Source organism: Arachis hypogaea, chromosome 11 (assembly GCF_003086295.3).
Source record: "Arachis hypogaea cultivar Tifrunner chromosome 11, arahy.Tifrunner.gnm2.J5K5, whole genome shotgun sequence".
Classification (NCBI taxonomy): domain Eukaryota; kingdom Viridiplantae; phylum Streptophyta; class Magnoliopsida; order Fabales; family Fabaceae; genus Arachis; species Arachis hypogaea.
In genome coordinates, this window is record NC_092046.1 from 35,068,378 (window position 1) to 35,140,466 (window position 72,089).

The 72,089-nt window shown below is 33.8% G+C and overlaps 4 protein-coding genes across 4 annotated transcripts; 3 read left to right on the top strand and 1 right to left on the bottom strand.

The window, feature by feature from the left end:
• Positions 1-27,655: 27,655 nt before the first annotated feature.
• On the top strand, positions 27,656-29,424 carry LOC112721242 (uncharacterized). Its single transcript, XM_025772312.1, has 3 exons — positions 27,656-28,149; positions 28,336-28,478; positions 28,607-29,424. Exons 1-3 carry the CDS (start codon positions 27,656-27,658, stop codon positions 29,422-29,424), a joined length of 1,455 nt encoding a protein of 484 aa, XP_025628097.1.
• A 1,763-nt stretch (positions 29,425-31,187) lies between these two features.
• Positions 31,188-31,862, top strand: LOC140176092 (uncharacterized). Its single transcript, XM_072205960.1, has one exon. It carries the CDS (start codon positions 31,188-31,190, stop codon positions 31,860-31,862), a length of 675 nt encoding a protein of 224 aa, XP_072062061.1.
• Positions 31,863-34,467: 2,605 nt separating this feature from the next.
• Positions 34,468-36,051, top strand: LOC112720673 (uncharacterized). The gene is made up of 2 exons (XM_025771707.2): positions 34,468-34,886; positions 35,251-36,051. Exons 1-2 carry the CDS (start codon positions 34,697-34,699, stop codon positions 35,781-35,783), a joined length of 723 nt encoding a protein of 240 aa, XP_025627492.1. The 5' UTR covers positions 34,468-34,696; the 3' UTR covers positions 35,784-36,051.
• Positions 36,052-55,073: 19,022 nt separating this feature from the next.
• Positions 55,074-58,079, bottom strand: LOC112720674 (NAC domain-containing protein 71-like). The gene is made up of 4 exons (XM_025771708.3): positions 57,296-58,079; positions 56,381-56,670; positions 56,027-56,287; positions 55,074-55,861 (listed from the first exon to the last, which is right to left on the bottom strand). Exons 1-4 carry the CDS (start codon positions 57,450-57,452, stop codon positions 55,736-55,738), a joined length of 834 nt encoding a protein of 277 aa, XP_025627493.1. The 5' UTR covers positions 57,453-58,079; the 3' UTR covers positions 55,074-55,735.
• Positions 58,080-72,089: the final 14,010 nt, after the last annotated feature.

A 72,089-nucleotide genomic window follows, 5' to 3' on the forward strand; every position in this document is an offset into this window, starting at 1 on the left:
GAAAAGGTTGGGATTATTTAAGTTCAGCTCAATTAGCAAGATAACGATTATCAATTATGTTGAGTTTAATAACTGTTGAGTTACTAAATTCTTAACCAGAACCAAAAGGGGAAAAGTAAAATTGATGGAATGATAAAGAGGTCCTTAGATGGGAAGCAATGGTAACTTAAATCAAAGAGAACAATCATAAACTGAAAATACCTCAATTATCATTAATTCAAATAACAGTCTGTAACATGAGAGAATTCATAAATCAAATTATAATAATCAATTCAAATGTTGGAATAAATAAATAGAAGTAATACTAAAAGAACATTAAACCTGGGATCCAGAGTTACTCTTAAAACAAGAAGAAATCTTAAATCCTAAAAGAGAGAGAGAAGATCTCCCTCTCAACTAAATCTAAATCATTGAAAGGTAAAAATATGCGAGCTCCCTTTGAATGGAAGCATTCCCACACTTTATAACCTCTGGTCTATGCTGTCTGTACTTGGATCTGGGCCAAAAAGGGCTTCAGAATTCGCTGGGGGTGTATTCTGTAATTTCTGGTGCGTGACCTCTGTCACGCGTCTGCGTGGGTCACGCGGTCGCGTCATTCGGAGCTTTTCCTTGCCACGCGGTCGCGTCAGTCATGCGAGCGCGTCATATGCGTTCTGCTTAAGGCGTGCGGTCGCGTCAGTCATGCAGCCGCGTCACTGCTGATTCGTGCTTGGCACGCGATCGCGTCATCCATGCGATCACGTGGATACCAGTTTCTTTAAAGCTCCGTTTTGCTTTCTCCTTCCATTTTAGTATGTTTCCTTTTTCATCCTTTAAGTCATTCTGCCTTAGAAAATCTGAAACTACTCAACACACTAATCACGGCATCGAATGGAAATAAAGGTAATTAAAATAATTAATTTTTAAAGCTTAGGAAACATGTTTTTCACAACATGACATAATAAGGAAGGGAAAATAAAACCATGCAATTAATGTGAATAAGTAGGTGAAGATTTGAATAAATCACTCTAATTAATCACAAAAGAACTCATGAAATATGGGTTTATCAGCCACTCTTCTTGCTCACTGTCTATGGTCCACCGTCCACACAGCATCGATGTTGGAGGACGATTGATGATAATAAAATTAGAAAGGGAGAAAGAGAGAAGAAAAAGGACAAAGAGACTAGAGAGAAAAGAAAGACTGAAATAATGGTGTTGGGTTTGTCAGTAATTAGAACTTAAAAAGGATACAGTGGCAATGGCAAATCTTGTGAAGTTTATGATGGAACGAGCATGTCAGGTAGGGGTGGCAGCATGCACCCTTACCCAACTCGATTCTTCCGGTCGAGTAAAGTTGCCAACCTGACTGCTGCGGATAGGGTTGAGTATGGAGAGGGTTTGAGCACGGGTCAAGTAGGGTACGGGTTGAGCCTCAACCCTATCCGACCAACCCTCACCCTATATAAAAATATGTTATAGGTGGGTGTTGAACCAAGGACCTCTCACTTAATGCAAAAAGTTTTTACCAATGAACCAAGATCATCAATTAATAATTTAACACTCAGATCACAGATTCACAGCCCTCCAAACTCCCCAAGAACCCTAATCTATGATTCTCTTCTCTCAAATCTCAATCTCTCTGCAACTCCGTGTTTGCCCCCACTCCCCTCATCGTCGATGCTCGCTCACGTCTCCGGCATTTGCCAACTTGGTTGTTGTGGTCGTGTTCGGATGGGCGCGTGCTCCATTTAGACTTCAACGCAGTGCTCCATTCGTTCGTTCTCTCTGTTTAGTTGTCTCCCTGTTTCATGCTCCATTCAATAATTAGTGGTGAAATTTTGCCTTCTTTTATTATTATTGCTTATGCTGATTGGGTGATTTTTATCTGCATAAAGTGTGTTTGAACATGTTACATTAATATTTGATGCAACTAATAGTTTTTTAGTGTTTGATTTAATTTGTATTGATATATCTTGATTATTAAACTGCAAATGATGATGATAATGATGCTGTATCTGAAATCATAGATTAGTGATGTTGTTGCAGCAAATAGAATGCTCACGGATTTACAATAATTTTATTTGTGTTTGTTTTATTAATTTAAGCAAAAACTTTTATATAAAATTGAACATTTAATAGTAATATTTTTGGGACGATTGTATTTGTTTGTGGAATGATTGTATTATTTGTATTGACTTTTTAATTTGTATGTTCATTAGGTTATATAATAATATTGTATATTTGTGAAAATTCGTGAGCCAGATCGAGTACCCACAAGTTAACTGCAGATAAGTTTAGAGTTGAGTTGTTCTCAATCTGTGAGTAGAGTAGAGTTGAATTTTAATAAAAGAACTTAATTCATAAATAAAATTAGGGTTCATTCTAAATTCTACTTTATCATATCCATTGTCAACTTGTGTGAGCAACTTTGAGAGCTTCTTATCCACTATGGCCGCCGTTCAAAGTTAGAAAAGGAGGGAATGATTGAATGAGGCTTCATTTAGGTTATGTTATTTGGGTTTGTGGATTCGTTATTTTAGGGCCATTATATTTGTTTCTCACACCTCTAAATCAAGTCCAATTACGCAAGTTTACTCTTCTGATTTTATTTCTCTCTTTGCCTCTCTTATAGTTTAAATAGTAAAATAAACTCAAAATAAGAAATTCAAGTATGAATACCTTAACAACCTAATACTTGTCAATAAGAAGATTTAGAGACTTTAAATCTCGATGCACAATAAAGGAATACTTGTGAAATAGTATATAAGTATGTATACGTTCTATTTTTATATTTTTTTTAATTTATGTGACCATCTATCTAGTATATATTTTTATATGGTTATGCCGAGGCAATGAGATTAATTTATGTAATGATTAGGTGATGATAGTGAGGGTTAGACAGTAGTAGGTTGTTATTAGTTTTACTTAACATGCTGTAAGTGTTGTTTTGCTTATACTTCTTCTTGCAAAGGGTCAAGCTTCAAAGTTCAAACCAACAATATATTAAAAAAAAATTAAAATAAAACACTTCTTCTTGTAAAGGGTCGAGCTTCAAACCAACAATATATTAAAAAAAATTAAAATAAAACTATTAGGGAATTTGAATGTAAATATTATGTGATGATTTGGTATATCTATAACGTGTGGTTTGTGCATAATCTTCTATTTGATATTTATTTAAGACGTTGTTGGAGTTATGACCGGTGTAGAGGGTGAGAGAAAATATGTGAAAGATGGCAAACTTATTGACATATTAGTCATTCATATTGAGAATGACGAGTATGTTTTTTTCTAACTGTAACACCCTACCATACAAAGTCTTATGCTTAAGTCATAATTCAGAGATGGCAAGGTATTACGACCTCTAAAACAAAAATTTAGTACGTATAGTAGTATGAATAATTGATTATAACTAGGAGCCTTTGTAGAAAAAGGGGGTAAACAAAAACCGTAACTCGAACGGGCAACACTCCGATCGATAAACGTGACGAACCGGGATAAGCTATCGCGAGATCATATATACAAAAGAGTGTCAAAAACAGGAATATCAAGACTCAAAATCCGGCTGCGAAGATAATCGGTCCGAGCATAGCAATATATACATATAATAAAATAAGGAAAACCCTAAGAAAAACCCAAAGGGACACAAATACAGAAACCTATTCTCCAAAAATCCCCTCTAGAAGGAGTCATCACAGTCTGTATTATTTAATGGAGATAAAGGTATCTAAACAAGATATATAACCCAAAACAGAGTCTCGAGAACAAAGGATCTTCGCTAATCCAGAAGTCTCCAGCATGCCTCAACGAGAAGCCTCGCGTCCTGCATCTGAAAACCACAAAATCTGCATGGGTGAGAACCAGAGGTCCCCAGCACAGTAACAGCTTCCACATATATAATACATAATAATAGAGGAAAGCCGAAGGCAATCCTAGAGCTTCCTCCAGATAATATCAAAGCTTATAAACAAGCTAAACCGTAAGTGGCAACTGACTAAAGATTCTTCAGTCTAACTAATACTTCCCTTTCCAATTCCTTCAGACCTCCCAACCACCAGCAGGAGTATAATATAGCAAACACAGTTATATCAGACAAGAGATCTACAAATAGGAACAGATAAGGCATTTAGACAATTAGCAAGTAATATGCAGTCAAATAGGCAATCTCAAACAATTTATGTAGTATGCTTATGATGCATGCCTGTCCCTAGTGGCTGATGATATCATCTGTCGGTTATAGAGCCAACCCGACAAGTCCTGGTAGCTAATCATTGGACTATCCCTCTGTCGTGCATCCCCAACTCGAGTTATACTCATCATAAACTTGATCATAAACATGATCCATATCCATCACCCTCACTGGTGAATATTTACGGGGGCGAGCTCATCCGGGCCTTTCACAGTGCCCGGCCACACTTACGACATAGGGTCAAAAGAGCTTCGAGTCTCAACCTGGAGCACATGGTGGCTAGCCACTGCTACTACCCAGGGAAACCCTCATCTCCAATGGTGGAAGTGCCAACATTCACAATTCATTCAACAGCATATATGCATTTATACTTAGCCATAAACATGGCTCCGCCGCCACACGGCATAATCCAGCCATCCGGCTCACGGTTAAATCCATAACCAGCCAATTCATTAACAATTACGGCCATTCGGCCCATGGCATAACAAGCACTTCCACCGCCATTCTCCGCATCTCACATAATCATCATTGATCCTCAATGATCATTCATTTTTTCCTTGCTTCACTCGCAAGTTACCACATTCACTAGCCCTTTTTCTCATGCTAGGCATATCATAATGATTTAAGACATAAGTGGTGAGATCGGAGGCTTAGAAGTATGAAATTTGGCTTTTAAAATTCAAAAATCAACTTTGGGATGAAAACAGGGCCACGCGTACGCACACTCCACGCGCACGCGTGGATGATGCTTTCTCGAAGAACGGCGCATACGCGCCAAGTGCGCCTACGCGCGAGGGGTCATTCTGCTAAAAATTTTCTAAGTTAAAAGCTGCAGAATTCACAGATTCAACCTCCAATCTTCCGACGGTCATAACTCTCTCATTTTAAATCATTTTTCACCCGTTCTTCAAACGGCATGGACATCCCGGATCCAATTTCATTTCTAAACAGATTTGGCACAAATCAAAGATCCGTAGTCCAAGTTATGTCCCGTCAAAGTATGCCTAAAAACCATATTTTCATTCAAAACCACAAAGTGCCATTTTCAAAACAAGCCACTTTCAACTCTTTTCAAAATCAATTAAAACATGCCAATTTCATCCCTTTTCTTTGAAATAAATCAAAGTGTACCAAATTCAACAACAAGCCATCCTCAACTCACGCATTGACATTTTACCAAAATTCTCAAAACTACCTCCAACCATTTTAACACTTCTCAATCAAAAGGCCAAAGGATAAACACAATATTATGTCATACATCCTTCTCATCCCAATTTCTAACAATATCAATTTCCAATCAACCATCATTATACATAATCATCATACTCACCAACAATATGGCACCACCCATCAATTCAACCTCAATCATTCATCAAGCATATATCACAACATGCATTTTCTCACATATCACACAATCAAGGCATCAATATTCATAATCACACATATGATCACATCATATATCTCAACCATTCCACAACATCATCAATTCAATGCCTATCTTAGGGCCTCTAGCCTAAGTATTTCCTACCACATTACATATTAGATACGGGAAACTGAAACCATACCTTAGCCAATTTCCCAAGCTCAACCGGAGCACTTCCAAACCACTTGTCCACAAGCTCTCAAGGTATCAACACCTCCAAAAACAGATTTTATCACACAAAACCCTCTTCCAAGCTTTTCAAAATCACCAATCAAGCTCCAATATTCACATATACACAACCTAAGCCACAATCATCATACCCATACACAACATCTCAATGCCCAAACCTCATAGAACAACAAATTACACTAGGGTTGAGAATCTTACCACACCCAAGGTCCAAAGAGACAAGATTAACCTTCTCCTTCAAGAGAGTTGGGTCCTATAACATCAAAGAACCCAAAATCTCAACATTTTTACTCATGAAACTCGAAATCAAGGGCTGGAATTTCGAACAGTAAAACGTGGCTTACCTCAAGATTAATTGTATGGGTTTTGTAGAGCTCTCCGCGGTGAACGCGTGGCCGCAAACGGAGCGGCAATCGGAGCTCTAGATCAAAAGTTATGGTGGTTTGAAGATCAACCAAGGGAGAGAACTTGAGAGAGTGTTCTTTCCCCCTCCATATTAGTTTTCAGCGTGTTTGAGTGTGTTGTGAGGAGAGAGAGTGCTGAAAACTAGGGTTTTGGTTTAGTTATGTTGGGCCAAGGGCCCACTTTGGGTCTGGTTGGACCGGTTTGGCCCGTTCGGTCCAATCTTGGTCCGATTTCCATAAAATTGGTACCGAAATTCTCGTCTCAATTTCCTCTATCATATTAAGCCATAAAAATATTATTTTTGGCTTTCTAGAATAAATTCTCATATATGGGTTAATTAGCCATTAATTAACTGGGTCTTACATTCTACCCACCTAATTGGGAATTTTGCCCACAAAATTCAAATTCAAATTCAATTACCTGAGAATAAGTGCGGATAATCCGTTCGCATCTCCGACTCAAGTTCCCATGTGTGTTCCTCAACACCGCCTCGACTCCAAGCCACTTTGTCTAATGAAACCTCTTTTCCATGCAACCGTTTGATACTAGTATCATCAATTCTGACTGGAGCCACTGGAAGCGTTAAATCTTCTCTTAACTGAACCGATTCGGGTTCTAACACATGGCTAGCATCAGGAGTGTACTTTCGAAGCTGCGACACGTGAAATACGTCGTGCAGGTTTGAAAGATGGGGTGGTAGAGCCACCCGATACGCCACCGGCCCAATCCTCTCAAGGATCTGAAATGGACCAATGTACCGAGGATTCAACTTCTTTGCTTTAATCGCCCTACCTACTCCTGTGGTCGGAGTAACCTTCAGGAAAACATGATCTCCTGCCTCAAATTCCAAGGGCTTCCGCCTCTGATCGGCGTAACTCTTTTGGCGACTCTGCGCCGTAAGCATCCTATCTCAGATTTTCTTCACTTGTTCAGTGGTCTCAGCTATCATTTTCGGCCCCAACAAGCCTTTCTCTCCAGCTTCATACCAACATAGCGGAGATTGACATTTCCTCCCATACAATGCCTCATACGGAGCCATTCCGATGCTCGCATGGTAACTATTATTGTATGCAAACTCCATTAACGGCATATACCGATCCCAACTCGCCGGTTGGTCCAAAACACAATCTCTCAACATATCCTCTAGTGTTTGGATCGTCCTCTCGGATTGACCATCTGTTTGAGGATGGTAAGCTGTACTCAAGCTTAATCGAGTTCCAAAAGCTTTCTGAAATGCACCCCAGAACCTCGAAGTGAAACGAGGATCTCTATCAGAGATTATAGTAGTAGGTACACCATGGAGTCTCACAATCTCCTTTATGTATAACCGAGCTAGCTCCTCAAGGGTGTAAGTCATCCGAACGGGTAAAAAGTGAGCTGACTTCGTCAGTCGGTCCACGATCACCCAGATAGCATCAAAACCAGTCCTAGTCCTTGGCAATCCCGACACAAAGTCCATTGCAATACTTTCCCACTTCCATTGCGGAACCTCTAAGGGTTGCAACATCCCGGAAGGTCTTTGATGTTCAATCTTTACCTTTTGACAAGTTAAGCACTTTGAAACATATTCCGCCACATCATTCTTCATACCCGGCCACCAAAACATCGCCTTTAAATCATGGTACATCTTAGTACTTCCCGGGTGAATGGAGAATCCGCTTTGGTGTGCCTCCTTTAAGATATCTTGCCTCAAAGTACCAACATCCGGCACAATGATCCTACCCTTGAATCTCCATAACCCATCTTTTTCTTCCAACACTCTCCACTGTTTTCCTTGCTCGATAGCCGGTAACACCTTCCATAATGCTTCATCATTTTCATGAGCCTTTAGGAGTTCGGACTTAAAGTCACTCGAGATTTCTAATCGGCTCAAACACAAGGTTCCAGATACTTCTCGAGCACCAATTTTTAGACTCTCGAATCCCTTGAGCAACTTCTCCTCTTGAAGCATCATCCAAGCCGCATATAATGACTTTCGACTTAACGCATCCACCACTACATTCGCTTTTTCCGGATGGTAATTCAACTCAAAGTCATAGTCCTTCAATAATTCCATCCACCTCCTCTGCCTCATATTAAGCTCTTTCTGATCAAAGAGATATTTCAAGCTCTTGTGATCGGAGAAGACTTGGAACTTAACCCCATAGAGATAATGCCTCCACACCTTCAAGGAAAACATAACCGCAGCGAGTTCCAAATTGTGCGTAGGATAACTAACTTCGTGAGGTCTCAACTGTCGTGAGGCATACGCCACCACATTATGATGTTGCATTAGCACGCATCCTAGACCCTTTAATGAGGCATCACAGTACACCTCAAAAGGCTCGTTCGGCTCAGGTAACACTAACACAGGTGCAGTGGTCAACTTTTTCTTCAATGCCTGAAAGCTCTCCTCGCACTCAGGAGTCCAAACAAACGGAGTGTCTTTGCGAGTTAACTTTGTCAACGACAAGGCTAATTGCGAAAAGCCTTTGATGAACCTTCGGTAATAGCCAGCTAAACCCAGAAAACTCCTTATCTCAGTTACTGTGGTTGGTTGCCTCCAATCCATCACAGCTTCTACTTTGGTTGGATCTACGGCTATTCCCTTCTTACTCACCACGTGACCCAAAAACTTCACCTCACTCTTCCAGAACTCACACTTAGACAGTTTCGCATAGAGTTTCTTCTCCTTTAAAATCTACAACACAGTCCTCAAGTGTTCTGCATGATCTTCTTCAGTCTTGGAGTAAGTCAGTATGTCGTCAATGAAGACAACAACGAATTTATCCAGAAACGGACAGAATACTCTATTCATGTAATCCATGAATACCGCAGGAGCGTTCGTCAACCCAAAAGACATTACGGTATACTCGTAATGACCATAACGAGTCCTGAAAGCGGTCTTAGGGATATCCTCACCCTTTACCCTTATCTGGTGATAACCGGATCGCAAATCGATCTTAGAGAAAACCCCAGCTCCTTGTAACTGGTCCATGAGATCATCAATTCTCGGCAATGGGTATTTATTCTTTATGGCGACCTTGTTCAGCTGCCTGTAATCCACACAGAGTCGCATACTTCCATCTTTCTTCTTTACCAGTAACACTGGAGCACCCCACGGGAAAACACTTGGTCGGATAAAGTTCTTACCCAACAATTCCTCTAACTGAGACTTTAGCTCGGCCATCTCTAACGGTGACATCCTATAAGGAGCACTTGAGATTGGTCCCGCCCCAGGCACCAACTCAATAGCAAACTCGACCTCTCAGTTAGGTGGAAATTCCTCAATATCATCGGGAAACACTTCCGGAAACTCACACACTACCGAAATCTGATCCAACCTTTGATCATCACCCGAAACACCAGCGGTTAACAACAGGATACCCTGACATTCGATTCCAGAGCAGTTCACCATCATTGAATTCAAGTAATAATTATTCACCACAACCGGCCCTTCTGTATCCTCCGGCATAAAGTACACCGACTTTGTAGAACAATCAAGCAGGACATGGTTCTCAGATAACCAGTCCAATCCCAAGATAAGATCAAGACCGATCATCGGTAAACAGATTAAATTATGGACAAAATCACGCTGCTTGAACCTAAACGAAACTTTCGGGCATCCTAGTCTAGTTACCATGGCTTCATGGGTAGCATTATACACTTTTAAGTCATAACCTAAGGTTACAATCTTCAACCCTAACTCATGTGCTTTCTCAAATGCAATGAATGAATGCGATGCTCCCGAATCAAATAAAGCATTTAAAGTTTGACCAGCCATTTCACAGTTACCTCGAATGAGTGTCTCAGATCCTTCTACACCCACAGCTGAGGTGGTGAACACCCGACCAGTCTGTTGTGCTTTCCCAGCATCTTGCTTCTGCTTCTCCAGACAACTTGTGGCTTTATGCCCCGCCTTTCCACAATTGTAGCACAAACCCCATCCGGCCTTGCATGGTACACCCGGATGATGACTTCCACACCTAGTACAAGCTTGATCATTTTGAAGCTGCTTCCCAAACCTTTTTCCTTGGGAGTTGTTGTTGTTGGGCCTCCTAAAAAAACCTCCCCTCTTGAAGGGTGGACCTCTAGGTGCAAAGCTCTTCCCTCAGTTCTGTGGGAATGATCCTTTGTGACTTCCTTTCTCAGCGGCTGCCCTCTTCACACACTCTTCAGCAACCCTACACTTGTTCACCAACTTGGAGAAAGTCCTAATCTCCATTGGCCCCACCGAACCGAAAATATCGCTCCAGAGTCCTTCTTCGTACTTAACACACTTCCATTCCTCATATTCCACCGGAGTCCCTTGACACATACAAGAGAATCTGAACAGCTCCTCAAACTTGTCAGTATACTCGGATACGGACATAGCACCCTGCTTCAGCTGCAACAATTCAAGCTCCTTGGCCGTCCTAGCAGAAGTCGGAAAGTACTTCTTATAGAACTCCTCTTGGAAGACATCCCAGGTGATATAATCATCACCCTGCTGCAGAAGGCGTCGGATACCCTGCCACCAATGCGACGCTTCACCAGTGAGCAAATAGGTAGCGAACTCTATACGCTGCCCTTCAGGTACCACCTGCACTTGCAGTGCTCGTTCCATAGCTTGAAACCACGTATCGGCTTCAGTCGGGCTAGTAGTTCCCTTGAACTTTGGTGGATTAACCTTCAAAAAGTTCGCCAGTGTCATCGGACCCTGAACTCTAACTCCGTCATTACCATGGTTGTTCATCTGTTGACCAAGAGCCTCAGTAGTGGCTTGCATAGCAGCAGCCATGTTCTCCAACGCAGTCATAAAGTTCACTGGGTCATTAGGATTAGTCTCCGGCGCACGAGCATTCGTATGTCCTCTCCCATGGCCTCTACCAGGTCCACGAGGCGCCATCTGGTTCCTATACACACCAAACAATCGATATTAAGTTGATGAGTCTCAATATCGGAAGTTTAGTGCTTCAAAGTCCCAAATGCATGCTCATGAACGTTTATGCCAATTATATCAAGCAGATATACTAATAGCACATGACACATATACAGAGAATGCACAGAAGCATAGTCAGTCCATTCCTCAGGCTCTATAGGAACGAACTGCTCTGATACCATAATGTAACACCCTACCATACAAAGTCTTATGCTTAAGTCATAATTCAGAGATGGCAAGGTATTACGACCTCTAAAACAAAAATTTAGTACGTATAGTAGTATGAATAATTGATTATAACTAGGAGCCTTTGTAGAAAAAGGGGGTAAACAAAAACCGTAACTCGAACGGGCAACACTCCGATCGATAAACGTGACGAACCGGGATAAGCTATCGCGAGATCATATATACAAAAGAGTGTCAAAAACAGGAATATCAAGACTCAAAATCCGGCTGCGAAGATAATCGGTCCGAGCATAGCAATATATACATATAATAAAATAAGGAAAACCCTAAGGAAAACCCAAAGGGACACAAATACAGAAACATATTCTCCAAAAATCCCCTCTAGAAGGAGTCATCACAGTCTGTATTATTTAATGGAGATAAAGGTATCTAAACAAGATATATAACCCAAAACAGAGTCTCGAGAACAAAGGATTTTCGCTAATCCAGAAGTCTCCAGCATGCCTCAACGAGAAGCCTCGCGTCCTGCATCTGAAAACCACAAAATCCGCATGGGTGAGAACCAGAGGTCCCCAGCACAGTAACAACTTCCACATATATAATACATAATAATAGAGGAAAGCCGAAGGCAATCCTAGAGCTTCCTCCAGATAATATCAAAGCTTATAAACAAGCTAAACCGTAAGTGGCAACTGACTAAAGATTCTTCAGTCTAACTAATACTTCCCTTTCCAATTCCTTCAGACCTCCCAACCACCAGCAGGAGTATAATATAGCAAACACAGTTATATCAGACAAGAGATCTACAAATAGGAACAGATAAGGCATTTAGACAATTAGCAAGTAATATGCAGTCAAATAGGCAATCTCAAACAATTCATGTAGTATGCTTATGATGCATGCCTGTCCCTAGTGGCTGATGATATCATCTGTCGGTTATAGAGCCAACCCGACAAGTCCTGGTAGCTAATCATTGGACTGTCCCTCTGTCGTGCATCCCCAACTCGAGTTATACTCATCATAAACTTGATCATAAACATGATCCATATCCATCACCCTCACTGGTGAATATTTACGGGGGCGAGCTCATCCGGACCTTTCACAGTGCCCGGCCACACTTACGACATAGGGTCAAAAGAGCTTCGAGTCTCAACCTGGAGCACATGGTGGCTAGCCACTGCTACTACCCAGGGAAACCCTCATCTCCAATGGTGGAAGTGCCAACATTCACAATTCATTCAACAGCATATATGCATTTATACTTAGCCATAAACATGGCTCCGCCGCCACACGGCATAATCCAGCCATCCGGCTCACGGTTAAATCCATAACCAGCCAATTCATTAACAATTACGGCCATTCGGCCCATGGCATAACAAGCACTTCCACCGCCATTCTCCGCATCTCACATAATCATCTTTGATCCTCAATGATCATTCATTTTTCCCTTGCTTCACTCGCAAGTTACCACATTCACTAGCCCTTTTTCTCATGCTAGGCATATCATAATGATTTAAGACATAAGTGGCGAGATCGGAGGCTTAGAAGTATGAAATTTGGCTTTTAAAATTCAAAAATCAACTTTGGGATGAAAACAGGGCCACGCGTACGCACACTCCACGCGCACGCGTGGATGATGCTTTCTCGAAGAACGGCGCATACGCGCCAAGTGCGCCTACGCGCGAGGGGTCATTCTGCTAAAAATTTTCTAAGTTAAAAGCTGCAGAATTCACAGATTCAACCTCCAATCTTCCGACGGTCATAACTCTCTCATTTTAAATCATTTTTCACCCGTTCTTCGAACGGCATGGACATCCCGGATCCAATTTCATTTCTAAACAGATTTGGCACAAATCAAAGATCCGTAGTCCAAGTTATGTCCCGTCAAAGTATGCCTAAAAACCATATTTTCATTCAAAACCACAAAGTGCCATTTTCAAAACAAGCCACTTTCAACTCTTTTCAAAATCAATTAAAACATGCCAATTTCATCCCTTTTCTTTGAAATAAATCAAAGTGTACCAAATTCAACAACAAGCCATCCTCAACTCACGCATTGACATTTTACCAAAATTCTCAAAACTACCTCCAACCATTTTAACACTTCTCAATCAAAAGGCCAAAGGATAAACACAATATTATGTCATACATCCTTCTCATCCCAATTTCTAACAATATCAATTTCCAATCAACCATCATTATACATAATCATCATACTCACCAACAATATGGCACCACCCATCAATTCAACCTCAATCATTCTTCAAGCATATATCACAACATGCATTTTCTCACATATCACACAATCAAGGCATCAATATTCATAATCACACATATGATCACATCATATATCTCAACCATTCCACAACATCATCAATTCAATGCCTATCTTAGGGCCTCTAGCCTAAGTATTTCCTACCACATTACATATTAGATACGGGAAACCGAAACCATACCTTAGCCAATTTCCCAAGCTCAACCGGAGCACTTCCAAACCACTTGTCCACAAGCTCTCAAGGTATCAACACCTCCAAAAACAGATTTTATCACACAAAACCCTCTTCCAAGCTTTCCAAAATCACCAATCAAGCTCCAATATTCATATATACACAACCTAAGCCACAATCATCATACCCATACACAACATCTCAATGCCCAAACCTCATAGAACAACAAATTACACTAGGGTTGAGAATCTTACCACACCCAAGGTCCAAAGAGACAAGATTAACCTTCTCCTTCAAGAGAGTTGGGTCCTATAACATCAAAGAACCCAAAATCTCAACATTTTTACTCATGAAACTCGAAATCAAGGGCTGGAATTTCGAACAGTAAAACGTGGCTTACCTCAAGATTAATTGTATGGGTTTTGTAGAGCTCTCCGCGGTGAACGCGTGGCCGCAAACGGAGCGGCAATCGGAGCTCTAGATCAAAAGTTATGGTGGTTTGAAGATCAACCAAGGGAGAGAACTTGAGAGAGTGTTCTTTCCCCCTCCATATTAGTTTTCAGCGTGTTTGAGTGTGTTGTGAGGAGAGAGAGTGCTGAAAACTAGGGTTTTGGTTTAGTTATGTTGGGCCAAGGGCCCACTTTGGGTCCGATTGGACCGGTTTGGCCCGTTCGGTCCAATCTTGGTCCGATTTCCATAAAATTGGTACCGAAATTCTCGTCTCAATTTCCTCTATCATATTAAGCCATAAAAATATTATTTTTGGCTTTCTAGAATAAATTCTCATATATGGGTTAATTAGCCATTAATTAACCAGGTCTTACACTAACAACCCTTACTCAGCACTTAATATGTTTATATAAGCAATTTTTTATTTTCTAAATTATTTGCATTTTCTCTATAGTTTAAAGCTTAATATTGTTGTTCTTGGGGAGATAGTGGACCGGATCAAGGGTCTTGTGGCATCGGGTGAGCAACAACTGACAGTAGTTATTTTTCAATTTATAAGAGTAAAGAATGTTGGAGGTATGTGAGAATTTGATTACTATCAAATGATTATATCTTATTGTAGCCATTTCTACTAATTATTGAGATGCGAAAGGAGTTAACACTTCCTCTCAGTGATAAGAGATTAATAGTTTGTGCGTGGATTGCTGAAATGAAATAGTAGACTAATAGTAATAAAAATCTTATGTATTAACGTATAAGTAGATCAATTAATATAAAATTTAAATATTTATAACTTTAAATTTATTACGATTAATATTATTATTATGACTCTTTTAATGTAAATATTTATTATATTTAATTATTTATTTATGTTTTCATATAATAATCATATGTAATAAATTAATTAGTTATTAGGGTTATAATTTAGTTGTGTCGGTTTATTGTCATATTTTTATTAGAATAGATTTATTTTTTAACGGCAAAATATTATGAATATTGAGATTCACATCTCTATATGTTACAAAGGAGAAATATATTTTTTTTGTTTTGTTCATTTTTATATTCAACGCGGTGGATTGTTTAATTTTCTTTAAAATTAACAATTATTTGCTCATATACTATTAAGTTATTATTATTTTAATTGATAGTTTTTCATTGTACGTTGTATATATTTCAATTACTTATGTATACTTTTTCAACAGTTTCAATTTATATATGAATTTATGTAATAAAATTATTTTTTATTTTGGTAAACTATAATTGAATAATTGTTACTTATAGTTACCGTTTGAAATATTATTAGAATCATGTTATATAGTTTCAGTGCAAATTAAATTATATGAGAATGTTTAATATTAAATAAATAAATATTTATTTATTTATTATCAATATTAATATATTAAGAGACATTAATGTAAGGACTAATTCACTTTTTTATAACATACTTTTTATGAATTATATATAATAAGGATTATTTTTTTGCGTGTTTAATATAAAATTAATATTTTATAAATAATGTGTTTTTCTTAAAATAATTTTTAAATTACTCTGTATTCAATTTATGATTGAGAATTTGTTATCAAAATAAAAATGTAATACAAAATTTTTTATAAAAATTAATAAATATTAAAGTTGAGTAGAAAAAAATTTAAAAATATAGTGTATTGATTCGGAGAGCAAGTAGTGACTCATGAGTTTTCGGTTAGATACTAGGTGATTCAAGAAAAGTTGTCAATAGAAGAAAGGTTATGCCATCAAATGTTTTCATATAGTAAGAACAGTTGAGATAAGTAAAGATTTTTTTTAATATCATTGGAAATACTCTTTTTTTATTTCTAAAATTTAATTGGTTGAAGTGATACAAACTATTATTATATAAAAGTGGATAAATGAGGTATCACCAGTTTTTTATTTCTTTTGATTGTGAATTCTATGTTGAATTACTCAATAATTGATTAATCATTATATAATTTCAAGCTGTATTTTTGTTATTATATAATACTTTATATTATTTTATATTTGCTTTAAATATTTTTTTATAGCTCATTGCTAAAATAAAAAGTTTTATTAATTAATTAGGTTCACAGTAGATTATAGTTATTTTTTTAAATCCAAGGATACTTTTGATTACTTTCTATCCGATAATTCTTCTGTCCTGTATAATTTTACAACTCATTTAAGCAATGATTATTATATATAGGTATCAATATTGTACAGAACATTATGTATGCTACCAGACTCTTGATAAATTCAGATGTTCGTGAGGCTATGATGCTTCGAAAAAAGTATTGTACCAATATTGTGAATTATTTATATGGTTGTGCATATTGACTGTATTTTTGTGGCGTTGTGATTGATAAGTAGCGTGTACTATAGAGAGATCTCGCAGTACCTATCTTTGATTTCCGGAAAATCGGCGTATGTTGATGAACATGAAGTTTTATATTCCACTGAGAGGAAGACAATAAAGGAGTTACGTGCGGCTGCGGATGTGAGTGCTTTATAGAAAATTTTTTTTTATGTTTGGTTCATTATTTTTTTTTTTACTTTCAAACTGTTCCTATGTAGGTTGGATTCTATGTTATTCTGGCCACTGTTCTTGATGTTGAACCCGTTCCAAGTTGGTGGTATAAATCATGTGTTTGCACAGAAAAAATTTATATACCTACAACAATTTTATACCAAAGTCTCCTCTGCTAGACTAAAATCTAAAAAACTGATAAGCCTAAAAAAAATTATGTTTGAGCATCTAAATTATGTTGAATATAATTTTTAAGATTTTATTGTAACTAAAGGGTGACAGGCTAAGTGTTAATTGATGTTTTTGAATAAAAAAATAGGTATAAGTTGAATTTGTTGGTTTTTGATGGTACTGCTACAACAAATTTTGTTGTGTTCGATAAGGAGGCCGCAGCCCTATTCGGACGGACCTGTACTGAGATGGTGAAAGAGTTGAATGTATGTGAAGCCATTTCATTGATCACGTTATGATTGTCAATCAAAGATGTTTGTTTATTTAACATGATAAAAATGTAAAATTTTGGGTGTAGGAAAAAGGGGAAGCAAGCAAAGATCCTACTGGTTTTAATGAGTTTTTTCTTGATAAGGAATTTCTATTCAAGGTCGAAGTAGAAACTACTGAATGGTGTGATTCTTATGATGTATCGGTGATAAGTTCTGATTCTACCATTTTAGCGAGGTGGAGGGACACTTAAAGTCCGGTAAAATTTGGTGTACCACTGCTGGTCCTGTTAATCCTGTTCAGGTATGATTTTTTTTCTTTATTTTTTGTTGATTTTAGACTATGTATATTAAGGCTTAATTTGCCAAATATGAGATATTATTTATTTATTTTTTCATTGTTTTTCTATGTAGCCTCGAGGTGAAGATGGATGTTCTGTTCGTGATGAGTCACCTGATCCAATCGTGGAAAATTTGTCTGCTACTAAAAGACTTGTTGTTAGGGTATTCATTTAGTCTTCACTTATATGGCATGTTTTATATATGGCCTCTTTTATATTTCAGATTTCATTTTTTGGTTAAAATTTTAATTATATTTTTTTGTTTTGTTTTGTTTGAAGAGCCTGTTGGATGAATTTAACATGTCTGGTGCTCCTTCCATTAAAAAATAGCTGCTGTGAAATATGAGATCTTTCATGTAATAGAGATAAAGGAGCATGTTTTGAAGGTTTGGTGGAGTCTTGACTATAGCTATTGTCTATTGAGAGAACTGATACTATTCAGATTTTAAGATATTTTAAATTGAACAATTGTTGTTTTGATTTATTTAATTATCTATATTTTTTTGGGCATGCTAATGACACTAAAAATACTTTCTTCTTATTTTGATACAAGTGAAACATGGCTCTAATAAAGTCAATAATTATATATATATATATTATATTATAGACATTATTTATTGTTGATTAATTGATGGAATACTTTAGAATAGAGATTTTTTTGATTAATGGAATATGAGTCAATAATTGTGTCTACTATTTCTATCCTCTTTATTTATTTTTAACCATCGTTTTAGATTTTAATTTTTTTTAAATCAGTGACAGTGAAATTTTATTGATGCTAGATAAAATTATAGAAGAATCTATGAAGCAGTATAAATTATTGCTCTTTCAATCAAATCATACCACATACAAAAATAAATTAAATTAAATAAATTGAATTTGCATTTCTATATAAATCGAATTGAATAAATTTGATTTAAGCAAATACGTAGTAAATCGAATTCATAAGGTTCGAATTACATGCAACTTCTGAATAATTATAATGATATGGGTATTTTATATAAAAATTAATACAAAAATAATTTAAATTCCGTACAATATTTTTTTGTATTTATGAGCTATTAAAAATGAACGAAAAAATATTGTATGAAATTTAAATTTTTTTTGTATGGGTTTTTATATAAAATACTAATATCATTATAATTATTCATTTTGTAACAGAGTACAATTAAGATTTTACTAACAATTTTAAATAAAATATTTTTATAAAATTTTAAAATTTTGTATTATAAGCATTTTTTGTAATTATTGTAAACAATTTTATAAAATTTAAAAATGGCTTAAAAGATGTTATGAGTAAATCGTCTGACAAAAAAACTGATTGCAAAACCAGTCGAACCTGTGGTTAATCGGTGAACTGTTAGAATTGATCGGTTTTTTGAAAGGTTTCTGGTTTGTTAATAACTCCTCCAAACGGTTCCATTTTGACTTAAAAAAAAACCTGAATCCCCAACGGCTTAAGCCCGTAACCCGTAACCCAGTCCCAGTCCCAGTCCCACACTCTTCTCCTATCCTCTCTGAAATTGACATGAAATTTTGAAATTGAAAGAAGAACCCTAGCTCCCCAAATCACAAGCCCGCAACCATCGCAGCGTCAGACTGAGAGAGAGCGTGCTGAGATAGAAAGAGAAACTATTAGAGTTAAAGCAATAGCAGAGGCTGAAGGTCAAGTGCATGAAGCAATTGACTGAGGATCATAAAAGGAGAATGCTTATAGAACGAATGCAAGGTGAAAGAGATAAATGGCTTCCTACGATCAACACAACCTTTGGTCATATTGAAGGTATGCAGCTATTAACAAACCTTTTGGAAATTATATCAGATTAAGAAACAAAAAATTGGTGCTATATATCAAATCTTATTCTCATACCCTTTTTATTTTATACGTTTTGAAATTTCAGTATTTATGATATAGAATGATTTTCCAATTGACAAAAATAAAATAATTTCATGCCTTTTCGAAACTTTTTGTGATTTACTATACCTAATTAGTGCACGTAAATATAGTGATTTCCTCTTCAGCATATATTGCTTCTTATTTTGATTTTTCAAAATTAAACTCCATTTTGCCATGTAAATGGAACACAATAAATGTTAGCCATTAATTTCTATCCTAATTTTGATAATTATTTTATTGATATGATTCAGATTCTTTAATCCTGAATAGTCCAAAAATTTTTCTTTTTTTTCTTAGTTGGATTTTGATAGAAACGTCAAGATTTTTGTAATCCTTACTAATACTGGGGCTGAACAGTACTATGACTCTCTATAAATATAACATAGATGATCACCATATTTACTTTTTATCTATACTGAAATTCATAATATTTGAGTAATTTTGTTGTGGCAGGTAACAATAGCAGCTAGGTGAGTTCATGTGTCATGTGGTGAATTTCACAATATTTTTTTTATCTTTCACTAAATATTAGGACCTTGATTTTTAGGTATGATCTTATCAAGTGTATCACTGCTGGTCCAGAGTATAAGGTGTGGAAGCTCGAAGTACGTGTCATTAGACTTTGGACCGTTTCTCACTTTGTAAATTTTGGGATGAAGGCACCTATTGAGATGGTTGCCCTTGATGAAAAGGTAAAATATTCTCTTTGCATTTGAGATTTTTTTTTTGGTAATGACTGAGCAATAAACCTCATTTATCTATGACTCTATAAAACTAATGCATTCAGGGGGATACAATTCAATGCTCTATTAAAGGCATATTTATTCCTATCTTCGAGGGCCTACTCGCTGAGGGCAATATGTACGTGGTCACTAATTTTGCAGTTGCTTTAAATACCATCAAGTTCAAGCCTACTAGACATGAATTTAGAATCCACTTCAAGAGGGACACGATTGTGCGTCTGATACAAGATTCTTCAGTTCCATTGAACGAATTCAATTTTGTTCTGTTCAAAAAAATCCAGGCAGAGTCTAAAGAAGATGGTTATTTAGTTGGTAAGTACTTTGTTAGAGTAATCTATAACGCATGTGTTCTTTAATTTTTTGAGGTCTAATGTTTTAAGCAAAATTATTTATCAATCTTATTGTATTACATAATATGTCTATATTTAATGTATGTCATTTGAATTGGCTGATGCGTCATTTTTTGTTATAGGTATAGTACCAAAAAAATTGTATTATTTAGTAAAATTTTTCTTCAATTTGTTAATGGTTTTGTTTTCTATTATTATGCATTTTATTTTAACACATAAAAGACAGATTTCATATATATTAGCAACTAAAGAATTAGTACCTTTAAAAGTATCGTTGGTAACAAGTACTAACTTGTTTATTTTTTGTTTCTTCAATTTGTTAATGGTTTTGTTTTGTTTCTTCATTTTATTTTTTGATTTCGACATGGATGAAATTTTGGAAAAAATATGTCAATTTTGGACAAAAATTTGAGCAGATAGAGTTTTGTTAATGGAAAGATTGGTGCCTTTATTTTGTAGATGTGATAGGTCAGCTTGCCTCTATGGATAACTTGGTCGAGTTCACACGAGACGGGAAGCCAAGTTATATCACCATAGAACTTGATGATCTTGAATAATGCTTAATATCCTTTTTGATAGTGGCTTTGTTTTAAAATCTTATTTTAGAATTTTGTGCCTCTCTTTACTCTACAAACATTGCTATTTCTTATAGGGGTGGACAGAAATTAAGGGTAACGTTGTGGCAGTCTTTTGCTCTTGACTTGCTCAACTATTTAGAGGAACACCTGTGACTTACCTATGTGGTTATTCTCCAAATGGGCAAGATAAAATTTTTTAGTGGTATGTTTATTTTACTGGTATTTGAATGCATGTTTTGTGTCATCATATGCTTCTGGTATTTTCTTTAATTTGTTATGTCTTTTTGTAGGGGTTATGGGTGTTTCCAACATAAAATACAATTTGAAACTCTTTATCAATGTTGAGTTTCTAGTTGCCAGGAATTTCTTTGCAAGGTACAGTGTATAGATTAGTAGTGTGGCCAGCAGAATATTTATACAAGGCTTTTGATTATTTAACTATTAGCAAATTTCAAAAATTCTGATTTAAAAATACAAAGGTGAACAAATTAGATCCTTTTGACGGACAAGGCATAATGCCGCTGGTCTGTGATCAAACTGTTTCAGTTGAGGAAGATTTTTTGCGTCTGTCAGTCTACAAAACAATTGCCGAGATAAAGGAGCATAATCAAGTAAAATTCTTTCTTTATTAGTCTTCCTTTTTTTCAATTATTATGTCTAATGTTTGTTGGATCATAATTTCAATTGTTGTGTTGTACCCTTGCATCCATCGATTTTAGGATGCTGTATTTGTTATTGCCGGGACAATTAAAGAAACTTGAGAAAAGATATTTCTGTCCCAATTGCGTTGACGACTATGGGTTCTATGTGCCAAGATATGACTCATGATACTTCTTTAACATTCACACACTACATACTCTTTGTCTAAGAAAATAATGGTATAAAATAATCATTTGTATTATTTCTTGATATATTTTGTTGTTGAATTCTATCATTTGTGATTCAGTTAGCCTAATAGGTTAAAGATAATTGATTTTAAATAAGGCTAACTATCTCTTTCAAAACATAACATATAGCAAGAGTTAAACATAATTAACTAAATGAAAGGGTTTCATTGTCATTTAGAGGTGGATAGGTATATCAAAATGTACATAGTATTTTTTGTGGGTCATGCTGTCTGGGGTTGTGATGTGCTGTTAAACTATTCTCCCGTGTGAGATCGAGACTCTTGGATAAGCTATTAAAAAAATTATTTACGTCCAATTCAATAATAACATAGTGTAGACAGTCTAACTATTGGTATAATTTATGTAGTATATTATTCTTGAATTATAAATTCTTTAGTGAATAATAGGTACAACATTCACATAAGGGTAATAGACCACACCGATGCTGCCTCTTTTGTTTTGTTCGATGGAGAAGCTGCAAAGTTTCTTGGAGTTTCTGCCAATGACTTTAGGCAGTCTTATGTGACTAAGATTTGATGTCATATTCACTTTTTTTGTGTTATTTATTTTGAACTATACCTGAATATTTATTATTTATGAGAGCATGAATGAACTTTTTTCCACTAAATGTGAAGGGTGTTGAGAAAAATTCCTGTCTTGAAGAGATTAATAAGCTTAGGGATATTAAGTTCATCTTCAAAGTGCAAATCAAGATGAGGAATTTGAACTCATATGAGCCATATGTGATTCATGTGCTGAGAATGACTAATGAGAATTCTTTGGTCTCTGCTTTCCTGGATAAACACAATCCTGACTCTGTAACCCCCTCTCGCTAATAACTTTCTCTTCTGTTTCGGTATTGCAAAAACAGATCAACCAGATTTTGATGATGTCTTTTTATTGAATCAATTGTTTTGTAGGGCCTTTTGTCGCATGAAAATTCTGAACTACTGAATTTGTCTACTGGTCCATACGACACTTCTAAGGTTTGTGTCAAATAATTTTCAATTTAAATTATTACAATGATGCTCTTAGTCTATATAGAAACTCAAATATTATTATTCTTATTATTATTGGTACATGATGGCGTATCCCAGGCTTGTGAGAGTGAGTCAACTCCATCAACTGCAATTGATGAGAAACATAATTCTAAAACTGTCGGAGTTAAGAAACATATGGAAGAGGTTGGAGAGGAGTCAGTTTCATCCAAATCTAAGAAAGCGAAGTGGATTGTCATGAAGGACTAAATCATCACGCCTCTACACAGTTCAATTTATAATATATGAGAATAATTTATTTAAACTATTATTTGAATGAACTATGATCGTTTGAGAGTGATTAGGATCTACCATATATGAGTAGTTTATTTCTCTTTAATCTTTGTGTTGACATTAATTTATCTCTTAAAACTTGATACAAGAGTTGTTTCGTTTATTTGTTTATTTAATCCAAGATTTGAGTATGTTTTCCTTTAATAAATACTTATTATTATTATTATTATTGTTGTTGTTGTTGTTGTTGTTATTGTTGTTGTTGTTGTTGTTGTATGTTTTAGGGTAATAAGTTTTGATTTTGCTGCACATACTTACTAAAAAAAAGTATTCACTAAATTTGAGTGTCTTCTCTCATTTTTTTCGTACTCAATTTAGAACCCAAATTAACATCTAGCTGATTCATAAAATAAAATACAATAGCCCATGACCAAAAAAACAAAACAAAATAAAATACAACCATGTCCATGAGCTGCAAGAGAAAAAATTACTCTAAAAAAAATACAAAACTATCATAATTTATTTAATTATTATTAATTAGTCATTAAATATTAGATTATCAAATAAAAAATATTATTGAATGAGAGTAGCTACTGAGTGAGAATGATTATTAGGGTGTTAGTAATGTATGCGGCTATGGCTCATTAAAGTAGGTTGCATCATATTTATGACTCCGTAGATGAAAATTTTTTATTTCGCTCAAAAAGAAAACTTTTGATTTGAAATAAAATAATTTTTTATTTTCTTTCCAACAAATTATAACATATACACATTAAAATTTTAGCCCAGCCCAAAATACAATAGCTCTATATAAGAATTCTACGATTATATACAATTATCATATTCAGTATTTGATTATTAGATTTTTTTTGAAGGTGTTACTGTTGTACATTGCACCACATCTTTATGTAAATTTTATTTTTTTATTTCAAATAAATTTTTTAAGTGTCGATCAGTCTTCTATTGATTAGTGTTTTCATTTTATTTTGTTCAAATTCTTTGCAATTTTACTTTTTTACGGTTCACATGTTATAAACTTATTATCATAGTAGTTGAAAATAAATAATATTTGTATAATAGTTAAATATTTAAAAAAATAATATTATTATGTACTCTCTAAAAATGCTATTACTGCACAATACACTATGTTTTATGTAAGTTTCATTTTCTTTTATCAGATAGATTAAGGTAGATAGATTAAAGTTTGTTAATTTGAATAATAATTTTTATTATTCACTTAATCTAATTATCCAAAAAAAGTATTTTATTATTTATAAAATAAATTTAAAAACTACATGTCACGAAAAACATGCAATACTACTTTTTAATTAAAAGTATATTATTATTATTATTATTATTATTATTATTATTATTATTATTATTATTGAAACATACCACAAAGTTGTATTTAGATTTTAATACGTAATCTAATTTTCAATATTTAAATTTTAAATGACTAAAATTATTATATGTTGAATATTTTGTCCTTAACTAATTTTTTTTGTTATACATTGATTAAAAAAATATGATTTATTAATCACTTCTAAATTCAAATTTAAAAATTGTTGTGCATGAGTGTATATTTTTAATTAATTATTTAATAATATATAATATAAAAATTAGTTTGCTTAAGGCATCTATATTTAAATTGGTTTAGTTTTTATATATATATATATATATATCCCTTTTAATTAGATTATTAATTTGTGAACTGTTAATATACTTTTACATATTTAAAAATTAAGTTTTTACTTTTTAAGTAAAAAATGATACCTCATAAATTAATCAATACATAATCAGTATTGTAAGTTAATGGACATTTAAAATTCAACTTCAAGATAAATATTAAAATTTGAAAATTTGTATTCGTAGCTCATTGTTGCGGGAGAAATACATTGTACTTAACAACGATAATGTATCCCATTCTAGTCACACAATTCAAGATTGCAAGGTTAAGACGAATGATAATTTTGGCAAGAAAATAAAAAAGACTTGATGATAATGAGTTTACTTTTTTTGGTGCTTCTAGTAAGTGTTTTTGTGAAACTTTTTTAATTTTTATTTTTTTATGAAAAATACAATTTAAGATATTATCATTGTTAAGAATATTAGCAAAATAGTTTGTACTATACATAATTTTTTAAATATTTTAATTTAGTGATTAAACAACTGTAAATAACTATTCATCTTTATAATTTCTTTTTAAAATTCATATTTAATAAGCTATTAATTACATAAAAACTATACAATCTTTAAATCTTCAGGTACTATTTAGGTTAATTAATTATTTAATATTATTTAAGATATACTCTGTCATAAGTTAAAACAATATACTATTTAATCTAAATTAATACATAAAACTCTATATTAATTGAGAAAATATAAAATTTGATGTTTTTGTGTAGATCTATTTAACTCGATTTAAATAAATTGTAATTTTAAAATTATATTTAAATTTAGAGTTTTATTTATTATTTAAATTGAATTGTATTTATTTTTAAGTGATGACTGGGTATATTTTAAATAATATGATATAGATACTCATTGATTTAGTTTAATAATTTTAAAAATAATTCAATAAAACTAAACTAATACAAAAAAAATTTTAACTACGAAAGTATAATACTAAAATTGTATAAAATCAAATACGAGATTAGTTAATTGAATAATTATTATTTGTGTTTCATTTATTTATTTATTTATTTTTTTTGACTTAAAAGTGTCGAAGAACAACAATAATACAAATTTTGACGTATATAAAAATGTGCAATATATTACTGCAAGTCAAAGAATAGTGTGTCAAGAAACTAGTACCTCATCTAATATTCTCAGTTTATAATCAAGTGAAGATAAAGGTGACATTTTTCTCATTGTAATTGACTCATATTTATCTAAATTTAATTTATATCAGTTTAATAACAAAAATTTTCTATATATTTCTCATTACTCATTCATAAGGAAGCAACTATCTATGTATGGTGTACACTGTGCTTCGCATGAAATTGGACAGAAAAATACTCCTCCTAATTATGAAAGACCTTCTACATCAGAGAAAAGATCTAAATCTTTAACTCTACCAACGGATCCCTCATTGACAAGAACTCCACTGTCCATGTTAACAAATAGTACGTATAATTAATGATTGCCAAATGATTCATACACCAATATTTAACAAAAAGTATACTTCATCGAGAATCATTTATATAACATAGATTTATTATAATTCTAGCATACTCTAGTGTACAAGGACCCGCCAATAATCTAAAGAAAGTCGTTTCGCAAAATCAGCTTCTATCACACTGCGGTTCCCACAGATCGTGCCTAACAGAAAGGTAATTTAGAAAAGATGATCATCATTATTATATTCTTTTCTTTCCTATAGTGTCTAACGTTTAATTGAGTAAAATTGAACTTTTTGTAAAGAAGTTCTACTATAATTGGGGTGCAAAAAAGATAATCTTCCTCTGTTATTGCTTCGGTGGCTATTAATTTGGCACAACTTTATGAAGATGTAAATTTATTGACTGTTAAGATACACCCACTAAGCGGTGACACACAAAGTGGCCAAAATATTGACCCTTTTATTGATGATGAAGGTAATTTCTCATTATATCAAGAATTTAAGTTTGTAGTTTGCAAGAGATATGAATTATTAGTAATACATCAACATATATGTTTGTATTTTTTATAATTTTTATTGATTGTAGTTTTAAATGGTTATGATGATTCAATATTGGATGTGGATATGGAAGATAATTTTATACCATCCTCAGAAACCTTAGACAGTATGTAAAAATTTTAACTGTATGTTTATTTGCATCTTTGTGTACATCATGGACTAAATTGCATCAGTATGACAATTGAGTATCTAAAGAGAGTTCATTGGGATATAGGAAATCCTATTTATCAATGTCAACACTGTAAAGCATGGATGTGGTCTGGAGAAAGGCTTGCTAAATCCAAACAGTCGCCCCAACCAAAGTTTTTATTATGTTGTATGGAAGGAAAGATCGAGCTTCCTCTACTTTCTGTGCCTCCTGATGAGCTCATTCAGCTTCATACTGGAGGAGATCAAAGAAGTATTTATTTCCTAAAAAATATAAGGATATTTAATTCAATATTTTGTTTTACATCAATGGCCGGAAAAATTGACCGTGGGGTGAACAATGGGACTGCTCCTCCAATTTTTAAGATTGGGGGTCAAACTACCATAGCATTGGTAGCTTACTTCCTTTAGATAGTTTACGACCAACACTTACCCAGCTATATATCTATGACACAGAAAATGAGATTGATAATCGAATAGGCACACTTCAGTAATTTTCATGCAACCAGTCAAACTTTTTAGTTATTTCTTTTCTGTGAGAGAAAATAACATAAATTTTATTTTATTTTTTTTAAGTTCCAATGAAGCTATAAATGAGCGGGATAGGAAAATTGTGGCAATATTAAGAAACATGCCAGACAAATATAATAGTTTGGCAAAGAGTTTTCACTGTGCAAGAGATAGGTACCAACAGGAAAATTGCACAAACATAAAGTTTAAGTTGATTAGTAAAAGGACTACAGATGGCAGGACATACAACTTGCCATCTGCATCTGAAGTGGCTGCATTGATTGTTGGCGATGGCGAACAACTTAGTAAAGATAGAGATATTATTATAGAGAGTCAATCTAGAAAGCTCCAACGGATTGATGTTTTTCACCCATCTTATTTAGTCTTGCAATATCCATTGTTGTTTCCATATGGGGAGGATGGATTTTGTTTGGGTATTGTAACATCAGATTCTATCTCCGCTAAGCCTACAAAGAAAAACAAAACAATCACTTTGCAACAATTCTTTGCTTTTCGACTACAGAAAAGGACGGGTGAATCTCCGTTAATTCTGAGATCAAAGAGACTATTCCAACAGTTTCTGGTAGATGCCTACACAATAGTGGAATCAGAGAGGTTAAAATTCTTTAGGTGTAAATAACCACAGTTGAGGGTTGATAAATACAAATATTTGCATAAAAGTCTTATAAACGGGGATGTAGATGCTGCAAGATTTGGCAAAAGAATCATTCTTCCCAGTACTTTTACCGGTGGACCTAGGTATATGATGAATAATTGTAAATATGCATTTGAAATTTGCAGATATGCAGGATATCCTAGCTATTTTATCACCATGACCTGTAACCCTGAATGGGATGAGATAAAAAGAGAAGTGACTCCCATTGGATTGAAGGCAGAAGACCGTCCTGATATATTGTGTCAAGTTTTTAAGATCAAGCTTGATGGTTTGATTGATGACCTAAAATAGGGGAAATCTTTGGCAAAAATTTGGGATGTAAATTTGTGTTTATGCAACGCCTTATTAAAATCTTATGTTGTAATGTTTTGCTCATTTGTCTTTTTCAATTTTCAGATATTTGCACTGTAGAATTTCAAAAGAGAGGGCTTCCGCATGCACATATCCTTTTATTCATGAGTAATGAGTTCAACCCACAAACACTAGATCACATAGACAAACATATAACAGCTGAGATTTCTAATGAAAATGAAAGGCCAAATCTACATGGAGCTGTTCAAAATTACATGGTACATGGTCCATGTGGTCCGTACAACAAGAATTCACCTTGCATGAAGAATGGATCATGTTCAAAGTTCTATCCTAAAGAGTTTAGACAGCGAACACTCATTGATGAGGCCAGATTTCCCAAATATAGGCGTACTGATAACGGTCGAACAGTGAAGAAAAGGGAATGTGTACTAGACAATAAGTTCATTGTTCCGTATAATCCAGAATTTTTGCTCAAGTTTGGGTGCCACATAAATGTGGAATACACATGCCAAACAAGTTCTGTTAAGTATCGGTTTAAGTATGTACACAAGGGTAATGACCACGTAACAACTACTCTATACAATGCTGGTGATCCGTTAGAAGCCACACAAGTTGTTGACGAAATTAGGAATTACTACGATTGTAGGTACATTCCGGCATGTGAGGCAGTCTGGCGTCTATTTGGATACGAAATCCAAGAGAAAGAACTATTTGTGATTAGACTTCCATTCCATTTGGAGGATGAGCAACCTGTGGTTTATGGTGAAACTTCTAATGTGAATGATATCGTCGAAAGAGAAATATCTCATAAGTCCATGTTTTTGGGATGGATGGAGGCGAACATGTCATATCCCTATGCTCGAAGTCTGACTTATGCTGAGTTTCCAACCAAGTTTGTTTGAAAGGACGATGCTTCGAAGTGGTTTCCTCGAAAGCAAGGCTTCGAAATTGGAAGGTTGACTCATATACCTGCAAGTAATGACGAGTTTATATTCAATTTTGATCTTATTTATTTAATGATTTAAATTTAAAATCTTAACAGCCTATACCACACGTCCATTATATTCAATTTATTTACACAAGAAAATAAATGTTCAAATAACTTTCAGCAGTTATAATCTGTAGATTATACAATTTTTTATTTTTTGTATATTTTTTAAGAAAATTATTCTTATGCAGATGTGTGGCTACATAATAATTAAAATAACGTAGCTTAATCCATTTAACAACTTAAAAGTGAGATTTTAACCAAGTTTTTTTGCAGCAAATACCGAAGAATATTACCAATGACTTCTCTTAAATACTCAAAGAGGATGTATGAGTTTTCGAGATATAAGAACAGTAGGAGGAACAATTTATGCTACGTATAGAGATGCATGCTTCGCCTTTGGACTTTGCAAGATGACAAAGAATTCATTGATGCAATTAAGGAAGCAAGCTCATGGGCCTCAGGATCATATGTTAGGAGGTTATTTGTCATTCTATTAACATCCAACAATATCTCAAGACCAGAACATGTCTGGGATAGATGTTGGCATGAACTCTCAGATGGTATTTTGTATCGACAGAGAGCCGTGATGAACATAAGGGGTGAGTTTTTATTAATTGCAATGATAAAAGTTCTTCCTTATTGATCATTTTTAGTTTGATTAAATTTTTACAGTATCATATAATATGCAAAGTTAACAATGTCAGATGATGAGATTAAGCAGTTGTGCTTAATGGATATAGACAATATCTTACATTCCTATGGTAAAACCTTGAAAGACTATCCTCCTATGCCTTTAGCAACTGAAGTTAATAGTTCTTTGTTAACCGAAAGGGTTATTAAGGAAGAGCTAAACTTTAACAGGGATGATTTAAAGAAAAATGGCTCAGACATGTTAGCCATCGCAACACCTGAGCAGAAATATGCATTCGATAAAATTGTTACAGTTGTGTATTGTGATGAAGGGATTTTTTCTTTGTGTATGGTCATGGGGGTACTGGAAAAACATTTCTCTGGAACTTTACATCTGCTGAGATTCGCTCAAGGGGTGATATAGTGTTAAACGTTGCTTCGAGTGGTATTGCATCTTTACTTCTTCCCAATGGAAGAACGGCACACTCAAGGTTGAAAATACCGCTGAATATAACTGAGGATTCTGTATGTAACATCAAACCTGGTTTCCCTCAAGCAATGTTGCTGTTGAAAGCCAAACTTATAATTTAGGATGAGGCTCCAATGGTTAGTAGGTACTGCTATGAAGCGCTTGATAAATGCTTGGGTGATATCGTGAGGTGTTCTCCAACATATAGCAAATATTTGCCCTTTGGAGGAAAAGTGGTTGTACTAGGTGGAGACTTTAGACAAATTCTTCTTGTTATTCCACGAGGATCGAGACAAGATATTGTTCATTCAACCGTGAATTCGTCTTATCTTTGGAAGTTTTGTCAGGTGCACAAACTAACAAAAAATATGAGACTCTCTGTAGGGACAACTGCTTCAGATCAAGATGAGACAGAGTAATTTGGTGAGTGGTTATTGAAAGTTGGTGATGGTCTAATAGGTGACAATATGGATGGTGAATCTGAGATATGTCTTCCAGGATATATTGTTATTCCTTCTTCAGACCAGGCATTTGATGAGTTGGTTCATTTTTTTTATCCAAATATTTTGGAAAACATGTACTCAAATAATTTTTTTAAAGCAAGAACTATACTGGCTCCCACGCTAGACATCGTTGAAGAGGTCAACAACCATCTGATGGCTATCATTCTTGAAGGGCAAAAATTATATCTTAGTTCGGATTCTATTTGTATGGATGAAGGAAATATGAAGAGTCAACTAGATCTTTATAGTCCTGAATTACTAAATAGCATAAATTGCTTTGGTTTGCCTCCGCATAAATTAATACTCAAGGTTGGTGTTCTGGTGATGTTACTGAGGAATATTGACCAATCCAGTGGTCTTTGTAATGGTACAAGGCTACAAGTTAGGAAGCTTGAAAATCATGTTATAGAATGTGAAGTCTTAACGGGTAACAATGTTGGTCATATTGCTTTGATTCCAAGAATGAATATAGTACCAACAAATGAAACCATCCCAGTTAGATTCCAACGAAGACAGTTTCCCATAATAGTATCGTTTGCCATGACAATTAATAAGTTTCAGGGACAAACTTTATCTTATATTGGATTGTACTTGCCCAAACCAGTTTTTACACATAGCCAACTATATGTGGCACTTTCAAGAGTTAAGAGTAAGAGAGGTTTAAAAGTTTTACTTATAAATCACGTAGGAATGTCTGCAAATTCAACCATCAATGTTGTTTATAGAGAAGTATTTGAAAAAAAATAGTATTCTAATGTAAATATTTTAATTTTATTTTAAATTATGTATCAGTGTATAATTATTTTACCTTAAAAATATAAAATAATTATTACTTACTTTTTTTAAGTTAAACTTTGATTTTGATAATAATTTTATAAATTTCTTAAAATAATAATTATTTTGTATTTTTGTTTTAAATATCGAAGCATATAATTTTTTTACTTTTATAAATTTTTCCGTGCTGAGCACATGTTCATACTCTAGTTATTCTAAAAATTGAACTGGACCAATTAACCAATTCTACTGGTAAAATTAGAAACTAGTATTTAATACGGTTCAATTACCTATGAAAATCATCTAGTGTAAAAATCTATATTCGACCAAAAAAATTAGTCGGAAATCGACCATTTGGCAAACTCGTGAATGGGACTATTCTTAAAATTTCAAAAAAAAAATGAAACAAAAAGAAAAAATAAAACCAAGACAATGAAAATCTTTGGTTTGCTTCGTCATTCATCTTCTTCCTTACACAACGCTGTAATCCCATGTTTTGCTACTCTCCTTGCTCACCGTCGATGGTCCACACAGCATCGATGTTGAAGGAGAATTGATGAAAATAAAATTAGAAAAGGAGAAAGACAGAAGAAAAAGGACAAAGAAACTACAGAGAAAAGAAAGACTACAATAATGATGTTGGGTTTATCAGCAATTGGAACAAAACAAGAATACACTGGCAATGGCCAAGCTTGTGAAGTTTATGATTAAACGAGCATGTTAGGTAGGGGGTGGCAGTATGCATCCTATTCGCAGGTATCCAACTTGATCCAATCCGATCGAGTAGGATTGCCAATCTGACCCGCTGTGGATAAAGTTAAATGTGAAGCGGGTTTGAGTGCAGGTCAGGTAGGATGCGAGTTGAGCCTCAATCCTATCTGACAAACCTGCACCCTATATAAAAATATATTATAGGTAGATGTTGAATCAAGAACCTCTCACTTAATATAAAAAATTTTTACCAATGAACCAAGATCACCAATTAATAATTTAACATTCAAATCACCATATTTACAACCCCCAAACTCCCCAAAAATCGAATAAATGATTCTCTTCTCTCAAATCTCAATTTCTCTCTGCGTCTGCCCCCACTCCCCTCGTCGCCGCTACTCGCCCACATCTCCGGCATTTGCCAGCTTGGTCGTCGTGGTCCGTGTTCGGATGGTCGTGTGCTCCATTCAGATTTCAGAACTCCTAATACTCTGTGCTCCGTTCAGACTTCAACGCAGTGCTTCCGTTCAGACTTCAACGCAGTTCATTCGTTTTTGTCGTTTAGGCCTCAGCTGCGAGGGAAGGATTGAACGAGGCTTCATTTTGGTTACGCTATTTGGGTTTGTGGATTTGTTTTTTTAGGGCCATGATATTTGTTTTTCACACTTCAAAATCAAGTCTAGTTGCTGACCAAAAAAAAAAATCAAGTCTAGTTACACAATTTCACTCTCCTGATTTTCTTTCTCACTTCTAGTTTAAACAGTAAAAAACTTAAAATAAGAAATTCAAGTATGAATACCTTAATAATCCAATGCTTGTCAACAAGAAGATTTGGAGAATTAAATCTCGATGGACAATGAAGGAATGCTTATGTGTTCTATTTTTAATGTACCTAAAAAATTTATTTATTTATAATTAATATAATTTATTTAATTTATCTATAGAGCACATATACTTTGCTGAGTTATCATGTCTGCATGTCGGACACATTTTGAATACGACACTTGTCCAACACGTGTGTCTTTTATGTCTAACTGTATCTTAATAAAAAATAAAAAATTCTTTTTCAGACACATTTAAACATAACTAAATATCATTACGTGCCCAGCTTTACTCTTAACATGTATTTTTAAAATAAATTTAAAAATAACATATTATTAATTATTAAAGCAAAACTTTTTAAATATTTTATATAATAAAAAAATTAAAAATAATTAAAAATAATTTATTTTTTAATATTAATAAAATATCAAAATATCATAATAATTTATTTAAAAAATAATATATATATATATATATATATATATATATATTTTGTATCTTATAAAAATTTAAAATTTGCGTCTCATATTCATATGAGTGTTTATATGAATGTTGGTGCATCATAGATATTTACTTTCTTACCAATACATTTTGGGTTATAGAATTTTAATGGATAATTTAAGTTCAATAACTAAAGTGATTACGTTTTACAATATTTTTTTACGAAAATTATTTATATCTACATTGTTTGTGTTTATTTATAATTTGATATATCATTTTATTTTAATTAAATCATAGTTAAACTGATTAAGCTAATAAATTAGTGAATCGAGCACTAAAATGGTTGTTTTTAGAACTTTGGTGTATAGTAACGAATCTAGTACTAATAATTGAATTTCCATGATAGTTGTGGTACAAAATTGGGTATTAACGTAGTAGTATATGTACTCATTAGGTTGTACAAGTTCTGTATGCATACTTACTTCGTAGGAATTACCTCTAGTCATTGTTGTGATACTGAACTTATTATCTCTTGTATTTATACTTCGCATAATAAAATTTAGTTATTTCGTATAAAAAAAAAAAGGTAATAACATAACATTTCAAGTTTCATTTTCTAGCTTTCATGCATATTGTATCTCCCAAGTATTCGTATTTAGTTAATTGAAGTGGGGTCTAATTTCTCTCTTACCCTCTGAGAAGCAAGATATTTCGTGAGGATAAGGTGATGATGAATTGTACTTTTTATTGGAGGGGGTGGACGAGATATATACATAATATAATATTTGTGGATATATCAGATACAGATACAGATACAGTTAGATGTGGATGGGATGGCATCAGCATCATTATCATCATCTTGTATGCCAAACACTCTGCCATTCCAAGGGTGGAAAACAAGAACTCCCCATTGCTTATTCGGTTGGAAGAAGAAGAGCGCTGATGATGACAAACCTCAAATTAAATATCATGATATTGATCTCACTTTTCCAATTTCTTTGGTAGCTAGTACATTCCTCAACGGTACTACTCACTCTCTCATCTGTCTCTAATAAGTTCAATCTACAATTACTTAGTCATATCATCAATCTCGTCAGTTATTAAGGCAAGCAAGGAATTGCTCAGATTCTGTTTTTTTTTTTTTTTTTTTTAACAATGCTAAATATATATACTTACCAAATCAGCTACTCAATATAGAATACATGTTAAAATGGATGCAGTAGTTTATCAAGGTAATTATAAACATATTGTCATAAAACACCAAAAAAAAAAACATTTTGTCATCTAATCAAGTGATTCTATGTAGATTTATTTATTTACTTAATTATTTGAGATGCTACTTATGAAAGTTAACTATTTTTGTTAATTTCTGACTTGTCCTTGGCAGGGAAGGAACTGAAATGCTGCTATAGGGCAACAATTGACGGATTTAGTGCAACAAATTTCCATGAGTGCTGTGATTTCAAGGGACCCTGTGTCATAATTGGCTACACAAACAAGTCCTTCAAGTTTGGTGGATTCAACCCTGAGGGCTATAGAAGCACAGATGACTACTATGACACCTTTGATCCCTTCTTGTTCTATTGGGCCGACAACAACAACAATGGGCCTGATGTTGAGCCCATTATCTTACCTAAAATTGGTGGAAGTGGTGCAGCCCTATTTGATTACGCTCGTGGAGGGCCGCAATTTGGGGCCGATGGACTCCTAATTGGGCCTCCACTGGCACCAGTTATGGGGGGCTTTGCTGGGCCTGATACCAATTCAGGGGTTGGTGATTTGAGGCAAGCTAAGTCAAGATTGGGATTGTCTTATGCAAAGAGGAAAGATGGGAAGGATTCTCTTTTTGGTGATGAGTCCAGGGCTATCATTCAAGAAGTGCAAGTTTTTTGCAATCCCAAAATTGCAAGCCTATACTAATTTACTTACAATTCATAAGGGGTGGGGAATGGTGGCTGAGGCACTGTACAAGTGGCAAACCTGTTTGCCATAGCTGGGTTGTGGTAGAGAAGAACTTTTAGTGTGAAAATAGATGAGTGTGTGTGTGAAAAAAAAAAAAAAAAACCGGTTGGGAAATAGAATATTTTACTAGAAAGATGGTAGACAATTTAAGTCCTTTGATCTTGTTAAAACAATGATGTATCTATATACATAGTAATTTTTATATGAATAAATAATTTTGTGATCATATTTGTTTAGAATAACATAATATTTTTTAATAGGGAGTGAAAATAATCTATCTAATGATTCTATTATAAAAAATATAGGCATATGCCAAATGGTTGTTGTCTTATTTAAGATATTACTTAGGTAGTGTTTGTTTTGATGCACTGAGATGGAGATTAAGTGATTGGGACTCAATATTATGTTTGTTTGTCCAAAGACTAATACTAAAATTTTAGTTTCTATCTCCAAAATTTCAGTATTTCAATATGTCCAAAAAATGAAGACACAAGGGACTGAAATTTTTGGAAACGAAGACTAAAATTTTAATAACATTTTATACTTAAAATATCCATATTTCAATTAATTAATTCTAACTTTACCTTTTTGCAAATTAAATTAGAACTTTATTCTTATTTCAGTCTCTATCTCCCACTTTACATCAAACATAATATTGAGACTTATTTTAATTTCTGTCTCTTAATCTCTATTTTTTAGTTTCAATCTCTCAGTTTCAGTCTCTCTTCAAAATACTAGCTTAAAGAGTCATAAAAAGTTGATTTGTTTAAAATTTTAACATTTTTTAGTATCAATGATCTATGTCTTCCAATCATTATGATAATGATTTTTTATTTCTTTAAAGAAAGAAAGAAAGTAGTTTTTAAGCTTATTTTGATTTTATATAATTGCTATACTAATTATTTTTTTTGTCATTTTTATTCGGTGTCCGATGTTTTGAATCAACTAATCTAGATTTAGGTGCTGCAGATGTCTTCTACAAAAAGTGGTCCTTTTAAATTCATTTCTTTATACACAATTTAAGATTTAAACTCTAGTATTGCTTAAAAGATCTAGTGTATCATCTCACTAGATCAATAAAATATTAGTATTACTACACTAATAATTAAATATCAGTGATTGTTATAGTACTTAAAAGAAAATATTTAACTTACTAAAAAAATTTAAAATTAATATTTAATTTAAAAATATAAAAATAAATAATTTTTAAATATTTAATATTTTATATAAAAAATAAATTAGACAAAAATTAAACAACAATCCATAAAACCATAGAATTAACGTTAAATATTCCTCTTGCTTTTGATGAGTGATATCTAAGTCTATGATGAGATCAGACCATGTTCCCATTTTATTGTAATACTTTGTGCTTGATTTACAATTTTTTTTTTTTTGTTCAAATATCAAAGTAAATAATAACCAGTTAAGCCTTTTCGTCCTTTTCTTCTCATCTTCCACTTGAAAGATTCACCAAGTAATATATACTCCAAATGTATATAAATTAACTTCCATTGAGGATGCTTTTCACTCATTTCATTGTCAACCCGCTAGTGGAGAATAAAATAGCCGAATGAAATTTTCTTAAGAAACCGTATTATAAAAAAAAAAAAAAGGTAATCTTTGCTTAGCTAGGAAAAAGCCATATAAGGACTTTATTTATAGAGTGGACCGTAGAAGGGGGGTGGAAGAATATAATATGTCACATACAGTTATCTTATTGGATAGTATTGCACTAAAAAAGAGTTTTGGAACTAAGTTTGTTTCTTAGTTCTTTTAAGAAAGTGTTGCAGAAAGTCATCCACTATTAAGGAGTGAGATTTCCTTTTAGAGATTCTTGACAACATGAAGAAGAAGAAGAAGAAGAAGCATGCGGTTTTTGAAAACCCCAGACTGAGAACAAGGTGAATCTATAATACATTGTATTAAGTAAGAGGTTTTATTAGAGGAGAATAAAAAAAACCAAAAATAGATTTTTACAACAAAAAAATTTAAAGACTTAATTATTTGGTCATTTTCTATAGTTTCAACGTTATAATTAAATTCCTATATTTTATAAGTTTTCATCAATTAAATTTTTATATTATTTTTAATTTTGTAATTAGATTATTCTTATGTCAAAAGTATTAAACTTAATGAAATATTCTTCTCAAAAAATATGTAGACGCGAAAGTCTAATTAGATCCTTAATTGTGAGTATCTTAATTAGTTTATAAAAAAATATTTCGTTAATTCTAATATTTTTTATTGACAATGACCCAATACAAAATTAAAAATATTATAGGGACCTAATTAAAAATTTTTAAAATATAATAAAACTTGATTATAATTTTGATAAAATTATCAGGTCTGACAAACTAATTAAACTATATATTTAAAGTACAAAAACTATACATTCAAAATTTCATAATCTATTTTTATTGATTATTTTCTTCTTTAAAATTATTTTTTCAAATTTACCCTTGAGCAAAATTTACACTAATCATCACAAATGAATATAGGTAATAATACACATGACAACTTTAAATCTTTTTAAAATATTAAATTGATCCAAAAGGTCTTTATAATTTTATGAAATTTTTAATTTAATCAATATATCTTAAAAGAATTGTCATGAATTATCTACCTTTTTTTTAAAGAAAAAGTTTGAAATTGAATTCCTATCATTCAAAAAATGTTTTATAAAAAAGAATATTAGGTTCATACTTATAGAAATTTGGTCTTTAACGTTTAATTCGGTTTCTAATGTTTCAAATATCTTATTTTTGTCCCAAAAAATTTTAAATAAGTTTAATGTAGTTCTACTATTAAATTTGACACTAATAGTTTATAGAATGAGTGATGTGGACATTAATAACGTTACTAGTTAGGTCATATCTTTTTTTATGTGTTAGAAAAACATAAATAAAATCTTTTTGTAACACTTTATCTCTTCAATTTTTTTGGGACAAAACTCCAAATCCTAACAATCAATCATCAACGCTTCAAAATAAAAAAAAAAATTATATTAGTGATCATTGGTAGGTGATTGATTTTACTTACATACTGAAATCGAATGTTATACATTAGCTCTTCAATATGTGAATTATTTGTATCAAATTTAATAGTGGGATAATATTGAATCCGCTTAAAATTTTTTAGAAAAATAAAATAGGACGTTTGAAAATTTTTGGAACTGAAATAAGATATTTAAAACATTAAGAACCAAATTAAGATTCGACCTAAATGTTAGGCCAAAATAATACTTTATCTTTATAAAAATAAATTCTTATATATTGATACTGGTATATTAAGTAACGTGTTTATTAATCCATATTGCTATAAATTACATGTATATAATAACAACAAATATGAGATTAGTCAAAATATTAAATGTCTTGTATACCATGAACCAGAGAAAAAATTATGCACCTGTCTTTCCCGACTTCTTCATTCTATATTATATTTAGTAGATTATTGTTTCATATAATTATTATCTAATCATAACATGAAATAGATGTATGTGTGGGATATATGAATATCTTTATTTTCTCATGTACACCAAAAAAATAAATAAATAAATAAATAAAAGATGAAAGAAAATTTGTTTGCGTACATGAAAAAATAAAGATATTCATCATATATCTCAGACATACATCTATTGATAGTAACTAATGACCAACTTAAGGATCAAATAAGGAATTTGACTAAAAAAAATTATTTAAAAAACAATAAATAGGTCCTTAATTTTTTAATTCGAAGATAAATAAATTATTGACTAATTAAAAATATAAAAGTATCTTTATTTTTTAAAATGTAAGATATTTAAGTACTTTTAAAAAATCTATATTTATCTTCATATATTTTAAACAAAAAAATTTAGATATCTTATATTTTAAAAAATAATAAATATTTTTATATTTTTAATTAATAAAAAATTTATTTATCTTTAAATTAAAAAGTCTAGAGTCTATTTATTTTTTTCTTTTAATTTTTAACTTGGTACAACTTTCACTTTTTCTTGAAATAATCCTAGCAAATGTTTATTTTTTAACTTTTGGGGTTAGTTTTTTTAGTTTAACAGCTCAAAGCTAAGTGATCAATCTCTTGAACCATTTAATAGCATCCTCTTGAAAGTCAATATATAGCAACTTTTGAAAATCCACCATAATTGATATGTAAATGAGTTTTGATTTGTTAGATAAGGGAGAAATTTTAAATAGAACTAAGATGGTGCAAGGCTAAGCAAAAATTTAAAACTTTATCAAAAATTTAAATGATAACTTTTAATATTTTTTTAGAGTGATTTTGATAATGAAATATGGGTAGTTATATTTTACTTAAGTGAGAAAATATTGAGAGTATATTTGATTCTTGCCTCTTTCGAGTTTTCTCTTGTTCTTTGAGAAACATGATTGCGGTAAGCTGATCCATCGCTTCCTTGAAATGATTCCTTGGATCTTGTTGTTCTTGTTTACTATAATTGGGATCATTTTGCTCTTGGATCAGAGGGTGCGAATATTCTTCCATGGAAGGTAATGGTGTAAAGGATGGTTGACAGTGTTGGGAGTAGCCATCTTATATGGGAGGTGGTTCATTTTGGTGAGAATATTGAGGTGGTGTAGTGTATATGGAGGTATTTGTTTAATAGGTTCATGGGAGTATTGGTGCTGGAATGATGGTTTTGAGTATGGTTCATATGGCTCGTATGGTTGTTGGTATAGTGGATATGGGTTAGGATCATATGGAGGTGTTTGGTGGTATGAGACTTGTGAGTATGGTGGTTGTGGGCTATATTGAGGAAGGGGTTCATGGGCATATAGTGGTTGTGGTTGATAACCACAAGGAGGTCCACTGTATCCATTAGATTGGTATGCACCATGGGTTGGATTATGCTCATAGTATGCCAGATGTAACACCCTAACTACCAAAGCTCACGCTTCTGGCTGCGCCACTCTGATAGCTCGGACATTAAGACGACTTTTATATTATTTAATACTAAAATATGAGCCTGTTTAAAACTTTAAACCGCAAAATCGCTCCCACAAATACATTTGCTATACAACGTACATCCATACATACCATACAACTTACAGAAACTCATAAAGAGTACATCCATATATATACATACAAATATATAAATATTATTACAAGCATTAACCAATACAATCCCTATCCCTCTTACATAATATATCAAGATAAAGGCGAGGGTACAATAAATAATCTAAGGCAATACAAAGCATCTCAACAACTAAATAAACTCTTCGTAACTTCTGCGCCCATATCCTGAAAGGGGAAAAATGTAGGGGGATGAGAACATCATCCTCGAAAGGGTTCTCAGTAGAGGATTTTTTGGGAATTACTATAATAGGATACGTGAAGATAAACCGTACCAGTGATTAATAACTGTCTTATGCCTCATTTCAAAAACAACGGTTTTCAATAAAAGTAAAGTCGGAAATCTTTTCTAAAAGAGGAACCGTTCAATTCTCAAAAACCCAAAAGCCTTCCAAAAAGGTTTAACCATGCTGAACCAAATAGCCTTTCACACTTTTCCGAACCAGAAACACAAAACTAAAACCAACCATCAGTCCATTTCATTTCAACCACGGCCCTAGGCCCAAACAATCCAACCATCAACAATCGCCACAATCCAACAGAGTCTCAGTTGCAAACACAGATAGGAAGTTCAAGCACAAACAAACAGTTACAGCAAGTAGAACAATTAGCAGTTAATCACATAGACAAACCAAGTACAATATGCACACCCAAACAATGTCACATAGATGCATATGATGCATGCCTGTCCCTAGTGGCTGATGATATCATCTGTCGGTTATAAAGCCAACCCGGCACGTCCTGGTAGCTAACCATGGACAGAAACACCCATCGCGGAGCAAGTAGGTTTGAGCTACAACCCCATTGCTACTACCTGCTCAACCCGGAGCCAGTGGAATAACCACTACTGTGGCTACTACCTAGGCGGGTGTTTAAAAGCTCAACCTGGAGCGAGTGGAATCACCACTACTACCGCTACTACCTCCAAGCGTCACAGTCTCTGACCTGGAGCAAGTGGGACGAACCACAACCCTTGCTACTACCCAGGTATCTCAAGCATATATTCATTCAGTCCCAGCCATGGATCAACATCCATCTCAGCCATCCGGCTTAAATTCATAATTCATAGTCAGCCATATGGCCCATAACTCATTCAGCAATCAGCCATAAATCAATATCATACACAGCCATTCCGGCTAACGGTTCAATCCAGAACCAGCCAATATTCATAATCATACACAGCCATTCCGGCCCATAACAAAACAGCACTTCCACCATTCAATATCATCAAATTCATAAAACTGGCATTTAAGCCACAAATCACTTTTCTCAAGCTATTTCACTTTGAAATCAAATTTCAACTCTTTTCAGCCTTGGCTTTAAAGATCTCATTTCTCAAATCATCTCAGGCTCATAAGCCAAATTTACTCAAAGTGAGTTCGTTGTTTAAAACAAAGCCACTCTTGGCATTCTCTTTCCAAAACTTCCAAAACCATGGCAAGTTAAGGATTTATTTCAAAGTATTCAAAACCACCCATCCAACAATGGGATTTTATAATAAAAGCTTCTCGGCAGAGTCCCAAGTCTTTAGGTAAGGTCAACCTATATCAATTCCTTAAAATTCATTGAAACTCTTAAAATCATGGATTCTCGGTTCAAGTAAATAAAACTAAATTTATTATGAAACCGACCATACAAAATCACAAGTTCCAACCCGGTCCAAAAATCAACTCATTTGAAAAGGAACCGGTTCATTTGAATCAAACCACTTTCAGGTTTTCTTTTTTGAACCCATTTTTCTAACTCTTCCAAAATGCCTCAAACTTAATTACTCAATCAAAAGTCTAGATTCCTTTGAAATCACTAAAAGCTCCTTTTTATATTGAAATCAATATTAAAGCATCATTCTTTCCTTCAGTGATTCAAACGGTAAAAATAGTTCATTTCTAAATAAGTCAAACTCAAGGCATAAGGTTCACTAAATAAATTAAGCTTCAAAATATAAATATTCTCTTAATAAATCAAATAATACAGCTTCTCAAATCCAATCCTTTTTAAATAACTTTTCAAACAAGACTAGGATTTTGTAGAAATTTCGGCAGCACCTCCCCTAAAACTTGGACTTTTGCCACCCGGTTCGGGTCCCAACTAAACCATTCCACAATCCTTTTCCAACAGCCCAAAATCCAAAATCAATTCAAAGGCAAGCTAAAATTCAACAGTCAACCTCAATACCATATTTCCAGAAAACCGTTTCAAAATCAACTCATTATCAGCCGAATAAACTCATTTCTAAAGCTTTAAAGAAACGGTTCAGCAACAATCATTTATCAAAAACCAGATCATTTAAAGCCAGCCAGGTTGAAATCAAGAGTGTATTCTATTTTACACATTCTCAAGAAAATTCATTCAATTCAAATCAATTTCCAACGGATTCAACTCGATCTCAAAGCTTTAAAAGAATCAATTTCAAAAGCATTTCGTTTCACAAAGCCACACAACAGTCGGGTCAAACAAACACCCATAATCATACAAAACAGCCAAACAATACATAGGACTGATACAATCACCAAATACACATCCTCACATTAGTACCCATATGTAATAATTCCAATATATAAGAATATAGTTTTTGGAAAGCGCCCCTACCTCAAAACGCAAATCCATAACCCAAACGCCTCATCAAGTCCTTTCCGCCTCAACCCGAACTGACGGCAACCAAAACCTCAGCTCCCAGTCACGTTCGCAATAACCATAGCAACACTAATCGCAACATACAATAATCAGGACTCGACCCCACGCTATCAAAACTCATTCATTAACCGAACACAACAGAATACTAATGCGAGGTTTTCCGAAACACAAATACTTACTGAACTAGCGAAACGAAGCAGCTGCGATTTCGAACAGGCCCCACAACAGCTCCGGCGGCGGCCAGAAGCTCCGGTAGATCAACTATAAAGACTGCGCAGCGTTAAAACCTTCTCGAAATGCAAAAGGCAGAAACCTCAAATAAAACCCTTACTGGAAGAGTTCTCCGGTGACGGCAGCGAGGTTTTCCGGCGACAGAGGTTCGGCCCGAAGTTTCGGCGGTGGTCTCGGAAGTAACAGAACCACTCCCGGTGGTCAGAAACAGAGGCGTAGCTCCCTTCTCCAGCAGCGACACCTGCGGTGGTCTGAACCCTCTTCTGACTACGGTTCAGCTTGCCATCACCAGCAACGGCGAGCTCAGATGGTGGCAGTGGTGACGGTCGTTTCGACGGAGGCGGTGGTGTCCACGACGACGGCACAGCGGCGGCGCCGGTTCTTCCCAGCTCATCGAGGTTCAGGCCCGGTCTCTCCTCTCATCTGGGCTCGATGGCGACACGGGCTTCAGGGAACGGTGACGGCGCGGTTACAGTGACGGCGGCGGCGGGCTCCACGATGACTCCTTCTCGCGCGTCCTCTGTGCGCGACCCCAACAATGGCAGATCGGCGAGGACGAGCTTCTCTGGCTCGTGCGCGATAGCTGCTCCCCCTCAAACCCTCTTCTGCGCGAACAGTGGCGACGCAGGAAACTTCGACGGCAGCAAATCGGTGGTAACGTGGTGGTGCGAAGGTGACCCTGGCAGCATGGACTGCTGCGGCGATGCGGCTGCGGCAATAGTGGCTCCTCACCGGCGCCATTCCTCCCCTCTCCCCTCTCTTCTTTCCCGTTTTCCTCCTACCCCTTTCTTTCCTCTGCATCGTTTTGCAGCTGTTGCTGTTGTGTGTGTTGCGTTACTGAGAGAAGGAAGGGAAACAGATAGGATGCGGCGGCTGGGTTGGGGATTAGGGTTTTCATTATTTTGAAAATTAGGGTTAAGGGCATTTTAGTAATTTCACATAAAATTGGGAATAATATAGTAATTGAAACCCAAATTAAATCCAACACTATTTATATATAGAAAATACTATTTGCTCATCAATTTCATAAATTATTTTCAATAAAATACCCAAATCAAAATAATTGGAAATAATATAATTAAACCCTTTATTTTCCAAAGTAACAGTATTAATATTTAAAATATTAAGTATTTAATCCAAATCATATAAAAATCCTTATTATTTCACAACTACCAACTTTATAATATAATTATAGAAAATAATCCAATAATTATCAACAACAACAACAACAACAACAAAGCCTTGTCCCACTAAGTGGGGTCGGCTACATGAATCAAACGACGCCATTGTGCTCTGTCATGTATCATGTCTACAGAGAGACCGTTTACATGTAGGTCTCGTTTGACCACCTCATGGATAGTCTTCTTAGGTCTTCCCAATAATTATCAAATTGGATAATAATCATAACTTATCTCAAATTCAACAAATCAAAACTTGCTTTAATTTTCTTTAATAAAGAAATTTCTGAAATTAAAACTATAGAAACACTGAATTTGAAATTAGCTAATGATAGCCCTTTTTCAAAGGTTTTGGGTCTTACACCAGAGGAGGTTATTGCCATGAAGATTGTCTATATGCTTGAGCCTCCTCCCACCTTTGATTTTTCAATCCTCGATGCAAACCCTCATTGAAATTTTCATTTCCTACAATATAGTTAGAACCAAACTCATAGCCAAAATGGTGAGAATTCATAGTAAAAAGGGAAAACAAAAAAAAACAAAAACTAAGAAACAAGAGAACAAAATCCTAACTACTAGACAAACAAGCAAACAAATAAAAATCAAAATATTAACAATATTAACATATAAACAATAACCAATAACAAGCACACATTACAATTTTCTGGTATCGGCGCCAAAAACTTGATGAGGGCCAAACGTCGGTTTAGAATTTCTCAAAAAGAATTGCTTCGTCAGTAGTATAGTTTCAAACAAACAGATGACCCTAATCAAAGTTTAAAAGGTTGTCACAATAGAAACCAAAATAACCGGGAGTAGAATCCAGGGGCGTTCTCCCTAGGAATTGCAATCGAGTGCTCAATTATTGGCTATGAGAAAAGTTGGGGGTTGATAGCAATAAACACGAAATATAAAAAGTAAGAAATTAAATGAGCATGCAAGGAATTAAACTAAAAGCAATTAAAACAATGAAAAGAAAATTCAATTATAAAAAGATCTTGGCAAGGGTTGATGGTTAATGATCACTTTCCTTGTTACTAACCACGACATGATAATCATAAAGAGCAAGCCCACTTTGTCATTCCCATCATCGAAGGAAAGTCAAATGAGTTTAATTAATCCTATTCCATAAGCCGTAATCAGCTTGCTTATTGAATTAGCAAAAGATTAGCGACAATGGAAATAGGACTAATTAAGATTTTTACATTATCAATCAACTCGGACATTAGTAACTCAAAGTCACCCAAGTTACCGACCCAAACCAAGAATACAAAAATTTACTCTAAAACTAAAAGGAGCATTTCATCAAACACTTAGGATGCATTAAAGTAAAACATGATAAAAATTGAAAGAATAATAAAATCTAAAACTATCAAGACAAGATAACAATAATAGCAACTAAAGCAAACATCCAAGGACATGCAAACATAAGATTGCATTAAATGGAAGTAAAATTCAACAATTGTTCATGAACTAAAATAAATAAAACGAAGAAACTAACAAGAGAAACTAGGCAAATTGAGACAATAGAACAAAAAAATGTAAAGAGAACTACACAAGAATAAGAATTAAAATCTACATCTAATAGAATTTAACCTAAAACTATCATAAATTCTAGAGAGAAGAGAGAGTTTCTCTCTCTAGAATTCTCCTAAAACATGGTTCTAAAACTATTCTATCACTACTTGGTTGATCTTTCCTTGGTCTTGCATTCAAATGCTTCAGAAATGAGTTGGATTAGGCCCAAAATTAGCCTGAAATTGCAACCCACATGTTTACTTAAGTAAACCATGTGTTGCAAGTCATGCTACGCATGAGGGATGCGTACGCGCAGATTAGCAATTTTCCAAAAGATGCGTATGCATGAGGCATGTGTATGCGCAACTGGGCAGATTTCCAAAACTTCATTTTTTTCATGAATTCTCTATTTTTACATATTTTTTCTTCATTTTTTCAAGCCATCCTTGCCTTCTAAGCCTAAAATCACTCAACAAACACATCAAGGCATCGAATAGAATAGAAGTGAATTAAATTTAGAGATTTAAAGGCCTAAAAAGCATGTTTTTAATCATTAAGCACAGTTAGGAGAAATTTACAAAACCATGCTATTTCAGTGAATAAATGCAGGATAAATTGATCAAATTCACTCACTTCAATCCAAAATTTGCCATAAAATTGTGATTTATCATATATCTTGGCCGATTTCTCCCAAGTTTCCAAATCCAAATTCAACAAGTTTTCAGCCACCAAGCTCAATCCAAGCAATCCAAATCACCAATATTAACTCCAAATCAACATGAATTCAATCTAATTTCAAGTAATTTAACATAGTCAAACACTAGGGTTCACAAAAGTGACAAACCACAAAGGTTTAGAGAATCTTTACCTTTCCCACTAAAACTAGGGGTGAAACCTACTAATCACCCAAGCTAGATTACACCTAAACAACCAAACCCATGAAAACTCTCAATTTCCAAAGCAAAAATCCAAAATTTTATTAAAGCAGAGAAATAGAGCATGGGATTCGAATTATTCACCACTTGGTTCAGTAAGAATCGAAGAGCTCGACGAGACGAACGTGTGGCCGCAAACGTTGCGACGATCGGAGTTCTGGAGAGACAGTTATGTCCAAGAGAAGAAGAAAGTGAATAGTGCAATAGAAGGGTTTCTCTTCCTCTCTTCATGTTCATCGTGTCTCTCTCCCTCTTTGGTGGGTGATGATGTTGAATTGCCTCTAAATGAGACTTATATATGTTGGGATTGAGCCCAACTTGGGCTCGGTTTGCATTTTTTTGGTTCGTTTGGCCCAACCTCGAGCCAAAACCTTTAAAATAAGTGACAGGTTTTTCTATTCCAAATATTTTTATCTTCTCTAATTATAAAATTCAACCTCTTAAATTTATTCACTCATAATTAAATTTTTTTTCTCACTCGCAATGCCGGACAATTTAAGCCAGTATGCGCCCTTTCGCGATAAATCAGATTTTTACGCTAGATTTTTACTTCCTTCGTTAAATTTTCTAATTTAATACTTCTTATCATTTTCAACCTATTCCGAACAATTTAATTATATTTATTTTATTTTTTCTTAGAATCTCCACACATTAGATATTGTTGCCTTTGTCTTTTTCTTTGTAATGTCTTCTGCAGACTTCAGATCTTTCTTTGTTTTCAGGATTTTATATTTTCAGAATCCAAAACTTAACCTAAATAACAGAACAATATCACAATGTCTGAATCAGTCAATCAGTAACTACTACCTACAACATCAATAACTAAATCACTTACAAAAAAATAGTAAGAAAATATTTAAACAAAATCAGTACCAGTAATCAAACATCCAAACAGAATCAGTAATTTTTGTAAGAAAATCTTTAAACAAAATTAGTAATGGTAATCAAACATTCAAACAGAACCAGTAATCAATAATAAACATAATCAAAAATCAAATAGAAATACAAAATCATCAAAACATCAATTATCCTTTCCACAAACAGAAAAATAAAAGAAAAAAAAATAACTTACCACTTTACCAGTTACCAGAGAAGCTTGCCGCCACCGGCTGTGAGAGAGGAGACACGAGTGCGCCACCGGGAGTCCGAGGGAGACAGGGATGAGATGACAATAGCTGGAGTAGAGGAGAGACGAGCGCTTGTCGCTGTTGAGAGAGCAGAGATGAGCTGTGAGAGAGAAGACATAAACGTGCCGTCGGGAGTCTGAGAGAGACAGGGACGAGATGATAATAGCTGGAGCAGAAGAGAGAGAAATGCTTACCGCTGCCGAGATTTTGGGGGAGACAGAGACGACGACAGCTACTAGAAGAACGAGGAGCGCGTCGCTGCAATTATGTGATGGAATCGCTGCTGCCACCGTCGACGCTCTAAAATTCGAAGAAAGCTTGAGAGACGAGAGTCAGGTAATCAAGTTAGGGGAGGTTCAGTGTGAGTGTGAGTGTGTTCACTGTTCAAGCATTCAGAGTTTGTGGAAAACCTTAAATTCCTAAATTTTCTATTTATATCATTGATGCATATTCATCATGAGTTGTTTTGGTTGTTTATTTCATATAGAAAGTCAACAAACTATGCTCAATTTTGAAGTCTTTAGTGCTTTAATTGAATACTACTTTAATTGCCTTGAGTTGTGAATTCTTGTAGGAATTGATGGAAAAAGAAGCAACAAAAGTATTAATAGACAATCAATCAATCAATACTTCTAAAGCACCACTTTAGAGGATCAAGAAAGGAGGATTGTAAAACCATTGTTTTGAAGACAAACAAGTAGAATGGTACAAGCTTTGAGGGCTCTATTTCAAGCATTATGATCGGCGTCTCTAACTCCATTCACTTGGAGTCTTCAAGTTGGTGCGGATTTCATATATCCATAAACTAACCGGCAAGTGCACCGGGTCATACCAAGTAATACCTCAGGTGAGTGAGAGTCGATGTCACGAGGATTGATGGACTGAGCAACAATGGTCGAATGACTCACTTAGTCAGGCAAGCAGAAAGTGGTGTTTTGAGGGTTGTAAAGTGCATTAAACAGTAAATTCAGAGAATTAGATAGCAAACAATAGAAGTGGTGTGAAATATGTATGAGAAAACAATTAAGGTTTCGGAGTTATTTATTCTTCCAGATTAAGTTTTCTTACCAACTATTTTAATCATACAAGATTCATTTCATGGCAAACTGTAATTGACTAAACCCTAATGTCTTAGTGATCTAGTCTCCTCTAACCCAATCATCTGCCAATGTCTTGGTCACTTAATATAGATTAGAGGGTTAAGTTCAATTCTAGTTTATGGCCACAAAAACCCTAATTACCCAAAGCTAAGAGGATTATATGTCACGTATCCCGATTAGTTCAAGTAATTAACAATTTAGAAGGAATTTACTTTCAAACTGTTGTTCAAATGAGATAACTCTTCCAAGAATCACAAGAACGTATATAGAATAAGGGTTATTCTTTTGATCTACCCAGATTCATAAAATGAAGGACGAAAGTAATTATTGAAATTGAATCAATACAATAATTAAAATAGAAAAATAATAATCTTAATCCATAGAAATAAACAGATATCCTAACCTTAACCGAGGAGGTTTAATGGCTCATGACTTAGAGAGAAAAACTAGGTTTCCGAAATTGTGAAAGTGCAGAAGAGAGAAGATCCCTTGAGAGGTGAATCTTTTCCCTTTTATATCTAACCTAATTTGATTTGAAACTAAAATAAAATAATAAATTCTAAAACTAAAAGATTTTGTTTGTAAATAAAATAACTAAAATAAAATAAAAGATAACAATTAAAAGCCAAATCCAACTAAAGATGCTCCTTTTGTGAAAGTGGGATCCGGATTGCTGGCGCTGAATGCCAGATTTGGCATTTAGCGCCCTAGGAGGCAGAAACGCTCCCATCCATTCTGGCTTGCTGGCGCTAAATGCCAGGTTTGGCATTCAGCGCCCTAGGTGGTAGAGAGTTCCTTCATGTTTCTGGATTGCTGTCGCTAAACGCCCAGGTCCGCATTTAGCGCCAGCTTGGCAGCTTCCAATTCTTCTCTTTTCTTGCACGAACTCTTCCAAACTAATCTGAATTTCACTTGAAATAATTAAAACACCAAAAAAACTCAGAGTAGCATCCAAAGAAGTTTAAAACACTAAAATACGATTAAAACTCATTAAATTCTACTTAAAATAAGCAGAAAATAAGAAAAAGATGCTCACGCATTACAAGTCCCACCCTTCTTTTGTGGCATCTCTAACGCCCTTCTTTCCTCAAGGAGATGGTGCCTCAAATACCAAAGGAAGCACACTTCTAGGGAGCTCATTTGGTGGCATCTCTAATGCTTCCTCCTCCTCCAAATTCATGGCGTCTTATATACCTTTTTCCCCTCAAGTTGGGCATCTTCAACACCACCTTTTCCCCCTTAAGTTGGTATCTCCAACGCCAAGGGAGATCACCACTAGGGAGCTCCGTTTGTTGCCAAGAATTGGCGCCTCCAATGCCACCAAAGGCAACAAATGTGAAGCGCCTCTCTCAAGCAACGCCTTCAAAGAAGCATGGTCCAAAGGAGCTTGAATTTGTGTCCTCTAAGCCATGTTTAAAGCCTTATATTCCAACTTAAGTCACACTTTTTTGGCCCATGTTTTAAGCTTCATTTTGGTTCATGAATAAAGCATATTATATGCTACATTTAGTGCTTAATTTGATAATTCAATGACACAACAATTGCTCCTCAAGCCAACTTAATGAAACCACAACCATCATAACAATTGACAAGGCTCAAGACTTAATTGAAGCAAGAAAGATCTCTAGTAATAGTTAGTAAGAAATTTTATTTGTTTGTAATTTAAATTTTATTTGAATTTGTAATTTAGAATAGGTTATAAATAGAGGATGAGAGAGCCTCATCCAAGGGACTTCTCCTACCATTTATTCTACTTACTTCATTCTCACTTCTTTCACATTTTGTAAGTCATGAGTAGCTAATTTTCTTTTGATTGTAGAAAAGAGCTCTATTGAATTTAATAGATCAAATGTGATTTACTTTTTACCTTCAATTCATCTTTCATTTGCTTCTTTAAAAAGAGTCTTCGTTCTTCATTTCAGGGATTCAAATCTCTTAGAAAAGAGTTTGAATCTAAATTGGGTTTTATGATCACTTAGAAAAGTGAATTCATGAAACTAAGCTTGAAATTCTTTCTCCCAATTCTTGGGATTTTAGATTTGGATTTGATACATGACATTTAATCATCCAACATCTAGATTCATGAGATTGTGTGGCTCTAAATCAGAGAACAAGTTTCATCTCTTCTCATGAGCAATTAGATCAAGAAATTGGCAATTGATCAAGTTAAGAGAGATTGAATTACTAAGGAATTAGAATTTAATCACTTATGATTTTTTAAGAGATCAATTATTGCATAATTGAAGTTGAGAGAAAAACTATTTGATCCAGAGAATTTAATATCTCTGTACCCCAATGTTTCTCCCATTATTCTTTTATTCCCTTGAATTATTAATTGCTTTCAATTAATGTTCATTTACGTTACTCTCTTTACATTCTTACAATTTACTATTCTTGTAATTTAAATTTTCAATAATTTATATTTTCGTTATTTACTTTTAAGTCATTTATTGCTTTCATTTACTTCTTGCTCAAATCATTTAAATTACATACTTCTATTATCAATTGCTCATCATCAAATTGTGAATTGTCTAACTAGAATACTCAATCAATCATTACTTGCTTAATTCCTTAATCCTCATGGAAACAATAATCCACTCACCGTGGTATTATTGATGCGATCCGATGCATTTGCCGGTAGTTATACGAAAATTTCGTATCAATCATTGGTAAAAATTACTAAAATAACCTTAAAAAAGATCAATTTGTATGTATATATGTTTGTAAAAATGAAAAAGTATTTTCATTTTTCAAAGAAAACTCTATGCGTTTTTCAGCTAAAGACTTTTACTATGTAAAGATATATATAAAAATTGTTGTAATATCTTCATTATCAAAATAGCGTAACCGTAAGCGTAACATTCTAGTAATAAGAGTGTTACATAACGCAAATAAAATTTAAAGGTGAAAAAAAAGAAGATGAAACTACATACAGTAATTATCTTTAGACCTTTTGAAAATATTATGACTAAATGAAAATTTGCAAACTCTCAATTACAAGAAAAAATTATAACACTCACTTCTCTTATGCACACACACATATCGGATCAAATTGAATATGATATATGTATTTTTTAGGTCGGATCGGATATCGGATATATATACATAATTAAAAAAATTATTTTAAGATCCTGTTTGGTTGCTTTTACAAAAAAAAATGTTCAGAAAATCTATTTTTTTACTTGTTTAAACTTATTTACTCCTAAAATATTATTAATAAAAATTCTCTTGAATAACAAAAAAAAAAATACAAGATCTAAGTTTAATTATTCTAAATTGAAGTAAAACATAAAAAATTAAAAACAAGATTTCATAAAACAACACACTAAAATTTATATCACATTAGAGTTTACTACGCTATTTATATGAGACTTATGGATATGCGAATCTGCAAATCGGATTCGCGAATATCACTACTAAATCTGCAATCCGATCCTACCATAATGTGGATCAAATAATATCTGCAAAATTCAGATCGAATACAGATAATTACCGTAAATATACGAATATTATCCGATCCATATGCAGCCATACTAGCTTGTTCATGCTTTCAACCGCAACAAATCCACATATATAAGGATTTGGATCCTCTAAAGTTTGAAGTTCACTTTAGAGAGTAAAGTGTGATCTTCTACCTTGAATAGTTTCTCTTTCATATTTATTCTTGGTCTCACCTATGAAATCAATGGTGAGAGATCACACTTTACTCTCTAAAGTGAAATTCAAACTTTAGAGGATCCAAATCCCATATATAAATATGTCAATAGTAGTGAGTACCAAAATATTCACCTACACCTTTATTTCAGCTACTACTTTTAAATAAAAATCTACACCATGCATCTAATATCGTTATTATTTTTAATTAATTTTCTATTATCAAGGACTTCTTTGTTTCTATATATTCGTAGACAGCTCTTCATTTTAATGACAACACAACACTTCTTTGTCATCGTATAATTATTATACTTCAATTTTTTTATTAAATAAAATATAATGCATTTTTCATGGCATCAATAGTTCTCTATCATTGAGAGGGTCACTGAATCATTAGTTAATAATGTTAGATAAACAAGTTGTTATTCAACTCAACTTTTAATCGAGTGCTTCGAAAAAAAAATGTAAAAGATTGGATCAATGTTCTTTTTCTTGTTCTTTCTCTTTTTTTTTTTATCTGTTAGTTACTTCTTTTTCTTCCTTTTTTTTTTCATTGCTTAAGTTTTTTTTTTATTTTCTTCTTGTTCTTTATTATTGTATTTTTTATTCTTTCTTTTTCTTTGCTCTTTTGTTGTCTTGTTCTTTTCTTGTCTCTCTGTTTTCTTTTTTTTTTTCCTCTTTTCTTTCACATCTTTTGTATTATTTATGCATTTTATTTACTTTTTCCAAAAATTTATGTGTTGGTCATAACAAATTTTGATGTTTTCTTAAAACAAAATTTTCTATTATTATTGTTTTAAAAAATAACAATAACTATTTAGAGATTTAATAAAAAATTAGTTATAAACACACTTTTTCAGCATTTCTCATATGCAAAATATTCATTGTTTGATGATGGTTGATCCATTAAAAAGTTGCTAAAACCTAATCATTCACCACTAGCTACTACTGTGAAAAAAATTAGCACCAAAAAGTTTATTGGATGATTCTTTAAATAATTATACGAGTGAATATTTTATCAATTCTTAGAGCAAACTCCTTTTCTATCTTTTATTTTATCAAGAAAGAAAAATCACAAAAAAATATATATGGCGGCTATAGTGACTGAAAGGTGAACCAAGGAGTCTAGTTGTTCCCATGCATAATCTAGTTCTGTCTTCAACTTTAGCTTTTCAATAATTAAGCATTACCTCGTTTCTAGATTTGCTTATTTTGTGTCAAAACTAGATTATAATAATAACGAAAAAAAAAAAGCTCAACTAAAAGAGCTGTAGAACTATTCACTTTTTTTGAGATATGATATAAGAGATTCTTGATCCTGTTGCTACTAAATCTGATATAATGTGACCAGCAAATTTATGTTTCAGTGTCCAATACAGAGCCAACTTATTATTCAAGAATTTGAGTAGAACATAAACAAAGACCGACACTAGATAATAGGGGAACATGGAGTTTAAGAAGTATAAATCTTAATTACAATTTATTTCCTTAAACAAACACAAATTTTTTTTTTTGAACTTTAAAAATTGTAAATTAACCTCCCATGTTTTTCAATGTGCATTTATTTAAAATAAGTTCATGGCATCCTCTTAAATTTTGGATTATATACAAATCATCCCCCTAAATTTTGTTAATATAATTGATGAAAACATTGTGAACATAGTAACTCTGCACCTTTAAATAATTTACATATTTTTTAAGTTCATGAATTGAAGTTCACATACATGATTTAAAATTAAGAGAGTAAAGTGTAATTAATTAGGCCAAAGATTTATGTGAAGAAGCTCTCTTTCATTGTACAAGCTTATATTATAAAGCACACATGTATATTACTCAATGTGAACAAGATAAGAGACAGACAAGTAAACATGATACTATGCATCCTACATGACATCATAAAAAGAGTATTGTACACATTATTTATCACTCTTAATTCTAAGACATACATTAAAAAGAGTTGTCTTAGGCAATCTTTATCAGATCACACCAAATAAAATTCATCTAAAATAACTATCCCCCACAAGAATTTGATCCCAAGATTTAGCTCCTTTAAACTTCAATTACACTTTAAATAGTAATGCGCACAATCATTCTAGTATTGTACCTTATAACCCTTGATTTTCTTTTACCCCCATAATGTTATAATTGTGCAGTTTACTTTCCAAATCGTAACTCGCTCTTTGGTGCTAACATCTAAACTATGTTTGTGCTTGAAATTTCGATTGCTAGCGACTTCAGTCTTGACACCTTGCATATCAAGAAAACTTGTAGAATGATATTTCTTTGTTTTCAGAAGTATTCAGGATACTCAACTGAATTAATATGATCATAACTTCCATAAGAAACATCCCCATCATTTCCATGAAAGTACATAAAATCTTCTTGTATTGAGTAAGGTGACATGCCGCCAATCATATTGAAATCATCGGAAAATCGAAGTTACCCATTAAAATTTGAGTATGATGAACTAGATGAAATTTCAGGTTGATCCAATGAGAGCCATGGTGTCATTGTACTACTTGGTATGTCACACCTTGTAAAAGTATTTTGTAGTTGCGGGTAGTCCTGCATTTAATTTAAGCAAAAAAAGAAATGTCAGGAATGACAAATCTAAAAAATTTTGAGAATAAAAATAAAATATATATTATATAAAATAAGAGTTGGTTACGTAATAATAATTGAAAGAATTAAATAATAAGCAACTAGTATTCTACAAAAAGGGCGCAACACCTTTGAAGAATCAAGAATCAGATCAGGGGACACCCAAAACTCTGATGAAGAACTGGTGTTTATAGAAGCTTGGTTAGAGTCCACATTGTGTGGAGAAGCATTGGGGCTTGAGTAAACACTCTCATTGTTCAAATAACTTGGTTGAGAGGATGAAGCATCAGCAGAAATGGCGAAGGGCTCATTGGAGAATCTCATTGACGCGTCATTCTCATTGTTCACCTTCTCATTCTTCTTAATAACCCGACACAAGGCATAACCACCCTGCAATGATAGTTGAAAACAGTTAGATAATTTGACACGTACTTTTCATAATAATCTGTTTATATATCTTCACATGAAAACATCTGTATGTACCTGAAAACATGTAGATGATAGGCCGAGATCATCGGCGAGGCGATACTCATGCATGAGCCAATCAGTTCTGTCACCTAAAGGGGCTCTGCCACGGTAGAAGACAAGGGTTTTTCTATATCCTGTGACAGTGGAAGGAGTATCAAATTGGCACACAACTTTCTTGTCTTTTCCAGTGGCTTTCCAATAACCAGCTTTGGTGGCTCTGTTAGTTCTTGATCCATTTGGGTACTTGCGGTCCCTTGGACAAAAGAAGAACCATTCCATGTCTCTATTTGCCAACAATGATTTCTCTGCATTCACAAAAACACAAATTAGGCTTCTCAAAATTTTCTTGCTAAAATAAATTATAGAACTATTATTTTATTAAAATGATGTACAATAACTAACTAACTTTTATCTTACTAATTAAGTCATATTAGCTATGATAAAAACGTGTCATATAATAAATCATGTGCTTACATTTTATGAAAAATATGTAGTGAAAACCAGCAAAGCATCCAGGGAGTTTTGTAGTTGTAGCAACGGTTGAGTTGTCTTTATGTGAATTCAAGTTTACGAGTTCAAATCGTGAAAACAACTAAGGATGTAATTATCAAGTTAAACTAAATACATTACATTTTTTGAAGGTAGTCCTTTTTCAGATTCTGCGTTGTCTTTTTAAAGCTTAACTAAAGAAAATAAACCTTATTGGATTGGCTTTTTAAATGATTAACCGCTATAGGAAAAAGTGAAGTAAGAAAAGGAAAAAGAGGAACAAATAAACAAAACATTGCTTTCTAGTTTCTAGCACTATTTAAATTCTTTTGTTTTTGGTATACTAGGCAGCTAGGACTTGCACGTAAATTTTTATTTATTTATTTATCCTTAGAAGAATGAACAATCAAAATTGAAAAGGTGATTAATATTAATAATTACCAGGCAATTCCCAAGGATCAAACTTGCACAAATCAATCACAGGAATAACCTCAAGCTCAATTTCAAGCCCTTCCACTTTTCTTTTTAGGTAATATCCCAATAATTCTTCATCTGTTGGGTGGAAACGAAATCCAGGTGGCAGTGATGCCCCTCCCATTATGATTAAAAGAACAAAAAAGACCAACCAAAGTTTATGAAAACTTAATAGCAAGAGAGTAACCAAAAAAATAAACCCACAATTTTCCAGCAAGAAAGCTCAAAACTTTATGATGCTAAGTGGCATGCCCATATGTATTGAAGATTTGGAAGATCCAAAAATAGAAGCTTTTGTGCATAACAATAGTTTTCAAGTGATACTTCCACAGTAGTCGGCAACCATTGTATGCAATAATGATCATTCTCTTTGGAATAACACTATCTCTACCACTATCCTAATCCCAAACCACCCCACCCTCAAATGATAAAATGAACTAACTTACCCAGAAAGTTCAAATTACTCTAACTCAACCACCAACTACTTTTGACCTCTAATAAATTATTTTTTGCAAAACAAGAAAATTAAGGAAAACAAATTGGTTAAACTCAAAACAAGTTTAATTTGAGTAGTATGTTAACAATTTGAGTAGTAAAAGCATAAGGCATGGGTGGAGTGATATTTATAGCATTTGGAGGGAGAGAAGGGAAGGGGAACCAACAGTCCAAAATTGCACAAAACACACCGAAAGTATGAGATAACTTGTCCCAAAGTGCTCCCAAAAATTCCAAGGAAAAATGGCCCACCACTTCAAAACCCAGTTCACACCATAACCATATATGTATATAGTTTTCTTATTAGTTTACTTCCCGCCATTTCACATGAACATAACTTGTCACTCACTCTTATAATGTTTTTCTGCTCTCTGCTACGTTGCACTGCTACGCGTTGGGTATGCTTGAGTACGTCCAAATACGTATTTAACAAATGGCTTTTTTTTTTAAGTCTAAAGTAGTTTTGAGTATGTATGTATTAGATACTATTAGATACATTTTTTTGTTTAAATTACTCAAAAACTTCGTCATTTTGAATAAATTTTTTTATTTATTTTATTTCAAAATTACTTAAATGTGAAATTTAGGATATTAAATTTACTACTTAGACTATTTAAATATTTATTTGTTAATTTAAGATCAATTAAATTAGACTAAAAACATATTTTATCAGTTAAAAAATATCATTATTTTTAAAAATTTGCAAAATTTACTTATACACTCATATATTTTTTTGTGAAAGTATAAAAAGCTAGCACTTTTATTAAAATCTGACTAACACTTAACCATCAAAAGAAAAGTGAGTAATCCCACACCATTGGATGAAATCTCACACCATTAAAAATACCAATAATAATTAATTAATGACTACAAATCACAAAACTTACTGGCCTCCTAACACTCCTTTTTTTTTTTCTAAAATTATCGTATCCCATATCCGTATTCTTCGTACCGCGTATAGATACCGTACCTATATTCCGATATACGTACATGCAACTTCAGCTTCAATTCATCCATGTTAGTAATATTGTGTTGTCCCTGGCTGCATTTATCGGTAATCACAGTTTAGAATCACATGATTTGCTTGCATATAGTTACATCAAAATTGTAATGAGTCGCATAAAACTGCAACAATATAAATTTTAAGTTGTAAATTAAACAAAAAGTTCACAATGAAATTACTATAATGCCTAGCAAAAGCAGCTTAGTAACGAGTGATGACTAGGTTTGTCCTAAATGATTAGGAAAAGCAGAGTTTTTTTTTTCCGGAGCAAAAGCAGAGTTTGTGAACATAATTTCATCAAAGTCAATTTTTGATAATTTTATTTATTTTTTTTTTCAAACAAACTAATGAGTAGAATCATTCAATATTGACCCGTCCAAGGCGAATGCGACTGTTTCAAGTACAAAATTATTCTCCATGAACAGTGTCTTAAAGCTGCTATATAGCTTAGCTACAATTTCTACTACTCTTTTTGGGCTGCTACCGTATATTCTCCCTCTCATTTCTTTCATCTCTTTGAATCTCTTTGTTTTCTTATTTATGCTTATAATTTGATGGTGATATATATACTTCACATAATTGCTATGCTTTTGAAATGAGATGAAAAGATAAGCCAAATAGAAAGCATACACATATTTATTCTTATAATTGACACATAATTCAATGATAATGTAGATAAATTTCAAACTGATAATATATTTGAAATTCGTCTTTTTTTAATTCAAATAAAAAATAAATTCAAAGTCTATATTGGAAGTCAAACATTCGTATGTATATATATCTGTAGCACAGGAAAACAAAAATCATCGAAGTTACATACATTTCCATCTTTTTTTTTTCTCATTCTATTTTTTCCTTTTCCCTTTCCTTAAGCTTATCGTAAAAATGAATAGCATAATCTTATCTGGCCTCAACTCATTTAGCTTTGAACATTGACGATTTTATTGAGCGACAATCCAAATGTCATTGTTGATTGAAAATATTGGCTCACAACACAAATAAAGTTCTATGTTTAAAATTTTTCATAAATAAACCATATGTATAATTTTTACGTATCAAAATCATGTATAAAAATTTTCATCCTACTTTTTCCTCCATAATCAAACATAATAAAATCATGAGTAAATTAGCGCATTTGCAGTAATATCATGAACAGGGTTTATCCAACCAACTTGGGTTGGTCGAATGGTCAACTCATTCGTTGACTTAAGCAAGTGTCGGAGATTCGACACTTAAATGGAATTCAGATTCGTCATGGATTAATCCTTAACATGTCGAATTGCAGAATACCGTGAACAAAATAAAAATATAATGATAAATGAAAATTATGAAGAAAAAAATGTGTATACGCTTCTTTTCTTTTGATACCTACATCCACTAACGCATGAACCGTTATTAAATGAGTGGAGTTTGCTTTTATTTCATGAACCTAAATGAATTGAGTTAGATTATTTGACATTTTTATTTGTAGTAGTTAAACTAAATTTTTTAAGTTTAATTTCTATCTATCAATTGTATATATATTTTATGGTACAAATCATTCTTACTCTTGTTTTGTTTCTAAAATTTATAGCTAAAATCGATCTCCATAAAAAAAAAAAACTGCATAAAAGATGAAAGAATGTTTGAGAATTGATTTCAATTTAAATTTAAAGCATACATTTAGGGGGTTAGAGATATAATGTTTCTTCCTCTAGCTATGAGTTTAATTTTTGAAAAGAAGTGATTTCATAATATATGATATAAAAAATTTTATAACTGAAAAATCTTTGTTATCCTCGAAATCAGAACACTATATCCTGAGGAAAATAAATAAAGAAAAAAAAATTTATACAGAATATATATAAACCCAAAAAAAAGACTCTTACTTAAGAAAAGATGAATGTTAGAAGAAATAGTTTCATCGCACTAAAGTTCCATGACGCTGGCAGTACTATACCATGAAGAAACTTTCACATCATAGTGATTAGTGAGTAGGACAAAATGCTTTACCTATTTTTAAATTGAGGATTGTGTCATCAAGCGGGACCAATCATCCTTCCAAAAAGAAAATTCTACTCTAAAAACTAAAAAGGTGCTTAATTAGTTTCTTAACCTTTTAGAACCGTAATTATTTGATATTTCTTCATTCGCTATTTACATGTAGTAATGATATATATGTTATAAAAGTAACAAATCTATAGCTCCTTCCAAAATCTTTGTTCTTACCATTGTAGGACCATCTAATTGGACTGCTTACTCAACCAAAATCTTGATCGATTGGTGGAGTATCTTTCATACTTATCTGCAAATTCAAAGGGAAAAAATAAATAAAATATTTAATTAGTAATACTAAAAGACTAGCAAATTTTATTATTTTTAACTATTAATTACTCAACAATAGTATTTTTAACTCTTTGTACACAAATTCCAAAAAATACAAATGCAACAAAGTGTTGAAGATCTAATGTCGACTAAATATTGGCTAAATTTTGTTAAAAATACTGACCACAGAAACTTTCCATATTTAATTACCTTAGCTGCTACTTGCTTTAAAGTTTAAACACCAGAACACCTTTTATGGTGTTAGCAATTAACTACTACGAATATAATCCCTATTACTTTGTGGAATAATGGAAAAGATGACATGGGCAATGGGGGCTGTTTACCCCCTGCTCTTTTATGTTATCCCGAAAGAAAAAATTAAAGGAGTGATTTCTTTAATTATATTATGAATATATAAAAAATTAATTAATAAAAAATATAATATTATATATTTAAATAAAAAATATACGTTAAAAATAAATTATTGTCGCTGCTATTACTATTGTCTTTTTTTTTTTTTTGATATTGCATTGTTGTTTAATTTCTTTTTTTTTTAATCATCTCTTATTAATATTATCAAAACTAGTTATTACAGACGGATATTTTTGACGGATTTTATCCCACGAAAATACAGACGAAATTTCAGAAGGATTTTTTATCGGAAAACAAAAAAAATAAATTAGCATAAATTACAGACGGAAAAGAGAATCCGTCGATAATTCTGTCGGAAAAATTAATTTTTTTCGTAGGAAATAGTTACAGACAGAAAATCCGTCTGTAATTAAATAAACAGAAACACTGCATTTTATTAAATTATTACAGATGAAAAATACGTTTGTAATTTAAAATTTTCCATCGGAAAATATTGATATAAACCTAACTTAACCCTAATCTCGAGCTTCATTCACAATTCACACACGTTCATTCACACTTGACACCCGAGCTTCTTCCTCACGAGCTGCTTCTTCTCTGGTCGCATGAGCTTCTTCCGCCGTGGCCGCCATTCGCATCGCACGATCTCTCTGTCATCCCTTGCGTCGCACGAGCTCCTTCCGCCGCCGCTCTTGTCGCGTCTGCTCCCTTGGTCGCCATCGTTGCAGAGCTCCTTCCGCCGCTCTCATCGCGTCTGCTCCCTTCATAGCCGTCGTCACAGAGCTCTCTCTGCCGCCGCTCTTGTCGCGTTTGCTCCCTTAGTGAATTTCAGGTATAATCTGATTTTGTGATTTTGGTGCTTAGGGCTCAATTTTTCTGTGCCAATTTTAGGTTTATCAATTTTTCTTCGCAGTTTCTATCTTCTTGTTGCTGTTGATGCTGATTGAGCTTGTTGTAGGTTTATCAATTATTTTACTATCAGCGAAGAAAGAGATTCCAGATTGATAACAACATAGAGATGCCAGAGTTATGCCCGGAATGGTTAGCATTGTTGATCTTTGAGAAGGCTTGTTTATCTTCCATTTCTCTTTATGGTATTGTAGTGTATATCACCTTCCAGATTTTACTCTATAAATATTATTGGCTGAAGATATTCTTCTCTTATATGTTGTATGTTTTTAATAGACGAAATTAACAATGAATAACCAAATTTGTTTAGTTTTAATGATTCTTTGAACTGTTTATTTTATCGTTCTTATTGTTGATATTGTTTCTTAATGACGGGGAATCTGTTTTCAGAAACTTCTGGTGTTGTATGTAAGACTGGTCGAAATTTTAAGGAAAAACTAAGGGAGCTTGGAGGACTTGATGCTGTCTTTGAAATTACCTTGAAGTGCCAGTCAGATTTGAAGGTGTGAGATTGTATTTTCAGTTCAATAATATTTTTTTATAAGAAATAACTTGAGAAAACTGCAAAGGTTTTACGGACATTATAAGATAGAGTGAATACTATTATTTGCTATCTGATCTTTCTTACTCTAAGATCAATTATTGTATCTGTCCGTACTCCGTATATGGGCAATTCCCTTATGTTCAGGAAATCAATTTAAGTAGCCGTTTGTCTTTTGTTCTAGTTGATTTCAAGTTTTGTCTTATGGAATTGGTGCTGGGAATCATCTCTGAGAATGGAGAGGAGGAATTGAAGGAGTTGCTCTCAAAGACAAATAACTCTGGTGAAACTGCGTTATATGTTGCTGCTGAAAATGATAATCTTGATATAGTGAAGGAATTGATCAAATATCATGATATTAGTTTGGCCGGCTTCAAAGCTAAGAACGGATTTGATGCATTCCACATTGCTGCTAAAAATGGAAACTTGGGTGAGTGTCTTAATTCTCTTTACTTCGTAGGAGCTTACAGTTATCTCACTTCATTTTGATGAATGATGTGCAACATGTTATAATAACTCTTTGGTTATTTTTTTAAAGAAAGTTCGCTTCTTAGGATTTGTTGATATAGAACTACACATATTATTTCTCTCCAATTTGAGTTCTTATGTCAAATTAGCCATAACTCTTTTACATCTGCTAGCTTTCTAGGTTTTACATTTTGAATCTTATTTTTGTTGATCATCACACTTATAAATTTATCATTAATCTAACGTTTGGAATTTTTCTGACTCCTCTTCTCTCTTCCGGTTTGTAGAGATATTGAAGGTCCTCATGGAAGCCTTTCCCGAAGTTTCAAAGACAGTCGATATGTCAAACACTACTGCATTGCACACAGCTGCAGCACAAGGTTTTTTTTCCCCAGTAATGTTTGTTGACCTTGTTTTTAAATTTTAATATCCTGATATGACATCATTGATGAACGAATTTTTGACGATTTAGAATTTTTCAATGAATTCTCATTGCAAGTATAGTTTCTAAACCAACAAAGAATCCTTTCATACAAAAATTTGGTTGTCACAAGTAACAAACCCCTAAAAATAATAACCGAAGTATTCAAACCTCGAGTCGTCTCTCAAGGAATCACAGGGAAGTGTACTTATAATTGGTTATGGGATTTTATCTTTTTGGGTTTTTGAAAGGTTGAACAAGGAATGTAAATGACAAGAAAGTAAACTAATAGCTAAGAAAGCTCTTGGCAAGGTATGAGAATTAGAAGTCCTATCCTAGCTATCCTTATCAATTGTGACATCAATTGTCCATTGCTCCCACTTAGTTAACCTCTAACTATGAAGGAAAGTCAAGTGGATGAATCAATTTGATTCCTCAAGTCCTAGTCAACTCCTAAGGAAAGACTAGCTTTAGAGGGATCCAAATCAACTAGCAACTTTCAATTATCAATCAACAAAGGTGTTTGATAACTCAAGAGTCTCCAAGTACTCAACCAAAGCCAAAAGGAGAGAAATCTACACTAAAATCCAACCAAGCATTTTCTCAAACACTTGGAAGGCATATAACATAAAAACATAGCAATTAATAAGAGATAATAAAATCCAAACAACCAATTACAAATATCAATGACTAACAAATAATAGAAGAAACAATAAATATGAAATACCTCAAATTACAATAAATAGAAAATCAAATCTAACATGAGAATTCATAAACTAAAGTGGAAACATGAAATAATCAATAAGGAAAATAGATAAATTAAAATACTAAGACAAATAAAAGTAGAAGAGAAGCTAAATCAAACTAAGATAGAAATATGAAATTGAGAAGAATTAAAGCTAAAAACCCTAAAACCTAAACAGAGCTAGAAAACTACATCTAAAACCTAAATTTATGTGAATGAAAGTTGTATGAATGAATCAATGTGATTCCCCCACTCTGCAGCCTCTAATATGTATTTTTCGGGCTTGAAACTAGGCCAGAAACAGCTCAGAAATCGCCCTAAGTGATTTCTGATACGTCCAGCATGTGGCTCTGTCACGCGTACGCGTCACTGAATTTTCACAATGTCACGCGTACGCGTGATGCACGTGTGCGCGTTGCGTAACTGTATGGCAACTATGGCAAATTGCATATCATTTTGAAGCCACAGATGTTAGCTTTCTAACGCAACTGGAACCGCCTCATTTGGACATCTGTAGCTCAAGTTATGATCGATTTAGTATGAAGAGGTCAGGCTTGACAGCTTAGCAATTCCTTCAACTTCTTGTATTCCTTCCACTTTTGCATGCTTCCTTTCCATCCTCTTAGCCATTCCTGCCCTATAAACCCTGAAATCACTTAACACACATATCAAGGCATCGAATGGTGATAAGAGAGGATTAAAATTAGCAAATTTAAGGCCAGAGAAGTATGTTTTTAATCATAGCACAAAATTAGGAAAGGAAATGTATGTAAAACATGCAATTTATATGCATAAGTGTGAGAATAATGGATAAAATATACTCAATTTAGCATAAAATATACCACGAAATAGTGGTGCATCAAATCTCCCCACACTTAAACATTAGCATGTCCTCATGCTAAGCTCAAGAGAAACTATAAGAGAGTGAAGAGGAATGGTAAAACTTATGAAATGCAACCTATCTATATGAATGTAACTAAATGCAAAAATACTTCTATCTACTTGGTTAAAAGTAAACAAATTCTCTAAGACAAACATAAATCAGATTCCACTAATTCAAATCGCACAATAAGAGACAAGTAAACTTGTAAGAAGATAGCTCATGAAAGCAGGGAACATAAAATCAAGTGTTGAACCCTCACTGGAAGTGTATATGCACTCTAATCGCTCAACTGTCTGGGGTTAATCCGCTATACTCTTCTCTAGTCATGCTTTCTAAAATTTTGTTCTTCATCTAACCAATCAATAAATATTTAGTGTACAAATGCAAACATCATGAGGTCTGTTCAAGGTTGTAATGGGGCTAAGGTAAGGGGAGGATACATGTATGGCCAAGTGAGCTATAATATGAATCTTTGATTAACCTAAATTCTCACCTAACACACACACTCTATATAATTCTAAAATCATGCCTAGCTACCCAAAATCTCACTTTTGCAAAATTTCACACACTCATGTATTGGGAATTTAATTCCATCTCATATGCATTGATTTTTTTATTCATTTTTTTATTGAACTTAACATTGGGGTAATTTTGTCCTCTTATTCATTTATATTTATTTATTTATTTTATTTTTTTCTTTTTATATGAATGAAAACATAATATATCAATGCATATGGTTTTTCTAATTTCACATGAGTAAGCACCCAAATTCCCAATATTTTTTAGTAAAAACACACCACATTCTCATCAACCCAAGTTCCCACATTTCTCCACACTTAGTTGACACATAATCTCTATCTTAAGCTAACCAAAGATTCAAATAGGGTAATTAATTATTTTTCCGCTTAAGGCTAGTGATGTGGTAATATAAAGAACAAAAAGGGGGTTCAGAAGGCTCAAAGTGGCAAACAAAGGCAAATGAAATGATAGGCTATTTGGGATAAGTAAGCTAATAACAAATGATGGCCTCAATCATATGTATGCATGTAAATACACTAAAAAATGGACATATAGAATGGAACAAACTATAGATTACAATCATAGAGAAGAAAACACACAAGAATAAAATTTATGGTTAAATAATGTAACCATATAATTAAGCTCAAAATCTCACAGGTTGTGTGTTCTTAGCTATAAACCATGTTCCAAATTACAATCTTCAAACAAGTTTAATAATTTTTTTTTTTAATTTAAATGAGTGAAATACTATAAAAAGGGTCTTAAAAAAGAACTTATCATTCCAACCAAGTAGTGGTAGAAGAACATGCACAAAATCAAACAAACATGCAATCAAACATGCAAATGCAACAACTAATTTAACAAGGAAAATTAAACATTGGTGTTAAAATAGGAAATAACCAACCCACGGAAGTCGGTATCGACCTCCCCACACTTAAAGATTGCACCGTCCTCGGTGCATGCCAAGATGTGCAAGTGGACAGGTGGCTCCAACTGACGCTTTTTCTCCAAAGAATGTGCGTAGGAACTTGTTTGCTGCCCCATGTAAAAGTTTTTCGTTTTTCTTCTCGGTGGCCATCCTGAAAGAAGGGGAAAAAGAAGAAAAGTAACCCAGAAATAAAGATAAGAAAACAAATAAAGTATGGGTGGGTTAATGCCAAATAATAAGGGTCTCAATTACATGGTAGCTACAACATGCAAGTGAGAAAACAGTAGAAGCAAATGGCATATCAATAGTGCAAAAATTGCAACAATGGGGAAGAGGTAGTAGATAATGAAAGACAGTATAAATTCATGTCAATGCAAAAGGAACACAGGTATCGTAAAAGATTGGCATTGATAGATAAATAATATCACCCAACAGTGTAAAACAAGTCACTAAGCACCAAAATAATACAAAAGATATTCAACAGTCGAGCAAGAAAATTCAACACCGAAGAAAAAGTATCAAATTTATAAAAGAAAATAAAAACATGCACAAAATTAAAATACCATGAGTGAAAGTATGCAAATGCAAAAAAGAAAATAGAATGAAAGAGAATAAAGATGAGAAGTTAAAGAAATGAAGAAGAAGAAAGTAAGAAAGAAGGAAGAAAGAAGGAGAAATGAGAATGGAACAAGAAACGGACGCGATGCACGCGCATGCATCACGTGTACGCGTGAAAACAAAAATGGCCATGCGACACGTAAGCGTCGTCCACGCGTACGCGTGGATGGCGCAAAATGCATTCTGACGAGTGAGTGTCGGTCACGCGTACGCGTGACTACTCGCACGCTTCCAGCACGGTGGCCACACAACTCTCTGTGCAATTCACACTTTTACGCCGTTTTCATGCCCACGCGTACACGTCATTGACGCTTACGCGTGAGTTGAAATTTCACGTGTACACGTGGGGTGGCTTGTGCGCCACGCACCCCTCCCGCGCGTTTCCATCGCAACTCTCTGTTCATTTTCTCTTTGTTCCGCAGTCACACACGACGCGTGCGCGTCGATTCCTCTTTTTTCTTTTTTTTTTTATAATTGCAAAATAAAAGTAAATATGTAGAACTGGAAATTAAAACTGATAGAAATAAATTAAAACTAATAAAAGGAGGATCATACCATGGTGGGTTGTCTCCCACCTAGCACTTTTATTTACTGTCCTTAAGTTGGGCATTTGGTGAGCTCCGTGTCATGGTGGCTTGTGCTTGAACTCATCTTGAAACTTCCACCAATGCTTGGACTTCCAATAAGCTCTAACATCTCCAAGTAAATTCACCAAGCCTTGATGAAGTTCTTCACAAGCTTCGAGCTTCCAAAGTTGATCCTCTTGTATGCCGGGATCCCAAATCTTGTTTCTACACCCGTCTTTAAGTGGATCATCATTATTCCAACCGGGTGGTTTAGCCTTAGAATTCTCATGTAAGCACCCAAACATCCTCCTAGACCCAATCAATTGAGAATTATACCAACCCTTGCAATTAGGCCTTGATCTTCCAACCATATCGAACCTAGGATGGTGTTGCCAACCACTAACCATCTCCCATTTACTCTTAAAATCGTAAATAGCTCTAAGTTGTCCATCCATTTTAAGTAGACCATATTCAAGTGGGAAAGTAGAGTTTAAGGATAAGAATTTTACCCACTTGAATGTTGTGTTAGATGGTAATGGCTTGGGGGGAGGTATCTCCAGTGGCAGCCTTGCCAATGTATGCTTCAATCTCTTGAGCTCCTCTTTGATGATCTCCACCTCTTGACAAGCCTCTGCAACATTAACCTCTTCCTCTAGTTTAATCGGAGAGGGTTCAATTGTAGGTAAAAACTCATTAATTATTGAACCTATCTTATGATCAACCTCCTCAAAGTCTACAACCATGATATGCCTTGGAGGTTGTACACCCTCCTCAACATCAAATTCAAACTTTTTTGAAGGAGGCTCTATGACTTGAGATTCCCATGGAGGTTCCGCATCTCCTAAGTCCTCAACCACTTCCTCTTCTTCGATAATTTTGGTTTTCTCCGCTTCCTCTAGTACAAAATCTAACTCCTCCTTGATGACTTCCACCTCTTGACAACTTTTTTCAAGGGTCTCTCCTACCTTTACCTTTCGGGCCTCCTCTTACTTCTCTTGAAGTATGTATGCGTGAATCTGATCTAAGACGATCCCTTCTCTCTTGTTCCATGTCAATAGCGTAATTTGGATCATGTTACTCTTGGATTGATGGATATGGGTGAAAAGTAAGTGCACCAGAGTTTGATGGCTGAGTATTGGGGGTAAAGGATGGATCCATACGGGATATAAGAGCTTGGAGAGTAGAAGTGAGACCGGTGAAAGTAGAGATGAGTGTGGTTTGAAGCTCTTGTTGCCCTTGATGAATAACACTAAAGGTATCATCTATGGGAGCTTGGGGTGGATAGGAGGGTTCATTTGTTGGGAGAAAGGACTCATAATGGGAAGGTGGTTCTTCTTGGTAAGGATATGGAGATGGTAAATATTGAGGTGGTGGTTCTGAGTATAGTTCATATGGTTCGTATGGTGGTTGGTGTGGTGGATGAGGGTTAGGGTCATATGGAGGTGAATGGTGGAAAGGAGCTTGTGAGTATGGAAGTTCAAGGCTATGTTGAGGAGGGGGTTCATAGGCATATGGTGGGGCTTGTTGGTAACTACAAGGGGGTCCACCATAGTTATTGTTTTGGTACGCACCTTGGAATGGCTCTTGCTCATAGTAAATTGGTGGAGGTTGGTTGTCACGAAAAGGTCCACCATAACCATTGTCTTAGGGTGCATTGTAGAATGGTTGTTGCTCATGGCACATTGGAGGAGGTTGTTGCCGAAAAGGGTTGATCAAATCCTTGTGGCTCCTCCCATCTTTGATTGCTCCAACCTTGATGCATGTTCTCATTATAGCTTCCATTCCCTACAACATAATTTGAACCAAACTCATAGCCAAAGGGGGTCAGAATTCATAGTAACAAAAGAAAGTAAAAACAAAAACTAATAAGAAACTAATGAGAATGAACTCCTAAAACTAGAAATAACTAATCAAAGAAACGAAAAAGCAAAATTATTCACAATATTCACAATAACCAATAATAAGACACACGTTTGCAAGTCCCCGGCAACGACGTCATTTTGATGAACGGATTTTTAACGGTTTAGAATTTCTCAATGAATTCTCATTGCAAGTATAGTTTCTAAACCAACAAAGAATCCTTTCATACAAAAATTTGGTTGTCACAAGTAACAAACCCCTAAAAAAAATAACCAAAGTATTCAAACCTCAGGTTGTCTCTCAAGAAATCGCAGGGAAGTGTACTTATAATTGGTTATGGGATTTTATCTTTTTGGGTTTTTGAAAGGTTGAACAAGGAATGTAAATGACAAGAAAGTAAACTAATAGCTAAGAAAGCTCTTGGCAAGGTATGAGAATTAGAAGTCCTATCCTAGCTATCCTTATCAATTGTGACATCAATTGTCCATTGCTCCCACTTAGTTAACCTCTAACTATGAAGGAAAGTCAAGTGGATGAATCAATTTGATTCCTCAAGTCCTAGTCAACTCCTAAGGAAAGACTAGCTTTAGAGGGATCCAAATCAACTAGCAACTTTCAATTATCAATCAACAAAGGTGTTTGATAACTCAAGAGTCTCCAAGTACTCAACCAAAGCCAAAAGGAGAGAAATCTACACTAAAATCCAACCAAGCATTTTCTCAAACACTTGGAAGGCATATAACATAAAAACATAGAAATTAATAAGAGATAATAAAATCCAAACAACCAATTACAAACATCAATGACTAAGAAATAATAGAAGAAACAATATATATGAAATACCTCAAATTACAATAAATAGAAAATCAAATCTAACATGAGAATTCACAAACTAAAGTGGCAACATAAAATAATCAATAAGGAAAATAGATAAATTAGAATGCTAAGACAAATAAAAGTAGAAGAGAAACTAAATCAAACTAAGATAGAAATCTGAAATTGAGAAGAATTAAAGCTAAAAACCCTAAAACCTAAACAGAGCTAGAAAACTACATCTAAAACCTAAAATTATGTGAATGAAAGTTGTATGAATGAATCGCCCAGAAATCTAAAACCTAATCTGTGTTTTTCGGGCTTGAAACTAGGCCAAAAATAGCCCAGAAATTGCCCCAACGATTTCTGATATGTCCAGCACGTGGCTCTGTTACGCGTACGCGTCGCCCACCAGAGGATTCTTTCCTGATTGCGTTCTTTTACTTATGCTTTGCTTCTCTTTTGCTATCATTCTCCTACAATTAACAAGAAATCAAAGCACCCAAAGTACTAGAATAACCTTAAAAATACATACTAACCAAGCAAAAAGTCATCAAATTTCTATAAGAAATACCCAAGAAAAGTACTTAAGATGCTCACTGATGAGCGGATAATTTATATGCTTTTTGGCACTGTTTTTAGGTAGTTTTTAGTATGATTTAGCTACTTTTTAATATATTTTTATTAGTTTTTAAATAAAAATCATATTTCTGGACTTTACTATGAGTTTGTGTATTTTTCTGTGATTTCAGGTATTTTCTGGCTGAAATTGAGGGACTTGAGCAAAAATCTGATTCAGAGGCTGAAAAAGGACTACAGATGTTGTTGGATTCTGACCTCCCTACACTCAAAGTGGATTTTCTGGAGCTACAGAATCCTAATTGGCGCGCTCACAATTGCGTTGGAAAATAGACATCCTGGGCTTTCCAGCAATATATAATAGTCCATACTTTGCCTGAGATTTTATGGCCCAACCCGGCGTTCAAAGTCAGCCTAAAATTTCTGGCGTAAAATACCCAAACTGGCACCAGAATTGGAGTTAAACGCCCAAACTGGCACAAAAGCTGGTGTTTAACTCCAGGAACAGCCCAAGCACGAAAAAGCTTCAATGCTCAGTCCAAGCACACACCAAGTGGGTCCCGGAAGTGGATTTCTGCATCATTTACTCATTTCTGTAAACCCTAGGTTACTAGTTCATTATAAATAGGACCTCTTGCTATTGTATTAGAGGAATCTCGGGAACACATTATGTAACTTTTACGTTCTGAGACCTCCATGGGAGGCTGGCCACTCGGCCATGTCTACCCTATTTTCAC

What these genes read in the sequence shown, in the direction of transcription:
- LOC112720673 (XM_025771707.2), top strand. Translation starts at nt 34,697, where the DNA reads ATGGCATCAGCATCATTATCATCATCTTGTATGCCAAACACTCTGCCA. An exon ending in AGCTAGTACATTCCTCAACG is followed by an intron (nt 34,887 to 35,250) that starts GTACTACTCACT and finishes TGTCCTTGGCAG; the next exon opens with GGAAGGAACTGAAATGCTGC.
- LOC140176092 (XM_072205960.1), top strand. Translation starts at nt 31,188, where the DNA reads ATGTACTCAAATAATTTTTTTAAAGCAAGAACTATACTGGCTCCCACG.
- LOC112720674 (XM_025771708.3), bottom strand. Translation starts at nt 57,452, where the DNA reads ATGGGAGGGGCATCACTGCCACCTGGATTTCGTTTCCACCCAACAGAT. An exon ending in TGATCCTTGGGAATTGCCTG is followed by an intron (nt 56,671 to 57,295) that starts GTAATTATTAAT and finishes TTGTGAATGCAG; the next exon opens with AGAAATCATTGTTGGCAAAT. An exon ending in TGATTCTTGATTCTTCAAAG is followed by an intron (nt 55,862 to 56,026) that starts GTGTTGCGCCCT and finishes AATTAAATGCAG; the next exon opens with GACTACCCGCAACTACAAAA.
- LOC112721242 (XM_025772312.1), top strand. Translation starts at nt 27,656, where the DNA reads ATGCCAGACAAATATAATAGTTTGGCAAAGAGTTTTCACTGTGCAAGA. An exon ending in ACAATAGTGGAATCAGAGAG is followed by an intron (nt 28,150 to 28,335) that starts GTTAAAATTCTT and finishes TGAAATTTGCAG; the next exon opens with ATATGCAGGATATCCTAGCT. An exon ending in TTTTAAGATCAAGCTTGATG is followed by an intron (nt 28,479 to 28,606) that starts GTTTGATTGATG and finishes TTCAATTTTCAG; the next exon opens with ATATTTGCACTGTAGAATTT.